Source organism: Lissotriton vulgaris, chromosome 6, assembly GCF_964263255.1.
Source record: "Lissotriton vulgaris chromosome 6, aLisVul1.2, whole genome shotgun sequence".
Lineage (NCBI taxonomy): Eukaryota > Metazoa > Chordata > Amphibia > Caudata > Salamandridae > Lissotriton > Lissotriton vulgaris.
Window position 1 is genome coordinate 648339172 of NC_141694.1, and position 72089 is coordinate 648411260.

At 48.0% G+C, this 72089-nt stretch overlaps 1 pseudogene; it reads right to left on the reverse strand.

The window, feature by feature from the left end:
• Positions 1 to 17510: 17510 nt before the first annotated feature.
• On the reverse strand, positions 17511 to 41254 carry LOC147707812 (uncharacterized; annotated as a pseudogene).
• Positions 41255 to 72089: the final 30835 nt, after the last annotated feature.

The window sequence follows — 72089 nt, forward strand, 5'->3', positions numbered from 1 at the left end:
TCTCGATTAGAACGTATGGATCTTGACGCTGCTGAGTGGGCTGTAGCTCAATTCCCCATTCCTCAAACTTAGGGGCCTCCTAGAGGATGGCGTCTCTAGTTTTTCTTGAGTCCCAGTTGGTGATTGTGGATTCAGATGTCCTTGTACCAGGGATATATGTGCATTTAACAGAGTAGAGATTGGCTGTGGTAAGGTGCTTCAGGTTTGATAAGTCTTAGAATGTTCCCTCTGTTTAAAAGGTCTGATGGGCCGCTTGAAACATTCAGCCTGATTCATCAAAGACCCGTTTTGCGAGTCTATAATAGCGATTCATAAGGAATCGCTATTACAGACTCGCAAAACGGGATTCATGTAGGAATCGCAAAAAGAATTGCGATTCCTACACATTCCTTATTTGCGATTAGCAAATTGCTTATCGCAAATAAGGAATAACTCCCCATTCATTCCTATGGGCCAAAGGGCCCATAGGAATGAATGGGGAGTATTCCTTATTTGCGATTAGCAATTAGCTAATCGCAAATAAGATAGCGATTTAAAGGGTGCCAGGGGTGTCCAAAGGACACCCTGTAGCACCCCTTAAATGCAAATTGAAACGGGTGTTGCGCACACACATGTAATTTAGAAAAATGCTTTTAAAAGCATTTTTCTAAGTTTTCGCTATTTACCACGAGGTTTGACCTCACGGTAAATAGCGGGCCGAAATTGCGAATTCGCAATTTTTAAATGGATGATTAATTGCATTTAAGGAATCTCAAATAGAGATTCCTTAAATGTAATTCCTCGCAAAATAGCAAAATCGCTATTACCGATTTTTGCATTTGGGATGATGAATCCCAAATGCAAAAATAGCGCTCGCAAAGGGCCAGATTCTCAGAATCTGGCCCTTTGCGAGCGATTTCAGCTTGATGAATCGGGCTCATAGTGTGAAGTAAATACTAGGCTAGCAATGGGGGTTTTCTTCCCTTTTTTGGCCTGCTATTTTTAGGCTGGAGTATGTAGGTTCTCCCGATTGCTGGACTTTCTCCTTCTGGTGGACCTTTTTGTTCATTGTCCTTGGCTGCTGTGGCCCTAGGAGCTTGGTTGTACATGACTCTCTCATGTTTGTGTTGCGAGGAGCTGCTACTGTTCCCCCATGTGTCCTTGTCCTCAATATAAGATTTGCTGGGTTGGGGTGAAATGAATGATCGTTCGTTCTTTGGGGTTGATCCCTGTGGGGTGATTCAGGCGTATTCCTGTGTAATCGCACTTCCCCTTGTCGAGTTATCCAGCACCTGTACATTGTGCCTCTCAGGGTTGTCTATGGTGGTCTTTGGTGTTCCCCATTGAAGTATGATGTGGGTAGGCATCACCAATATGCCGGAAGATGGAGGTGTGGTATATTTGTAATATAAGTTCCATTGGGTAGGGCCAATCTTTTTGCATTCGGGGAAAACCAGAGTACTGTAGTTTGGGCAATGCTCTGGCGCAGACTGGAATAATCGTGTTCGCTCTGACCAATCATCTGGTTTTCTGCGCAGGACTGGTGCTCTGAGATATTTTCTGCTGTAGGCCATGACCTGTCCATTTTTTAAGTTGGAATCAGTAACGGAGCACATAGGTTGCCAGAATCTGATTTGTATATGTTGACTTACTTTGGATGCCCTATTTGTCTCCTGGCTTGAAAGACCATAGCTTTATCAGGTTACCGGACCCTGTGACATTTGCTGCTGAGTTATTTACGTTCAGAGTACTGCTTGATTTCTAACTAGTTAGGCTATCCTGCCTATAAAGCAGGAAGTAAGACATATAGATATGTGATGTTAAACATGTCCTTACATTGGAAGCATTGGGATGCACTATTACATTTATTAACCCGTTGGCTGCTGCCGTTGGCCAACGGTCGTCGCATGCACTACCTTGGTAGTGCTGCGCACGTCCGTTGGCCGACGGAGCCCCACCGGTTTTTCGAACATTCAGCACTGGAGCTGAACGTTTGACGCAGCCAACAGGTTAATATCATCTCCAGGCAATAAATAGCTACATATATCATTCTTTGACTCTTTGAAATACTTATTAAAAGTCTGATTCTCCGGGTAAGTCAAATTTTGTATATGGAAATTGTTCTTTTAGAGACTTACCTTTTATCTGCCTAAAGACACTAGGGGATCATTAGCATGAGCTCCAACTGATACCTGGCAGCTGAAGATTCTGGTTGCTCCTGTTCACAGCTTTCCACAGCAGCAAATCCGATTCAGCTGGACCTGGTATCTGGCCTTGTGGAGCCGTCTTTGGCTACAGCCTGCAGCTTTGCCCGACTGGAAGAATCCGAGCTCCAGAAAAGTGACTAACTCTGAATGTAAAAATCTTAATCAGATTAAGGCGCAAAAAGTACCCATCCTCCAAGGGATCTTTCTTGTATGCGAAATTAAAATGCCTTTCTCTCATTTCCTGTTAAATGTCAATTGCTTCCCTGAGACCTCGTCCATCAACTACCAGACGATGTGGAGCACTTTTCAGTCACAGCCTTCAGATTTGTGACTTGCATTTCAGAGACTAAATCCAAATGTAAAACTTTGGACCAGATCAAACCTGGTTTCTGTACCTGACCCGAGCTCCATCACGGCCAGCCTTAATTTATGCCTAGGTACTGGTTAGCAAAACACATGTTGCATATGGCCATGTCTGAACTGGGGTGGCTTGGTGAGCAAAATAACGATGGATTAAAACCAGATCTGTGACTTGGGTGAATGTTTTGCCATTGTGCAACATTCTGTCCATCATCTTTGTGTTTTGCTGTTCCGCCCTATGTGGGAAGGGTATGCCCAGACGTGGGTCCCTTGCTCACTAAGCCACTGGAGTCAAGCTATCCTGGCTGAAGACGGCTGATAGCCAGAAACCGATCTTAGGATGCTTGATTCTGGTTCAGGAAAGACATGGCTTGGCAGTTCGGGCTGGACTGTTCCTATGAGGCACAGGGTCAAGACTGATTTGCTTATCGCCATGTCTGAACTGGGGTGGCTTGGTGAGCAAAATAACGATGGATTAAACCCAGATCTGTGACTCTGGGTGAATGTTTTGCCATTGTGCAACATTCCATCCATCATCTTTGTGTTTTGCTGTTCACCCTATGTGGGAAGGGTATGCCCAGACGTGGGTCCCTTGCTCACTAAGCCACTGGAATCAAGCTATCCTGGCTGAAGACGGCTGATAGCCAGAAACCAGTCCTAAGATACTTGATTCTGGTCCTGAAAAGACATGGCTTGGCAGTTCGGGCTGGACTGTTCCCATGGGGCATATGGCCATGTCTGAACTGGGGTGGCTTGGTGAGCAAAATAATGATGGATTAAACCCAGATCTGTGACTGGGGGTGAATGTTTTGCCATTGTGCAACATTCAGTCCATCATTTTTGTGTTTTTTTTTAGGTACTGGTTAGGCACAACCAGATGACCGTGATTTCCGTTTAACAGTTTTTAGGGCTATTTTGAAACGTAACCTTTAAAAATTCATAACTCCGGTTTCCCTTATTGGATTTTTGCCATATTTTTAATGTTACTCTAATGTTCTAAATTAGTTTGGGATTTCCTTCTGGTATATTTTGACTATATCAATATTTTGGTACTGCATAAATACTTTACACGTTGCTAAGCCTGTCGGATCTGTGCCGTAACCACCAGGAGATTTAGTTCAGGTTAATTTAATGACTTAAGTAGTTCACCCTCATAAGAAAGGTGTTTTTTGCTAAAGGTGGGTCACTACCCCCTTTAACTAATACCCTCAGTTTCTTACACCCCTCATTTCCTGCACTGCCCAAACTATACCCTTTGTTCGCACCTCAATGAGATATCTGGAGCGTTGAACCACTCATGACTGAACACTGGTGGCAATGATCCATTCCTATGTGCAAGGGTGTACTGTATCTTCCACTGACCTGCTGGTCATGGGTGAGTGTTACCTTTAGAAGATGCACACTGGTAAGGAGACACTGGAAGCCAGCAGGTACAGGCACAAGTACTTTATTGAGGAACAAGTTATAGGTACAAGAACCTCACCAGGAGCTATGATGTTACCAGCCTAGCCCTAGCTGTGGACTGAAATTTCAGTTGACAGGGGTAGAACAGACACACTAATGATATCATACATTTCACATGACTAACAGCATTCCACACCTGGCTAGGACAGAAGACAGGATGCCTTATTGAGCAAAGCCTGTGATGCTGTTGCAGTGCTGCCTCCACCACCGGAAGTTCCTGCCTCTGTATAATCCCTCCAATCAGTGAAGTAGCAGTATCATCTATTGCCACACCACACATAAAAAGTCTGGATTGGCAGGCTAATCAAATTCTTCAGAGAGTCAATGTAAAAAGCAAAATCAATAGATCTCAGCTTTTCCATACACATGGGAGTTTTACAAGCTATTTAAAAACGGATTACGGGAAAGCAGTTGTTGCTCTTCATAAGTACTTCAATCCACAAAACAATCCTAAACCTAAAAGATTCATCTGGTGATAGGCCAAACAAAGAAATGGCGAGTCCGTCAAAATTTCCTAGCCATATTATGTGACCTTGCCATCACCTACAGAGATATTAACCAAAGAAAAGAATTCCATGTTTAAATCATATGGGACTCCTCATTTGTGAGCCAAGCATGCATTTAGGCACCATTTTGCTGTTTGCCTCTAATCACAAATTCCATATAAACATGTGTTGCTTGAACATGAAGTACCTTGTAAAAACAAGAGGCATTTTGCAAAACAGAAACAATTTCTTTAATTAAACAGTGCAGCCGGGAAAACAGTTACAGGCATAGGGTCTGAGGACTGCGCCATCTGACAATCGATCTGACATGGGTTTTTATACAATTCATTGAAAGCCAAAAGTTAGTTCAGGCGAGCCTTTTTAGGGAAGGAATGTGAACCACTGTCTTTGGAGCCATAAATTAATGTATTTAATGAGGAATCCAGGGGGGCCTCAATGTTGCAGGGACACAATGCAGCCAGTGGGTAACGTGTTCAGATGTCTGGTATGGGAAGCATGTGATCACTGTGTATACCCTGTGTGCTGTGTCCTGGTTGTCTATGTGTTCCTAGCTTCATGTGGCATCTTACTCTATGGTGTTTGGGGAACGCACATACCCTTCTGGCCATGTGTTATGTATTGACGTCATCCCTGGACCATTATGGTGTTGCTGAGCCTATCTGTGGGATTGGTCTGGGGTTTCCTGTTTGCGTATTTGTCTGTCGGCTACGTGTCACCCCACATGTGACCTGTGAATCAGTGACCTCAGGCCTGGGTGTCAGCGCCTGCCTGACTATGAATTTCTGAGCCGGGGTTGATGTGGAGTTCATAACAGAAGAATTAGTCAATAAAGATGCAACTTTGTTTTTATACATGAATGTATCGGTATTCATATTGACTTTCACAATATATATATATTTTTAAATAGTGTTTATTCATTTTCGATAATGCTTACACAGCCCCTTGGGGAATGGGAGTCATACATATAATCTTAAGGCAATTTGCTGAAGAGCATTCTGTAGCATGTAATATCAACATCAGTCTAATACTGATGCCTCTACGGGATTCTGTAGTTCCATAACACACTATTAACATAACAATCACCATTTTAGCATCTGTCCTGCACCATGGGAACGCCTTATCGGACACTAACTAACGTTGGACGTATTATTATAAGCTGTTAAACGTATTTTTCACACAGTCATAAGAATCCCATCATAGCCATAGATAATAGTTTCCATGGCCTTGACTGCTGAGGACTCACAGGCAGCTGATGTGGGTGGTGCTGGTTGGAATTGTTATTGTTAGAGGGCAATAAAAATACTTCCATCTTATGCTTTAGTGCCTATCAACAGAAATCACTTAACTCGTACAATGGCCAATAGTATGCTACTTGGTGTGTTTTGTACTGTGCTGGCATACTGACGATTCTTGTGTGCTCATTACTGGCAAGTGGCTCTCCCGCTTTGTGTGGTATTGAGGGTAGACATCAACAACAAAAGAGTGTTCCTGTTCTGTTTAAGGTGGAAAAAGGTACAGAGCACAAGGAACCAACAAAGCCCATTTGGTTTGTTAATAAAGCCCTCACTCACCGACCTGGTCGGTGACTTGCTTCATCATCGGGCCCCACCGGGTGTGACCGAATGCCACCCCGGTGTGCTGCGACGCCAGAATTACTGCGGAGCTGGTCTTGTGAGGGTGGGAGGGCTATGTGAAAAATTATGTGAATAGTGTGAAGTGGTGACTTAAAATTGCCTTGTATGTATCAAAAAATTAATTTAATCAAAGATCATCAAGGACAAGGTTAAAAAATGTGATGGCGAGTAAGGCCAACTAATTATATGGTCTACTCCCACTAGCATTAAGTGACAACGTGAGTGGTCAATGTGAGAAGGTGGCCTGATATGCAGTGCTCACTATTCTAGTGAACACTATGTATCAGTCCAGCAACCCTTATTGATGATTGGTTGTAAGTCAACCTTATAGACCAGCTATCCTAGTAGCGTGGATACGAGCAGTCTAAGGCTAAAGACTCGAGAGGGCGTGTTAAGCCAGCTGTTTACCACACATATACCCCTTGAATACCAAGTGAAAGGACACCACACAAGTGTTATGAAAATAAACAGTTATTTATTTAAAGATCACAACAGCCCTGTACTCTTTATGAGGACAGGGTACTAAGCACAAACCAAAACTCTTACAAAAATACTTAAGTTAGCACAGTATATACAAATGCCCGAGGGGCACGGAAAACCATATACTCTGAAAGTGGAATGCGAAATTACTAGCAGGTAAGTACAGTACTAATAGCTTTTGGAATCGCTAGGACTTGACTAGGGAATCGTTAGATTACTTCTAGGAGGCCTAGGGGACTCGGGTGCAGTGTGTGCACTCTCACGCGAGATGCGGGACAAAAGTCTATGGTAGCTAGGAATTAGAAAGTTAGTGTTCTCGGGCGAACCCGACCTGGTAGGGAGAAAACGAAAGTAGATTCTGACCCTGGGATAGTGAGGCTATGCTGGGGCACCGAAATGCCGAAGTTACCTAGCCCAGGGGCTGCAGCTGCATAGGTCTGAAAAGACGTCGGGAATCCTCGTAGACGGACCAGGAGCCGGAAGAAAAGATGCTGGCCGGTGACCAGTGAAGAAAGTTCAGTTGGATCCAAGCCTGGATCTCGAAGATAGATGACACCTGAAAGCAGAGGGGACCAAGTTCGAGACTACTAGCCAGTAGTCAGTGGGCACCAGGAGGGCACCGGATGGTAGCCACCTCGACTAGGTGAGTGGGTGACGCTTGACTCGAAGATCTCACGGACCAGGAGGCGTTGTCGGCGACCAGGATGGAGGATCGAGCTGTCCCACGAAGATGGAAGCTGTCGGCGTCGCTGGACCCAGGATTGGGCAACAAAGCCTTGGCAAATTCAAGCCCACGCGGTGGACCTAAAATGGCGTCTGGAGTGGACCAGGAGGGTCCGGGGTGCCTCTCTTGAACAAGGAAGCAAGGGCCAGTCTGGAGCAACCAGACCAGCAGTCGTGAAGTCGTTGGGCGTCGTTCAGAAGGCCACAAGCCAGCCGGCTAGTAGCCAAACAACGCGGTGCACAGCAAACAGCAGAAGGGCCCCACGCCGATCGTGGAGATGCAGGGGGGCTGATCTTGGGTGCTGGAGCTGCGCAGGGTCGGGGCTTCTCGGACCCCAAAGCACTCACCAGTGGAGGACACGGTGGGCTTGCAGTAAAGATGTCGTGCAGTCTTGGCGATCGTCGGTCCCTTGAGGTCTCGTCGCACTCACGGTTCTCAGCTTGGCTGTAGAGGTGAGTAGAGGTCAGAGGTGCCAGGGAAGCCGGGTCTCGTCGAGCTGGGTCGTCGGATTCGTGAAGAAGGACTTGCAGCAGACCGCAGTGTTCTTTAGGATGGTGCCTGCGGATGCAGGGTGACTACTCCTTAGCCACAAGGGAGAATCTTGAAGAAGAAATCGTGAAGTCCTTTCGAAGAAAGTGGTATCTTGATTCCAAAGATGATCTAATTTTAACAGGGGGCCCGCTCCCATCTTTATACTAAAAAAGGGGGCTGACCCGGTGACTAGGTCCTGCCTATGGGTGGGACTAGGTGGGGGGTGGTTACACCCCTCAGCCATGCCGGACTTCCCCAGGCCAGGGGCTGGTGTGCCCCTGGAACTGGTTCAGACCGGCCTATGCGTAGTGAGCACCGGGGTGCCACTCAGCAGTCACCTTCCTGTAAAGCCCTGCCTACCCAGGATACACAAAACCATGTCTGGGACGGTGCTAGCACCGCCCCTGACAGGAAACCCTTTGTCCAGGCTCCCCTCGCTGGAAGGACTCCCAGCTGCAGGGGGTCAGACTCGTGTCTGTGGTGGCAGCATCCATTTTGTGGAGCTGAGGCTTCAGTTAACTTTAACCGGGGTTCACAGTTACATACATGTCGTGTCCCTCTAGAAGGGTGGAATGCTAACCCCGTCGCCAGAATTGGCGAGGGGTTAGTATTCCAATTCGTATGACACCTTACTCGACATGTTTTGATAAAGCAATACCAAAGATAGCATTTAACCGCGAGGATTATAATGCACTTAAGAGTATATGGTATGCGATATCATGGAACAGCTATTAGGACTTGATTCCGCAAGCTGCAGACAGGCTCAGCTCATGCCAGAGCACCATCTCACACGATTCCAAGCACTCTGCCTTCAGGATTGTCAAGGCCTGCCATAGGAGTGACTGATAGGAATCTGTGTGTCCATTTTAGGGTTAGGTATAGGTATACTACACCTACAGCAAAGGGTGATTACACGACTTTGCCCCAGCTGTCATGCAGCCAGTTGTGTCAAATTTAGGAGGCCAGCCAGGGGTGGCATAATACATGCTGCAGCCCCTGGTAGCCCTGGGTACACCTATGCCCTGAGTTACAGGGTCTGATAAGGTGGCCCAGTACCAATTGGTAGATGCACCTAGGGTACATGAAGTAATTTAGAAAGAGAACAGCCAGGCTGTGGGTCTGATTGGCAGGCCCACAGCCAGAGAAAGTCGTAAACCAGTGAAACAAAAGCAAAAAATCTGGGTGATCATAGGATTGCAGACCCTACTCTCCTACATGACCCCCCCCCAAACTTTGGGACAATAAGCTAACCTTGACCAGGTGAGTCTTCTTGTTCTAAGTGGAAATATCTGGAGAGCCCATCGGCATTGCCATGATCAGTACCAGGTCTATGTTCCACTGTAAAGTCCATCCCCTGTAGGGAAATGGACCACCTAAGCAGTTTGGGGTTTTCACCCTTCATCTGATTTAGCCACAAGAGGGGCTTATGGTCGGTCTGAATCTTGAAGTGAGTGCCAAACAAGTATGGCCTCAGCTTCTTCAGGGCCCAAACCACAGCAAAGGCCTCCCTCTCAATAGCTGACCAATTCTTCTCTCTGGGGGTCAGCCTTCTGCTTATAAAAGCAATGGGCTGATCCTGACCATCAAAATTCAGTTGAGAAAGAACAGCTCCCACACCCAACTCAGAAGCATCTGTTTGGACAATGAATGGTTTGGAGTAGTCTGGACTCTTAAGGATAGGTGCTGTGCACATGGCCTGCTTTAGGTCATCGAATGCTTTTTGACAGCCTGCTGTCCACTGAACCTTTTTTGGCATTTTCTTACTTGTCAGTTCATTTAATGGTGTCACAATGGAACCATAGTTCCTGACAAACTTTCTGTAGTATCCAGTCAGGCCCAAGAAAGCTCGAACCTGAGTCTGGGTGGTTGGAGGAGCCCAGTCCCTGATTGACTGTATTTTGCTCTCCAGTGGCTGAACCTGGCCTCCACCTACAAGGTGGCCCAGGTATACAACCTGTGTCTGCCCTATCTGGCACTTGGTGGCCTTGATAGTGAGGCCTGCTGCTTGCAGAGCCTCTAACACTTTCCTCAGGTGGACCAGGTGATCCTCCCAGGTGGAGCTAAAGACAGCAATATCATCTAGATAGGCTGCACAGTAGTCATCCAGCCCAGTAAGGACTTGATTCACCAACCTTTGGAAGGTGGCAGGTGCATTTTTCAGACCAAAGGGCATTACCACAAATTGATAATGCCCACCAGGGGTTGAAAATGCTGTTTTGGGTTTGGCATCCTCAGCTAACCTGATTTGCCAATACCCAGCTGTTAAGTCAAATGTACTTAAGTAGTTGGCAGAAGCCAATCTATCTATAAGTTCATCTGCCCTTGGTATTGGATGGGCATCGGTCTTAGTGACTGCATTGAGACCCCTGTAGTCTACGCAAAACCTCATCTCTCTCTTACCATCTTGGGTGTGAGGCTTTGGCACTAGAACTACTGGACTAGCCCAAGGGCTATCTGAGGGTTCAATGACTCCCAATTCCAACATTTTCTGCACTTCAGTTTTTATGCAGTCTCTAACATGATCAGGCTGCCTGTAGATTTTACTCTTGACTGGCAGGCTGTCACCAGTGTCAACCTCATGGGTACACCAATTGGTCTGACTGGGTGTCAGAGAGAACATATGTCTGAAAGACTGAAGAACCTGTTTACAGTCTTTCTGCTGATGTTCAGAGAGGCTGCCACAAAAGACAACACCATCTACTGACCCATCATCAGGATTCTGAGTGAGCAGGTCTGGGAGAGGGTCACTCTCTTCCTCCTGTCCCTCATCTATGGCCATGAGCAAGCTCATGTCCTTCCTGTCGACATATGCTTTGAGCCTGTTGACATGGAGTACCCTATGGGGACTCCTGGGAGTTCCAAGGTCCACCAGGTAGGTGACCTCTCCCTTTTGCTCAAGGATTGTGTGGGGCCCAGACCATTTGTCTTTGAGTGCTGCTGGGGCCACTGGCTCCAGCACCCACACCTTCTGTCCAGGCTGATAAACAGTCAGGACAGCCTTTTGGTCATGCCAAGCTTTTTGAAGTTCTTGACTGGCCTTAAGGTTTTCTGATGCCTTCTCCATATACTCAGCCATCCTGGAGCGGAGACCAAGTACATAGTCCATTATGTTGGTTGCAGGCTTTTTGAGAGGTCTCTCCCATCCTTCCTTCACCAAACACAAGGGGCCTCTCACAGGATGCCCATACAAAAGTTCAAAAGGGCTGTAGCCAACCCCCTTTTGTGGGACCTCTCTGTAAGCAAACAGAAGGCAGGGCATCAGGACATCCCATCTACGCCTGAGTGTTTCAGGTAGTCCATGAATCATCCCTTTTAGGGTCCTGTTGAACCTTTCAACAAGCCCATTGCATTGTGGGTGATAGGGTGTAGTGAATTTGTAATTGACACCACACTCCTTCCACATAGCAGTTAAATAGCTTGACATGAAGTTTGCACCTCTGTCAGAGACAACCTCCTTAGGGAAGCCCACTCTGGAGAACACTCCAACTAGGGCCCTTGCCACCACAGGGGCTGTGGTGGTCCTAAGTGGAATAGCTTCAGGATACCTGGTGGCATGATCCACTACCACCAGTATAAACTTGTGCCCTGATGCTGTCTGGGGTTCCATTGGACCAACAATGTCAATCCCCACTCTTTCAAAGGGCACCCCCACCACAGGCATTGGTATAAGGGGGGCCTTGGTTGTGCCACCTGACTTACCACTGGCTTGGCAAGTGACACAGGAGCGACAAAACTCCTTGGTATCCTCATTCATGTGAGGCCAGTGAAAGTGTGAGACAAGCCTGTCCCAAGTCTTTGTCTGGCCTAAGTGTCCTGCTAAGGGAATCTCATGGGCCAAGGTAAGTAGGAAACCTCTCTGAGACAAGGGTACAACCAGCCTCCTGGTCATGCCAGGCTTGGGGTCTCTTGACTCAGTGTACAGGAGTCCATCTTCCCAGTATACCTTGTGGGTACCTGTGGCGTTCCCAGCAGCCTCAGCAGCAGCCTGCTGTCTGAGGGGTTCAAGAGAAGGGCAGCCTAACTGGTCCTTCCCCAGGTCTTCCCTTGAGGGTCCCCCTGAACCCAAGAATTCAACTTGATCAAGTTCAAACTCTCTAGGCTCAGTTTCCCTCAATTCCTGCAGGTCAGCCTCCTCTGAGACTTGATCCACAACCTGGGGCAAGGGGGAAGGCACAGCCTTAACCCTACTGCTCTTTTTCTTGGAAGGTGTCTGGTCCATTGTTCCAGGATCCAGCACCTGTTCAGTGGGGCATCTTCTGGCCTGTGACCTAGTCACAGCAAACACATGTGCTGGCAAACCTAACATTTCCAGATGAGTCCTCTGCTCCACTTCTGACCATTGTGATGACTCCAAATCATTGCCCAACAAACAATCCACTGGGAGGTCTGAACTAACTACAACCTTCTTTTGGCCAGTTACCCCTCCCCAGGAGAAAGCTACAATTGCCATACTATGATTGGTAGTGACATTGCTTGCATTGGTCACCAGGAATTCTGTACCTGGCATGATCTGTCCAGGGTCCACAAAGCTAGGTGTCACCATTGTGACACTGGCACAAGTGTCCCTATAGGCCTGAGCCATTTTTCCATTAATAAAAGGTGTCTGTCTGTATTTGCCCAAAGTATTGGGACTTATGTCAGGGGACATATCCACATCCCCTGTACAAACAAGGACAGCCTGAGTGAGTGTACCAACTAAGTTGTCACACCCCTCAGAACCCAGGGTTAACCCTACTAAACCCTTGGGAGGTGCACTACCACTGCTGGCTGTACTAGGGGGCACAGGTGCCTTAGGGGCTGCAGTGGCAGGAGTCTGCCCTCCTCCTTTCTTGGTGCACTCACTAAACCAGTGAGTTTTACTTTTGCAGTATTGGCACCACCTTTTAGATTGGCCTTCTTTCTTCTTTTGGGGAGCCTGACCCCCACCCTCTTTGGGTTGTTGGGGACCTGTCGAAGACTTCTGGTCATTTTGTTCCCCCTTAGAATCTTTACCCTTCTGGTCTGCTTTCTTCTGACCACCTTGATTCTGGCCCTGGTTCTGTTTAACTCTTGTTCTAACCCATCTGTCTGCCTTCTTTCCCAATTCTTGGGGAGAGGTCAGATCTGAGTCAACAAGATGCTGATGCAACAACTGGTTCTGACAATTGTTTAAAATTTGCTCTCTCATCATCAAATTGTACAATCCTTTATAATCAGTAACCTTACTGCCCAGCAACCAGCCCTCAAAAGCCTTAGTGGCACAATCTACAAAGTCAGCCCAATCTTGAGACTGAGTTTTCTGGGTATCCCTGAACAGCACCCTGTACTGCTCAGTGGTTAGGCCAAACCCATCAACCAGTGCATTTTTCAAGACTTGGTAATCATTAGCATCCTCCACCCTTGTGGTGAGGAGCTTGTCTCTTCCTTTACCCTCAAAGGAGAGCCACAAGATAGCTGCCCACTGACTTGGGGGAACACCTTGCACAGTGCAGGCCCTCTCCAAAGCAGTAATCCATTTGTGGATGTCATCCCCTTGTTTAAAGGGGGGCACTATCTTACCAAGGTGTTTTGTATCAAAACTCCTTTCCCTATTGCTAGGTGCAATGCTGCCACCAGTGGGGACTGTCCCACTCAATTGTTGCTCTCTAGCAAAGGCAAGCCTCTCTTTGGCCAGGGCAAGTTCTTCCCTTTCAATCCTCAGATTGGCTGCCTTTTCCTTAGCTTCATACATTCTCCTCTGGGGAGATGTCATTCCCCTTTGAGAGGAACGTTGAGAGCCATTGGTATGAAGGGATCTGATAGAGCCTCTTGATAGAGATCTATCTCGTCCATTCCCAATGTTAAGCTGACCTGAGAGTGGCCCCAAGGGTCCCCTAGTGCCCATCTCATGTCTGCTTAAGTTGGACCTGGTTAGTCTGTTGACTTCTACCTGTTCCTTTTCTGCCTCATCCCCTGATACCAAATCATCATCCTCATCATCAGCATCATCTGCTTCCTGAAGAGGATGGTCCTGGGCATCAAAGGGACCCTGTAAGGAGGGCATGTTGCCATCTGAATTAGAAGGGTCTGGGTTACCAGCCCTCCTTGCATCATGAGTCTCTAAGAGACCAATCAGAAAGGCAGTTGTGGGGTTAGACCCCTGCTTAATCTTCCTAGAGGTACACACTTGTCGTAACTCATGGAAGCTAAGCGCAGTATATCTTGAAGAGATGACCTGTGGAGGGTCAACTGACACAAGGGGAACCTCAGTGTTTCCTCCTTTGTCCGACATACTGTTTCTAGTGTGGTGTAAGTGATGCACCTACCTACACTATGTGTTTACCTACTGATCCCTTGCTAAGAGTTGCAGCCAAGGTGTGCTAAGCCTTGAGGAGCTACAACAGCTGGTTCAGTAGAACTCAGAGTATTCTAAGCTTTAGTTATGTGTACCTAACAGTACTTATGTGATCTTTCAACAAGATATTCTTAGGATACGTGTGGTAAAACAACAGCAAGCTCAAATCCCAACCGCTGCTCACCAATGTGAGAAGGTGGCCTGATATGCAGTGCTCACTATTCTAGTGAACACTATGTATCAGTCCAGCAACCCTTATTGATGATTGGTTGTAAGTCAACCTTATAGACCAGCTATCCTAGTAGCGTGGATACGAGCAGTCTAAGGCTAAAGACTCGAGAGGGCGTGTTAAGCCAGCTGTTTACCACACATATACCCCTTGAATACCAAGTGAAAGGACACCACACAAGTGTTATGAAAATAAACAGTTATTTATTTAAAGATCACAACAGCCCTGTACTCTTTATGAGGACAGGGTACTAAGCACAAACCAAAACTCTTACAAAAATACTTAAGTTAGCACAGTATATACAAATGCCCGAGGGGCACGGAAAACCATATACTCTGAAAGTGGAATGCGAAATTACTAGCAGGTAAGTACAGTACTAATAGCTTTTGGAATCGCTAGGACTTGACTAGGGAATCGTTAGATTACTTCTAGGAGGCCTAGGGGACTCGGGTGCAGTGTGTGCACTCTCACGCGAGATGCGGGACAAAAGTCTATGGTAGCTAGGAATTAGAAAGTTAGTGTTCTCGGGCGAACCCGACCTGGTAGGGAGAAAACGAAAGTAGATTCTGACCCTGGGATAGTGAGGCTATGCTGGGGCACCGAAATGCCGAAGTTACCTAGCCCAGGGGCTGCAGCTGCATAGGTCTGAAAAGACGTCGGGAATCCTCGTAGACGGACCAGGAGCCGGAAGAAAAGATGCTGGCCGGTGACCAGTGAAGAAAGTTCAGTTGGATCCAAGCCTGGATCTCGAAGATAGATGACACCTGAAAGCAGAGGGGACCAAGTTCGAGACTACTAGCCAGTAGTCAGTGGGCACCAGGAGGGCACCGGATGGTAGCCACCTCGACTAGGTGAGTGGGTGACGCTTGACTCGAAGATCTCACGGACCAGGAGGCGTTGTCGGCGACCAGGATGGAGGATCGAGCTGTCCCACGAAGATGGAAGCTGTCGGCGTCGCTGGACCCAGGATTGGGCAACAAAGCCTTGGCAAATTCAAGCCCACGCGGTGGACCTAAAATGGCGTCTGGAGTGGACCAGGAGGGTCCGGGGTGCCTCTCTTGAACAAGGAAGCAAGGGCCAGTCTGGAGCAACCAGACCAGCAGTCGTGAAGTCGTTGGGCGTCGTTCAGAAGGCCACAAGCCAGCCGGCTAGTAGCCAAACAACGCGGTGCACAGCAAACAGCAGAAGGGCCCCACGCCGATCGTGGAGATGCAGGGGGGCTGATCTTGGGTGCTGGAGCTGCGCAGGGTCGGGGCTTCTCGGACCCCAAAGCACTCACCAGTGGAGGACACGGTGGGCTTGCAGTAAAGATGTCGTGCAGTCTTGGCGATCGTCGGTCCCTTGAGGTCTCGTCGCACTCACGGTTCTCAGCTTGGCTGTAGAGGTGAGTAGAGGTCAGAGGTGCCAGGGAAGCCGGGTCTCGTCGAGCTGGGTCGTCGGATTCGTGAAGAAGGACTTGCAGCAGACCGCAGTGTTCTTTAGGATGGTGCCTGCGGATGCAGGGTGACTACTCCTTAGCCACAAGGGAGAATCTTGAAGAAGAAATCGTGAAGTCCTTTCGAAGAAAGTGGTATCTTGATTCCAAAGATGATCTAATTTTAACAGGGGGCCCGCTCCCATCTTTATACTAAAAAAGGGGGCTGACCCGGTGACTAGGTCCTGCCTATGGGTGGGACTAGGTGGGGGGTGGTTACACCCCTCAGCCATGCCGGACTTCCCCAGGCCAGGGGCTGGTGTGCCCCTGGAACTGGTTCAGACCGGCCTATGCGTAGTGAGCACCGGGGTGCCACTCAGCAGTCACCTTCCTGTAAAGCCCTGCCTACCCAGGATACACAAAACCATGTCTGGGACGGTGCTAGCACCGCCCCTGACAGGAAACCCTTTGTCCAGGCTCCCCTCGCTGGAAGGACTCCCAGCTGCAGGGGGTCAGACTCGTGTCTGTGGTGGCAGCATCCATTTTGTGGAGCTGAGGCTTCAGTTAACTTTAACCGGGGTTCACAGTTACATACATGTCGTGTCCCTCTAGAAGGGTGGAATGCTAACCCCGTCGCCAGAATTGGCGAGGGGTTAGTATTCCAATTCGTATGACACCTTACTCGACATGTTTTGATAAAGCAATACCAAAGATAGCATTTAACCGCGAGGATTATAATGCACTTAAGAGTATATGGTATGCGATATCATGGAACAGCTATTAGGACTTGATTCCGCAAGCTGCAGACAGGCTCAGCTCATGCCAGAGCACCATCTCACACGATTCCAAGCACTCTGCCTTCAGGATTGTCAAGGCCTGCCATAGGAGTGACTGATAGGAATCTGTGTGTCCATTTTAGGGTTAGGTATAGGTATACTACACCTACAGCAAAGGGTGATTACACGACTTTGCCCCAGCTGTCATGCAGCCAGTTGTGTCAAATTTAGGAGGCCAGCCAGGGGTGGCATAATACATGCTGCAGCCCCTGGTAGCCCTGGGTACACCTATGCCCTGAGTTACAGGGTCTGATAAGGTGGCCCAGTACCAATTGGTAGATGCACCTAGGGTACATGAAGTAATTTAGAAAGAGAACAGCCAGGCTGTGGGTCTGATTGGCAGGCCCACAGCCAGAGAAAGTCGTAAACCAGTGAAACAAAAGCAAAAAATCTGGGTGATCATAGGATTGCAGACCCTACTCTCCTACAGTCAACATGAACATGTTTCAGCCGGTGTGGTATAATTAACCTGGCATTCGTCAGGACCTAAGGTGTTAAACCTCGGCGGTATGGGCACTCTAACGCCCACCCAACCAGAGGACTTGAAAGTTAAAAGGTCTGTGAAGTGCAAAAAAGGGGGGGGGCGGGCTTCACCACCCGAAGGTAGGACGCACACACCTCCGGTCTCTAAAATTTTAGAGGCAAAAATTAAAAAGCACTTCACCAGGGATGAAAATCCACCCCATAGACCGCGGGAGGGAGGGGATGGCGCATTTGGCACATCGCCCACGGCGCCCGTCTCCTGCAGGTACGCCTATTCAGCCCTCGGGACCGGGTCTCGTCGATGGTATTGAGGGTAGTCATCGAAAAAAAATTGGTAGTCACCCTTTCCCTTACTTGTGAATGTGCAGTGGAATTTTCAAAAGATATAAGCCTGACTCTTCTAAAGGAGGAACCTCATTCTGCACGTGCTCAGCACGGGACATGAGCGGGTTTAGCACTTCACTGGTGTTGTGGCTCTTTTCGTTTTGAGTCAGCGGCTCTTCTGGAGAGACGCAAAAACAGAGCAGTCGAGCTTCTTTAACATTACTTTAGGGTGGCCCTCAAGAATCAAAAGGGTCTCCTACTATCAGATGCACGTTGAATTCAAAAGCGGTTCAGCATGTGTTGAAGCAATTAATATATCCTTATAACTGAAAAAGCCTTACTTTGTTTTTGTCTTCCTTTTTCACGTAGACTCTTCTGTGTTATATTCATTGGTAAGGACAATTTTTAATTTAATTCCTTAGGAAACACAGCAGGTTATTTTTAGGGATGATACTGAGCACCAAATAGGACTTCAAGATTAGAAACTATTAACTCAGTATTCAGTGGCGGCTGGCATGAATCAGAGATGGCGAGGTGGGGGTGTAGAAAAATAAAAATAAACTTACCTCATCACTGCGTCTCTTCGAGTCCTGCCGAAACGCAAGCAGGAAGCACACATGCTCCTAAAGCCAATCACGACGCTGCTGTGAGCAGCATCGTGATTGGTCTGAGCACCATAGTTGCAGACCGAGACTATGAGCCTGTGCATGTTCTCCTCCAGGCTGTAATACAGCCTGGTGGAGAACATGCTAAGTGAGTATCACTGTTTGACTGGCCCAAGATGGCAGGCCAAACTGTCATGCGCATTACAGAGGCACACCACTTCTCCCCCTGCATTGTGAGCAGAGCAGATCAGCCCCCCCCCCCCCGCAAAACTGCCTCAGCAGGCAAAAATAAAATGATAATAACATCTAGTTATTATCATTTTATTTTTCCTTTTTTTAAACTGCTGAAAAGCAGTGGGGCAAAGCTACTGTCAGTATTTTAGGGATAGTCTAAGGACGGACTTCCGAAAATATTTAATTATTCCTGTGCATAGAACAGAAGGACCTTTTGATGTGAGGTTTATTCTTTACTGTTTTAACAGTTTCAGGTATTGTGCGTATGCATTAACGCTTTCTTATATGTGAGTGGAATGTCCATGTAGTGTAGTTGGGAGTGTCTTTAAGTACATTCAACACATCTATTTAGTAATTTGAAGCGTTCTAGAGTGGCATTGATTGGAAGGGAATATGTAAAACGAAAAGAACACTATGAGTGAAAGGTGTAGGAATAAAAAGAGAATGGAAAAAACGGACAAGACAGAAAACAGAGTAATAAAACCTTTGGCACGTCTTTTTTCGGCATACAGGAAGTTGCATTGTGGGACTTGTAGTTTTCTCTTTTAAACAGAGCTGGAAGGGGGCGTGGCCAAGATGGCGGGGTGAGCGGACGCTTCTTCCCGCAGCTCCTCCGGCCCGACTAGACTCGAGCCCTTTTTCATCAGCTTCTCTCCCCCCGCTGACGCTCAGCGGCTGAGAGGCGTGTGGCGGAGACCCTGGAGCACGCATTGATGCTACTTTGGCCCCGATTGCTCCGGTAGAAGCACCTTAAAAGACCGATCGCAGGACGACGGAGCGCCTTGGAGGCGGAGCAGATCGGAGCGCTGTCCGGACGCCTCAGCTGGGCCTGGTGCTGATGGCTAGCGACTTGGTGTGGGGATCGCCCCGGTGCTCGACGGGGATCAACGGAGGGCTGTTGGCTGTGTGATCCACTGCACGGGGGACCTGCCGAGTGAGTGTCGTGGTGCTTGAACTTGCGGTGGTGGCCTCTCCTGTGGCGAGAACCCCGGCCCCGGGGCCAGACGACGATCGATTTGGGATCGGAGCCAGATCTACTGTTTCTCCTTTCTAGCCGGACGGCCCTGGTTGGAGCTTTCCCCCATTTGCCTGGCTTTTGGGGTGGCCCCGGTGGCATCACCGGGCTCGGACGATCTGCTTGGCCCCACCCAACCGCCATCTTGTCTTCACGGAGACGGAGTCGCAGACCTCCTTCAGTGTCGCTTGCAGTCATCTCCTGCACCTCTGCCTCTGTACAGCTCTCCTTTCCTATGGGACGCGCCAGCCGGGGTTCCCCCAGTGGGGGTTCCAGTTGCTATCTTGGTCGGGCGCCCACGGCTCGCTGTGACTAGACTGGCCCGCCATTTTGTCATCTGTGGCGCAGGGCCCCTATCTGGCCGAGAGCTCCATATTGAGGGATTCTGCAGGTTGTTGGAAACTCCCCGAGGTGACCGAGGCCTGTGCCCCTTCTTCAGTTGAGTGCGACTGTGTACGGGACAAGGATGTCCGGAAGAGGAGGATCGAGGAAGGGGGACCGTACCCTGCCGGACATGCTTAGCCGGGCCCAGCAACAGCGGGACAGGGCGCAACCGTCACCGGCATCTTCCCGTGCCACAGCGGAAGCGACCGGGGGAGAGCCCCCTGTCACGAGATCCTTCATGGAGGACCTGTTCAGCTCGCTTAAGGAAGACTTCCAGACGCTGAAGCAGGAGGTGGCCAGTGAGGTACGCAAGGTCCTCAGAGAGGTGGAGGGCCTTGGTGAGCGGATAGAGACGGTGGAGACAGCGGCCCAACGCCGGGACGACAAGATTGTCCACTTGCAACAGGACGTTCTCCGTCTCCAGGAGCAATGTGTTGAACTCCAGGCCCACACCGAGGACCTAGAGAACAGGTCGAGGCGGAACAATATACGGGTACGGGGTGTACCGTCTGCAGACGAGGGGATGGACCTGGTGGGCTATCTGCAAGATTTGTTCCGGGAGATCCTGGGAGAGGCCGCGGACTTTCCTATCCGCATTGATAGGGCCCACAGAGTTGTCCGACAGCGTCAGTCGGCGGCGCCCCCGCCAGACATCTTAGCCTTCCTACCTGACTTCCCGCTGAAGGAGCGCATCATGTCCGAAGCCCGCAGGAAACAACCACTGACTTTCCGAGAGCGGCCCGTGGCGCTGTATCAGGACCTGTCCGCCATCACATTGCAGAAGCGCAGGTCCTTCAAGATTGCAACCGATTTCCTGCGTGAACATGAGACGCCGTACTCCTGGGGGCATCCCTTCCGTCTGATATTTCGTTGGAACGGGGTCTTCACCAGCTGCGCTCCTTGCAGGATATTTGCGGTGTCTTGGGGCTCACGGCTACGGAGGAGGATGGAGCAACGCCGTCTTGGAGGCGCTCAGATAGAGGAGGTCGGCGGAGGTCGGCGAGAAGACGATCGGCGGCGAGCGCCGGGCGGCCTGACTCGCCCACCATCAGAGCGGACATGGCCAGTGCCCTGAGAGAAGCGGCCAGGGACTCGACCGCCTCGAATGGTGTGGCCTTGACGGCCTAGACTCACTCCGGGGGAGATGGACACAGCTTCTTCGGAGCCAGGTTCGGGGGCTGGAGGGAGGGTCGGGGGGGAACGGGGGGAAGTGAGTGGCCGGACGTCCACTTTTACTACTTTCTGCAGACTTGTCCGTTTTGGGACTTGACTGGGACAATGGGTTGTTTGAGTTGGTATTTGGCTAGTTGCCATTGGTTCGTTTGGGGTGGGGTTGGGAGTTGTTCAGGGGTTGGGAAAGAACCGTCCGATGTTGCCTGTGTCCACGCTTGGCCTACTTTTACCTGTCCCACGCTGCTGCCCTGTGCCCCTCCCCCTCCAGTTACCTGCCCGCGACATAGCGCCCCCGGTCTCTGGGAGACATGTCGTCCCTGAAGGTGGTGCCCCTTAATGTTAAGGGCCTGAATAATCCTGTTAAGGGCAGGGCGATTTTGTCTCTGCTTGAGGGGACACAGGCTGATATCTGCCTCTTGCAAGAGACCCACTTGTTGTCCCGTGACTGCCATAGAATGCGCTCTGCTAGGTTTCCCACCCAGTTTTTCTCCTCTGCAGCGTCCAAAACTGCGGGGGTGGCCATTCTCATAGCGAGCTCCTTCAAGGGGGAGGTGTTGTATAAATATGCTGAACAGAAGGGGAAACTTTTGGCATACCGCCTCCGCCTGGGGGGCATATCGTTTACTGTTGGCTCCTTATATAGCCCGAATGATCATCAGGAACGCTTTTGGATTCAGTGCTGGTGGATGTCACTGCCTCCCCCGATCGTCATGTAATTCTAGGGGGTGACTTCAATATAGTCTTCGATTCGGCATTAGATAGGTCGGCGCAGCGGTTCCCGCAGACTGGGGAACTTTCCCAGGCCGGGAAGGCCCGAATCGCTGACATGGATTTGCACGACCTCTGGCGCTCACTCAACCCTACGGACAGGGACTACTCCTATTATTCGCATGCGCACCGGACCTACGCACGGTTGGACTATCTTTCAGTTAGTGGACCGATGCGTACCGCTGCCACGGCGGCGTACATTGGGGTCCTGACTTTGTCTGATCATGCGCCGGTCGTAGGTGCGTTTGCGTGGCCGGCGACCTTCCCCTCTCGGGGGGTGTGGCGCCTTAGGGACACCCTTCTGCACAAGAAGACAGTTGTGAAACATATTGAGGAGGCCATACGGGACTACCAGGCACATAATAGTAATTCAGACACTTCATTGGCGACGCAGTGGGCTGCGCTGAAGGCGGTTCTCAGGGGGGAATTCATCTCCGTCTCCTCGGCAGAAAACAGGGAGCGGCAGCGGAAGAGGGAGGAGCTGACTACCCAGGTACGGGAGCTCGAACAGGTCCACCGCCGTACGGGTGCTCCAAGGGTTTGGAGGCAGTTGAAGGCTGCTAGGAAGCTCCTGTCGGCGCTGGACATGGATAGGGCGGAATACGCAGCGTTACGTCTGAAGCATGCATTTTATACAGGGGGAGATAGGTGCGGCAAGCTCCTGGCGCATAGGCTCCGAGTCGCGCAACAGCGTAACGTCGTGAAGGAACTCTTGGGTGCGGATGGGGTGGCCATCTCTGGTGATGCGGAGGTGGCGGAAACCTTCTGCAGTTTCTATGAGGCGCTGTACACCGGGGAGCCCTCCTCACCGCGGGAAGCCGTGGAATATCTGGAATCTGTGCCCCTTCCGGCGCTAGGCCCCGCTCAGGCGGAATATCTTGAGCGCGATATCCACGTTGAGGAGGTAATTTCCGCTATAGCCAGACTTAAGCACGGGAAAGCCCCTGGCCCGGACGGTTACACGTCCCTGTTTTACAAAACCTTCTGCCCTGTCGTGGCCCCTATCCTCGCTCAGCTGTTTAACTCCTTCTCCGACCCGGGAGCCATCCCACCAGATCTTCTAACTGCGACGGTTTCAGTGATCCCGAAGCCTGGGAAGGACCGGGCCTTATGTGGCTCATATAGGCCCATCTCGCTCCTGAATGTCGACCTCAAGCTGTACACGGGGATTCTGGTGTCCAGGCTGGCCCTGCACCTCCCCGGTCTGGTTGAGGCTGACCAGGCTGGCTTTGTACCCGGCAGGCAAACTGTCGACAACACTAAGCGAGTGACGCACATTTTGGAAAAGGCTTCCCGGATCCCGGGCGAGCGGATGCTGCTGGCGGTGGATGCTGAGAAGGCCTTCGACAGGGTTCATTGGCCGTACCTCGAGCTGGTGCTCAAGAAACTGGGTATCGGTGATAAATTCTGCTCGATGGTTTTCAACTGCTATAGGTACCCTTCAGCGACGGTGAGGGTCAATGGGTGCAGCTCCCGCAGTTTTGCAATCGAGCGCGGCACGAGGCAGGGGTGCCCCCTTTCCCCACTCCTCTTTGCTCTTTACATGGAGCCGTTCGCCCAAAGGATCCGCCACAACCCGGATGCAATTGGGATCAAGATGGGGCAGTATGTTCACACGGTCAGCCTCTATGCGGACGATGTCCTGCTGACCCTGGATGACCCCGGAAGGTCCCTTCCCGCCTGCATCCACGAGTTGGATGCTTTCTCACGTGTGGCCGGTTTCAAAATGAATATGAGCAAATTGGTGGCTTTAGATGTGTCCTTGGCTACGGACACTAGACGGGACCTTCAGCGGCTCTTCCCCATGCAGTGGTCGTTGTCCCTGGTGCCATACTTGGGGATTCTGTTGGCGCCGACGCTGCCAGCGATGGTGACGGCTAATTAAGCTTCTCTCAGTAAGAAGATTAAGGAGGAGCTTGGCCGCTGGAGTAAGGGCCTGTTGTCTTGGCTTGGTAGGATTGCGGCGGTCAAGATGACGGTTCTGCCCCAGATCCTGTATCTTTTCCGAGCCTTGCCGCTCCAGCCTCCAGTGGGTTGGATCAGACAGACGCAAGCTGACATCTCACGCTTTGTCTGGCAAGGCCGCAAGCCCCGGATGAAGAGGGTTCTCTCCACGCTTGCCCCGGAAGCGGGGGGCCTTGGTATTCCGGACCTCCGTAAATACTTTCAGGCGGCACAGCTACGATACCTTGTGGAGTGGAGCAGGTGGGAATCCGATAAGCACTGGCTCTTTCAGGACCAGGCGGTTGCAGGGCGTACCCTCCAGGAAGTTCCATTCTTGCGCCGCGCTCACCGCCCCCCCAACCTTTATGCTTCCTTTGTGACGAGGGTTCCCTTGAGGGTGTGGGACGCGGTTTGCGAGGTCCGGGACCTCACCACGTTCCCCTCGCCATTTACGCCCATTATGGATAATCCTGACTTCTCCCTGGGGATGGAGCCGGGCGCTTTCTCCCATTGGAGGACGGCGGGCTGCAGAGCGCTTTTTCAGATCTATGGGTCGGAGGGAGTGGTCCCCTTTCAGCAGCTTCAGCAGGAGTTCTGCCTGACGGAGTTGGATAGACTGCGATATATGCAGGTCCGACACTGGGCGCTTCAACCCCAAGTGCGGGACACCGCTGATCGTCAGATAACACCATATGAGCGGTGGCTGGTGACCCGAGCCTCTGATGCTAAATTGATCACTGATCTTTACAAGTTCTTACAGCCCCCTCCGTTTTACTATTATAACCCGGGCAGGGAACGATGGCACAGGGAACTGGGTAGGACCCTTAGTCACAAGGAGTGGGACCAGATTGCACACCGGGCGAGACACTCAGCGTATCACACTGGCCTCACGGAAACATTCACTAAGGTGTCCACGTACTGGTACTACACCCCAGAGAGACTGCACGAGATGAACAGGCACATTGACAAGGGGTGCTGGAGAGGTTGTGGTCAGGTGGGGACCCTTTCACATATTCTTTGGGATTGTCCCTTGTTGGCCGCTTATTGGAAGGAAGTTCTTGATGAGGTGGACACGCATTTTGAAATTGAGTTACCGCGCTTTCCGGCGTATGTATTGCTGGGCCTTCCTAATGGCCTGATGTATCCGCTGAAGTCCCGTAGGGGCAGGCAAATCGCGATTGCGCTGGGCTCAGCGGTTCAGAACATCCTTATCCACTGGCGCACTATACCACGGCCCCCTCCATCACTGGCTGGTTGCACGGGCTTTGGCATGTGCTGGGTATGGAAAAATTGTCACTCATGGTAGCGGGGGAGATAGACCAGTTTGATGAGCTGTGGCAACCCTTTTGTGCGCTGTTGACTAACGAATTTAGGGAACTCACCTGTCCGAGGTACCTCAGGCTTCTAAGGTTGACACCACCAGTGATTCCAGCAGACTAGGAGGGATGGGGGGGCTGGGTTTCGGAGGGGGGGGGGTGCGGCTGGGGGGCAGGTAGTGTTATTGGCGGAACATTGGACGGGGGTGGTGTGGGGAGTTGGGGAGTTTTTGGGGGGGGTTCTAGGGGATGATGGGCTGGGCTTCTTTGTGTCATTACTTATTACTTCCTATGCTCAGACTGGTGGTGTTGATTATGCTCAGAATGGAGATATAGCATGTATTTCGCCTTTTCATTTGCTGTTGCTTCCTTTTCCATAGCGGACTATCCCACAATCGCACTCATTATGCCATGCTTATATCCTTGCTTTAATGTATGTGGCCCTAACCTCCTGTTCCCTCTCCCTATGTTTTTTTGTCTTAATAAAATGCTTTAAACCTAAACAGAGCTGGAAAAGAAGATAATAAACTTCAGGATCCCATAAACTGAGGGTCAAGATGTTGAATCAAAAATTAGTTTGTAACGAGTGGCAGAGTCATGAGGAGTGAACTCTGACAGTCACTATGCATTTTTTTTGTTTTAAAAAAAATCTGCCATAAGGAAATTGCAAGATTACAAAATTGATGGCAAATGTATCCCACCTAATTGGTGGCATATAGGTTTAATTTTAAAATACCTATAGGGTTAAAGCACCTGCTGCACAGATCATTGTAAAAACAGCAAGTTCCATTGTATGATAATGGTAAGATAACTGGCAGTTAATACACTTGTGGGAGAGATGTATGTGCAGTCTAGTCGCAGGCCTGACTCATCATAAAATAGTATAGATGGTTAATGTATGTTAAAATGGCAAAACTGTGAAATATCACTGCCACAGAACCAGGCTCCCCGCACTCAGTAACTGCTACTGATTTGATTACTTTTAACCGTTGCAAATTGTATTTTAATCCTATTTTGGGGTCTGTGTTGGGTGGGTGGACATTAGCTCTTTGGTTTCTCGCCACTTGCCGCTGGTCCGCCGCGCCTCCTCGTGCTTTTTGTTGGCATGCTTCAGGAAGTTTTAACTTACTAACTTCTTGTTCTATACTGCACCGCATATTTGGTGGTTAGTGGTCTAGCCTGCACAGTGTAGCGGACCCTTTAACCTGCGCCTACTTAAGGCGCATGGCAGAGCACGCGCTACTCACCTTGCTTCCTCGCTTTCAGTAACTGATACTGGTTTTTAGGTCTGGCGCCTAGCGTTGCGGTTCGCAGCATTGCTCGCTCAGCGAGCGACCTCATGTAGAGGGTTTGAAAATGGACCTAGGAATAGCTCACGCTCGTGCGTATGCTTTTCCTTTTGTCCCACGCTATTGGCCTTTGCATGCGTATTTTTATCAAAGACAGCATGCAATTGGCCTAAGGCAGTCGCATTGCTCCGCCCATGGCCTATTGGTGTCTATTACAGTCACTGCTGACATGTGTTTTCAATTATAGTGCCCAGACACGGGCGCGATAATTGAAACCATATGTCTCGCTGTGGCACGCACACCACTTGTTTTCTCAGCCTTGTAACAGCAGATCGAATCCACCCCCAAGTTTGGGAGGAGAAGCATACTTAAAGTTCTAACTCCACAAAGGCATTACGTAATGGCTGCTAAACACACATTGAGAAGCGGCCCCTGATTTAACAGGGAATTTACTCACACTTCATCAGGTCCATATTTATGCAGGCAGGGCCAAGCACAAGTGAATGTTTTACTGTTCAGTTACTTCGCATGTTCAGTCATTAATCCGCCAGAAGTCTGGTGCTGCGAGCTTGGAGGTGCAATGAGCGTTAAAAAGTGGCGGACGATTAAAATCGATGTTTAATGCATTTGCCAAGGAATGGCTTTTGTCCTGTGACCAGTACCGAGTGCACGAGGAGGGGCGCAAGAGCTCGAATGACTGCTTCAAACAGGGCAAGAGCGCCGCCATGACGCAGCTCGCCGCAGATGGGAATTTATAGGCGGGAAAAAATACTTTCCTATTTTCCCATGTTACAGTCGGACACAACAAAAGAGCCCTGGGCAGCATGGGAATTCCACCGCCAGGAAAAACCGAAGTACAAAAAAAAGCGGCTGCTCAGACCATTCTGAAACCCCCAGACTTAGAGCCTACTCCAGAAAAAAAAGCATAATTTTTTAAGTTGGGGCACGCCGTACTATACAGGCACTGATTCTCCTATGCAAAAAAATATACTCACGTAGTGAGCACAGTAATTTGCAGGAGCACAATCTTTTCAAAGGCGCAGGCACTTTTGCTGTGATAGAGAAAACATGCTTCTAGGCTCTGTGACGATTTCTAAAGTTGCGGAATATTAAATTAGCACCTCTTCAGGACTGACTATAAACCCATTTTTAGCCAACATACTTAAAATGTGATGTGTACACCACCACGTGGCACCATTTTTTCCAAAAAAGTCCTCCCAAAGATTCCAGAGGTAGAAAGATTGCCATGGGGGAACCCCCGTGAACCCTGGTGGAATGAGCCGGGTCTCTTTCCATGTTGCCCTCTGGGGAACAAGTTGCATCTTTTATCCAGCGCCGGGTATATCCGCAGGCTGCTCTCTTGTCCTGCATTGTGTGTAGCACACAAATAATTAAACAATCTGCATGTAACGTGTACCACTGTTAAGCAGTTCCATGAACCGCTGTAAGTAGTGAGGGCTGTAGATGGACTTGGGCGCAGGGCGTGCAGTGGAAGCCAGATAACTGCTGTACATTGCTGTAATGAGAGTCAAAGGGACCATTGACTTGCCTGCACTGGGGCACATGACATTCTTGCTATGCTACTGGCTGAATGTATCTAAGAAGAGAAATTGATTGACAACGTCATCTCCAGAGGTTAGCCTTAGCAAATCGGACTCCAGGCAACATGCACTGCTTGTCATATAATATCAAGTTTTTACGAAATTACTTTCAAACAGGCACTGCTAGCCTCCTCTTATGGACTTCACACTGATTAAAATACTCCCCAATGTTTACACTGAGGCATACCATGTGGAAATGCACTACCGTCTAAATAACTACGATAACCATAATGCATCGGGCACGATAATCTGAGGTATTAATACCTCTGACTGTGATGTAACTAAGCAACTGTGAAATAGTGGTTTAGAAGGTCGAAAATGGAATGGGAGACCAGAGAAAGATGAACCGGGATTAATTTTAACCGCCAAAGATTGTGTTTGAATCCTATGTTGGAGCGCCTGTGTTTGGCGGGGAGACTTTACCTCTCTGGTTTCTCGACGCTTTCCTGGCCGAAATCCTTCGCAATGCAAATATCTCCTTCCATATGTACACTGATGATACTCAGATCTACATAAAAATCGCATCTCTTGCAGAGATCCTCACCCTGAACGATGCCTTGAAGCTGACCGTCCGATTGCTCGCTTCAAACCAACTCAAGCTCAATGCTAATAAAACGGAGTTCCCCCTAATCTCTCCGCCCAAGAGCAGCTCTGAGATACAGACTTGGACCAGAGCTATCACAGCCTTAAACTGTTCCCCCACTATTGTGGACTCTGCCAAATCACTGGGTATCACCTTGGATTACAACCTAAACATGAGAAAACACATCCAAGCAATGGCCAAATCTGCCAGATTCCACCTGAGCTACCTATGGAAACTGAAACCCTTTCTAGCCGCTCACAACCTAAAACTAGCAGTCCAATCGTTAGTTATCTCTCTGCTGGAATACGGTTGCTCCACCCTCTCCGGTTTACCCAAGGTCACTCTGGCACCCTTAAAAGCTTGCCTCAACGCAGCCGCCAGACTACTCACTGGCTCTAGAAAATTCGATCACATCACCCCTCACCTGAAAGCGTTGAACTGGCTTCCCCTAGAGGCGAGGATTCACTTCAAGATGGCATGCATCACGCACAAGGCCTTACACTCCAACTCCCGGGCGTATCTAGCACAGAAACTTGTGATATCCGGAGGGAGCAGAAACTCACGATCGGCAAATACCATCCTACTCCGGCCTGCACGTTTTAAGAAAACAAAACCTACTACCGGGCTTTCACCGGGACCGCTCCAAGAATATGGAACTCCTTCCTGCCTGACATCAGAAGTATCCACTCCCTGGCACACTTCAAAAAAGAGGCTAAATCCTTCCTCATGGGTAAATTCCTTGGCTAACCCGCTCCACAGCCACCGAGAGACTTAATACCCTTGTGATATCCTGCTCTATTGTATGTTCCTTTACTCTGTAAAGTACACTGTGGTATAGTATTCCTTTCCTGTCAGTCCCTTAACGTAAAGCATTTCCTGCAACCTCCTCCCTAATGTACAACCTTCTTTTCTGAAAACTGTTCCTATGTTCAGCTTTCGCCCCCTCCCTCCTTTACACACTCCCCTTTGACCCCCTGCCTACCTTTGACCCTTGACTCTGTATAACCCTCTGATAACCGTCTTTGTTACATTACGCTATGAACCTGTAAAGCGCTCTGATACCCTCACGGGTCAAGTTCGCGCTCTATAAAACATTAAAATAAAATAAATAAAGCTCTGTAAATTCCATCAAGTAAATCAATCACATCCAATAAAAAACAAGTGACCAAGATATAAGGGAGGCATCAGACGATACCACAATAAACACACTCAGCGTTGACTGCAGAACTCCTCCTGAACCTACAACAACTGGAACGTGATAATCTAGAAACAAACAATGATACTGGCAGTCCAAATAACATCCCCTTTGGGACAGTAAATACCAACTTCAAGTAGAAATCTACATTTCAACCCATTATGCCAAGAGATTGCATTGATGTTTTCAATGAATTGATTACTGCTGATATAAAGCGATTAAATTATCGAACTGCCCCAGCAAAAAATATATTCATCAACAAGAGACATATAACAAACTTATCAAAAATTTACAAGAAAATGATCAAATTAATACCCGCTTTTCAGATAAAGGAGGGAACGTTGTATTATTGCCAAGATCTGAATACATGAAAGAGGCAACAGACCAATTGAATGACAGCAATTGCTACAAGAAGAGTAACATTCAAACGGCAAAAGCATCATGGAAAGAATTTTATTCCAAACTCATGGCATGGCGCAGTGACTCTTGCGTATGGACGAGTTCAAATTTTAGAAAAACGATCACCCTACAATGCCGGTCATATATTTCATCCCCAAAATACATAAACACAGTACTAAACCACCTGCCAGGCCTATATTATCCGCACGAGGAAGTCTCTTGGAAAACACCTCTAAATATATAGGCTTTTTCTTGCAGGAATTTGTTCATGGATTACTGTCATATATTCAGGACACTAGAAACTTCCTGAACCAATTGACTAAATACGAATGGTGTCCAGATTACCTCCTGATATCCTTGGATGTTACTTCACTATATACAAGCATCCATGGTGTGAAAGCAATTGAATATTATCTGGGATAGAGACCCCTGCATCTATTCCATCATAATCGGAAGTTGATTAACATGATATCCTATTGCCTTGACAACAACTATTTCTTGTTTCAAAACCAAAGGTACCAACAAACAAGAGGAGTAGCGATGGGGGCATGTTTTTCTCCAAGTTACTCTTGCCTCCACATGGGTTGGTGGGAGGAAATGGTCTTAAGAACTCAATACAGTGAAATAATGGTACAATCATATTATAGCCTGATTAAGGTATATAGATGATGTATTTATTATCTGGCAGGGTACAGAGACAATGGCAGGAGAATTTGTAAAAGCTATCAATGTTAAAAAATTGAACTTAAATTTCACAGCTACAATCAGCCAATAAGCATTTAATTTTTTAGATGTAGAGGGTTTTGTCCATAATCAACAAATCGAGACCAGATTGCACCGCAAAGACACTGCAGGAAACAGTGTATTACACGCTTCTAGCTACCATCCACAACATCTCATACATAGCATACCCTATGGTGAGATGTTGAGAATGAGACACCTGTGTAGCATAGATGCAGATCTGTCAATTGAACAAAAACAAAGTAAGGAACGTTTTTTGGCTAGAGGCTATAAAGAGGAGACAATTAATAATGCAATCAAAAAAGCCAACAAACTGGACAGGTTGGCATTGATATCCAAAATCGCCCCAGTAGTCATGAAGTCAACACAAACATCAAATGATGAGACTAGACTCATATTAACGCCTTAACCGCAGTGGTTTTTCCGCCCCGGTGCGGGCGTTCTAAAGGGTGGGCGGGGCTTCGTTGGCCGACGGCAGCACTGGGGAGGGAGTGCTCCCGTCTGCCAACGGCCAACAGGAGCACGGAAGGGGTTAACATATAACAAACAACACAAAGCAATACGCAAAATAATCAACAAAAATTGGATGGTAGTGTGCAGTGACCCTAAGGCAAAGATCTCCCACAACACCCGAACATTACGTTTAGAAAAGCAGGCTCCATGAAGGATGCCCTTGTTAAAAGCTGTCCCGAGATTAGCCTCACAACCAACTGGCTAACAAAATGTAATGGAGTCTATAAATGCAATAATTGCAGAGCATGTAGATACGGGGGTCAATAAAACTTTCTACAATATCTCTTTTAGAACTTAGCCTATTAAAATTAATAAACTTTTAACATGCCGTACCGAGTTTGTGATTAACATGTTGAAGTGCTCTTGTGGGTTGCAGTACGTGGGTAGTATGAAATTACAGGCCCACAAGAGAATACTGCAACACATGAGAGCAATCCCGAACTCTGATCCAACCTACCCAGTGGCATGTAACTTTAGGGAGTATCCTGAAAACAATTTGGACCATCTTAAATATTTCTTGATTGACACCATTCCAAGCTCAAGAAGAGGGGGTAATCGGGAAGCTAAGCTTTGACAACTAGAGACTAAATACATTATCTAATTGGACACCAAGACACCTAATGATCATAATGCCATTGAGGACTTTTATACATGCCTGTAGTTAACAAACTTACAGAACTGTAATTCCCCCAAATATGACCAATATTAATAAAACATACACTTCCTTTCCCATAGATCTGCAACATGCTGCCATAGCATTATGCTATCAAAAATGAAAATCTTTTTAGTAATAATTTAAAATAAACTTTTGTTACTAAAAAATCCTGTTTTTAAAAAAAAATTTAAATCATATATTTATATCATTTGCACTTGATTTACTTTTTTGAAGTTAGACATTGTGTAAATTCCAGTGTCACATAAAGATACCAGATTTTGATCCGGTGTATGAGCATAGATAAGTATTTTTACATAATGTGATGTAATATTTATGTTTCCATTAAGATTTTAACTCATTTTATACCTTAGTGTAAGAGTGAAGACATGAAAATGGTTTTTAGTAGGGGTCTTAAATCAATATATACTTTATATGTTTGTAAACCCTGCTTTGTACATGTATTATACAAGATTTACAAAACAAAACAAAAGGTTTTGCACAATGAGCGAACTTTGACTCATAAAAACGTTCAGTCGACAATCGTAACATGCAACAAACAATGTATTTGACACAATGATTTCTACTGGGTGGAGAAGTGTGGCTCACTGGTTAGAGGAGGCAGACCTGGAAGCAGAGGTCAGCCCGGGACCAGGATTCAATTCCCGGCTCTGCAGGTCTTGAGTATGAAAATGTCCACTCGACAATCCTCACTCCGGTGCCTACTCGATTCATGGGTTCACACTCTGCGACTCTGGGCAATAGCTTGCTTAATCTCCACAACGGCCCAGTCGCGGTGGGATGCCTGGCTTTCACCTTGTGGATACCCTGCCGGGGTATCTCACAGGGGAATGCCAGGACGGGTTCCCTAAGCAAGCGCTTGGATACCCGGTCGGTGATTTGCGCTATATAAATACATGTACATTTACATGTACAACTAGTTACATCAGATTGCCATTGATACGTTCTTTGTATTTTTATCATGCATTGCTACTTATTGCTATTTATTGCAGTTTTGCACCTATATAGAATTTACTGGACAAGTATTTTCTCGAGGTCTATTAGGAACCGTGGTAGTCATGTGTGTAAGCTCTGGCATTTTAAATGTATCAGGATTCTCCAAAGGCGTGTCATGTGATCAAGGTCTTGTGAGACCGCAACGCGTCATGGTGTTTGGTATGGCCAAGTAAACACAATTGAAGCACTGAATTGTGGTTTGCTCTTCGTTTTTCCCACAGAAGGGAAGCTGACGTTCACAGAGGAATTGGTGATTTTATATATATATATATATATATATATATATATATATATATATATATATATATATATATATATTAGAATTACACCCTTTTGAACAACTCTAATGTGGGAGGGCTTGAGAGTATGTATGCAGCAGGTTAATGTGTTTGAGAGCGGGGATGTGTGTGTGAGACTGCGCCTGTGAAACTGATTTTTGTGAGATGTGTGCCCATGAATGGTAATATGTGAAAGTGTGGGTTTGTGTGTGCGCTTAATTGAGATTTAATAATGGCAAGAGTGTTCATGAAATTTTGTATGCACACTTTTGTTTTTAGATCGAGCCTAGCGCAGCGCGCATGCGCTGCTCTTTGGGAGGCTTCTCTGTGTGGGTCTGACTCCTCCCACACATTGGATTGGCCTTTGCATGTGTCTTTAAATAATGAAAGCATACCAAAGGCAGCTGCATGCCCTCCTCCTTTCCAATGTGTCACTCCCACAGCGTTTTACTGTCGGGAGAGATCAGCGACGCGCAGGGTGGCTGCATTCCTGGTGGGTCTTTAAACACCGGGAGTCCCCGCCTGAATCTGGTCTATTGGCATGTGTGCCTAGGGTGCTTATGAAAACATCCTAACTAGGCTGCAAACCTTCCTCGGACACGCTCATGGAGCAAAACCTTAGCTTCTGTTAGTTGCTCTGCCAAACCTTCGAAGTTGCAGAACCTCCGCCCCCATGCATCATAGCAGGCACAACAGACCAGCGAACTCCAAGAAGCAAATTGCAGAAGACAGAAGGCTTTTAGTTTAGACGCCTTCTTTTCAAAACAATTTTGAGGCGGTTCAGACAGGCGGTTACACGCAATGTGACGTGCTTTCGTGTTTGCTTTTTTTTCTTTCCTTACAGCTTGAGCGCACAACTTGCAGGACGCTGTTCTTTATGTTAGGCGTGTTGCGAGCATGTTACTTCGGATTTAATTGTGCTTGGAGTCTTTGATTATGTTTTCGTTTTGTTTCTGTTCATGATTTATGAAATGTTATTTCTTGAAATCCGCGCATTGAGCTTGTTATACCTGATACATCGTTTTTACGCAGCATAATTCTACCAGCGGGATTTACTGATTGATGCAGCGAGATGTATTTATTTAGAAGCCAAACTTTTGGAGTGGTGCACCGCTCGATATTGGGACGAATGGCAGTCAATGAATCAATAAGTCATATGGTATTAAAGTCTTGAATAATCCTTTATTTTCACAAAATTGCCAGCCAACGCGTTTCGTTCATGAGAATATTTAGCATGTTTTTTGTTTGCATTACGATAGACCTTAGTGCATTATGATAGACTTCATTGCCATAGTATCTTTAGGCACTGTCACGATCAGCATTTCTTGTATTCCAAACTTCACTATTGTGCATTTAAAGACGTAAGCATTTTCTCTTTATAATGTTGCTCACTCTGTTTTGTATTTCACTATATAACTGGTGATTCCACAGATGCTAGGAGCTCAGTGGTGCGCTGCAAGAGGGCTCGTTGTGATCCTGGCATGTTGCACAAATGCCCTGATCTCACTGGTGCGCGTCAGGGGTGCTCTGCTTTCCAGGTGTGTTGCTCAAATATCATGATCTCACTGGTGCGCTGCGAGAAGATTCGGCCTGTCCCTGGTGTGTTTGCACAGATGCTGCGATCTCACTAGATCGCAGCGAGACAATGGGTCTCTGGGCTTCCTCGTGTGTTGCACAAATAGCCTGATCTTACTCGTTGGCTGCAAGAGGGCCGTGTGTTCCTGGTGCGTTGAACAAATGCCTGAAGTCCCCCACTGCGCTGTGAGGAGGCTTTGTGCCTCCTGGTGTGATGTGCAATGCCTACCCATAGTAAACAGGCCTAGACTACCCGAATCGATGTGAGAAAGTTGTTGAGTTCAGTTTCATGTGATGCACGGACCCCCTCTTATACAATGTAGCCCCTGAGGGAGGGAGTTTGGGGGGGGGCGGGTCAACCAGACTGCCCTTTACAAGGCTGCAGGGGGTTAAATCAGTCGCCAGCCTGAGTTTTCACAGTGGGTATTTGTTTTCACTGGAGAGGCAGCGAAGCCCTCGCTGTGCAGACTTGATGGGCGCGAGTTGTGTCCTGTCTTTTCTCTCCATGTCCTCCCAAAGCTGCGTGTAAAATTGGGATGGGATGCAAGCTGTTTCAAATGGGGATGTAGCTCTGTGTTAGAGCGCATGCCTCACATGTATGAAGTCCCAAGTTCAATCCCTGGCAACTCCGGTATTTTTCTTAGCTTGTCGGTTAATCAAATTTTGACTTTTTAAACAAACCTCTTTATAAAAGCAGCATTGTGTTCGCATCATGCAGTCGAAAGTGAAATTTACATTAAAAACACCAACAACAAAGCATTCAGAAAGGCAAAACCTCATTCTTGAAGTGAGAAAAGAGATATTGCGTAACCCGACTGGATAACCTCAAATGCTTTTTAAACGTTTGACTTCTGGGAACACCCCAATTAATGATTACTGGAAACTGGGGTCCCAGTCATTATTGGAATGGGGGCCCACCACTGAGTCATGACTGCTAGCATAGGGCCCAGCCTAAGCATTGTCCTTGATTTGAACGGCAAAACAATATACAACAAGCATTTGCAATGCAATAGGTCTCGCATGTACGCGAGTTTGAGCTATTGGCATTGAAAATGACAATGCTTTTTATTTAGGTTTTTAAAAAATTAATAAAAGGCTTTGTCATTTACAATGCCAATAGCTGAAACTCGTGTAAATGCGAGACCTATTGCATTGCAAATGCTTGTTGCACTTGTGACCAAAGAGAGAATGTGAATGTAAGCAGGTGCTTATCCGAGTGTGTAACAGCAACTAAAACCGACATGCCTTTTAAGTGAACACATTACAAAACACCTCATCACTAATACTGACGCCTTGAGTCCCTCTGCAAGAGAGTTTCGAACAAGATGAAGAGGAAAATAGTGCAACTATGAGGGACAGAGGTACAGGAGAGCGTGTGTTTGTGAGTAAGGGGTTTTCCAAAATAGAACAACTACTGCTGAATGTCCCTTCTTTCGGGACCCTTCAGAGCGCAGCCTCTTTCTTCCACAGTTTAGTGCTTGACAATTTGGCTGGACTTCAAGATAAGCGACCTCCCTCGGGTCCGGCGTGCCGCGGCTCTCTCTCCAGCGATTTAAGGTGCAAATGACCATCCGAATGCATTGCTATAGGGGAGGTCTGACTGCGAGTGAGGAGACAGGCATGACATGTGTATGCCTTAACTGACTGAGCCCGAGAAGAGACCTACTCTGTGCTGATTACAGTCTTTAAACACCGGGAGTCCCCCGCCTGAATCTGGTCTATTGGCATGTGTGCCTAGGGTGCTTATGAAAACATCCTAACTAGGCTGCAAACCTTCCTCGGACACGCTCATAGAGCAAAACCTTAGCTTCTGTTAGTTGCTCTGCCAAACCTTCGAAGTTGCAGAACCTCCGCCCCCATGCATCATAGCAGGCACAACAGACCAGCGAACTCCAAGAAGCAAATTGCAGAAGACAGAAGGCTTTTAGTTTAGACGCCTTCTTTTCAAAACAATGTAGATTTTTCTAGTATTCATGACGGAAAATCTTAATTTTATTAAAGACACGGAGGCGAGTATTATGCTTTCTTATCTTGCTTTATTTTATACAGCAGCCAAGATAAGTAAATAACTACAGTTCCCAGAGGGCCAGAGGGCAAACTGGGCCATGGGAACGAAAAAACGTGAGAGTACAGTAACCAATCACCATGAGCCTAACAGATAAAGGCCCTAACTGACTGCGCAGCTTCCTCTTTTCGCTGGCGAGCAGATCAAGTATAGTCATTAAACAAAGGAAAAATGAATAAAATTAAGGATATAGCCAAAGTCCAGGAACATAAGTCTTGCATCAGGGGAATCCAAGGAAGAAGACCAAACAGAAGTCCAGGAGGAGGATCCAGGAGCGCTGGAATTGGAGGACTCGAAGGAGAAGATCGAAGAAGTCGAAGGGTAGATCTTCTAAGATGAAGCCGGTGGCAGGGCTGGATTCGCTGTAGGGAGGGAGAACAGATGTTAAGAAGTTGCGGCGGGATAATACTCGCCTCCGTGTCTTTAATAAAATTAAGATTTTCCGTCATGAATACTAGAAAAATCTACATTTTATGGCAAGACCGGAGGCTCCTATTATGCTTGTTTAAAGCATATTAACAACATCAGAAGCCACAGTATGAACAGGTTTGCAATAGAACATGCAAAATATACTGTCATTTGACCAGTCTGCTGATCTCAGAATGTCTTCCAGACGAGAGCCAGACCAAAAGGCTGTAGAAGCCATGGCTCCCCTGGCCGAATGAGCTCCGAAAACGGAGACGTCAATACCGGCAAGAGACATGACCCAACGGACCCAACGGGCAAGGGTAGGGGAAGAGACAGGGAGATGGGGTTTAATAAAAGAAATAAGGAGTTGAGAATGAGAGGGCGTTCTGAGATCAGCAGTTCGGTGTTCATACACTTTTAAACATTGTCCCACACACAGTTTAGGATGATCTGGAAAGTAGGGGTAAAACACTGAATCCAAATTAGTCTTGGTACGTCTGCGTATCTGAAACATCACACCTGAAGGAGAATATTGGCGAGTAGAAACATCTAGAGCCTTAACATCAGAAACTCGCTTGATGGAAACTAGACATAATAACATGGTAAGTTTAGCAGATAGCATTTTAAGTGAAAGAACAGCATTGTCTGGCCAACTAGAAAACAATTTAAATATTACTGTAACATCCCATAAAAAGGTATACTTAGCCAACGGTGGTTTTGCACAACGTACACCTTTGAGAAGACGACAAATCATAGGGTGAGCGCCAACTGGTTTACCATCGATTTGGGAATGGTAGAGGGAGATGGCAGAACGGTAGAGATTGATGGTGCGGTAAGCCTTACCGGCACTGGCCTGTGAACCAAGAAAATTAATTATGAAATTCAGAGAGGCTGAAATGGGATCGAGGTCCCTTTCCAAACACCAGCTTGTCCAAAGAGACCAGGCGGATCTGTATGCCTTGGAGGTTCCTGGAGCCCAAGCCTGGCTGATGAAGATCGAAGCCTCTTGTGAAATGAGGACGTCAGAAGAGGAAGGCCGGAAACTTTCCAGGCCGAGAGTTGCAGGGAGGAGTCGAGAATGAGACTGTGCTGTTCGCCTTGAGGGTTGAGGAGAAGATCCCCGAAGGAGGGAAGTAGGACCGGGAAGTCCACTGCCATTTCGAGAAGAGTCGGAAACCAAACTTGGGCCTGCCAGAAGGGAGCAACAAGAACCAGGGACGAGGACTGGCGGCGGACCTGAGAAAGAACCCTGTTGATCATCAGGAAAGGAGGAAAGGCATAATGGAGATGACAAGACCAATCTTGCAGGAAGGCGTCTGTCGCCACAGCCAGGGGATCCGGGCGCCAACTGTAGAACTGGGGTAATTGGGTATTGAGACGGGAAGCAAAGAGATCGATAGAGAAAGGGCCCCAAAGACGGGAAAGAGAGAGGAAGACGGATGGACAAAGCTTCCAATCGCTGGAATCTCGAAGAAATCTCGAGTGCCAATCCGCCACGCTGTTGAGATCTCCAGGAAGATACTCTGCTGTCAGAGAAAGATGATGGGCGAGACAAAACTCCCATAGACTCTTTGCCAAGTCCGCTAGTGGTTTGGACCTTGTTCCGCCAAGATGGTTGATGTAGCGGACCGCAGAAACATTGTCCATGCGGAGGAGAATAGAACAGTGAATCCTGTTTTTGGAAAGGCTTTTGATCGCAAAGGAACCTGCAAGCATCTCTAAACAGTTGATGTGCAACCTGGACTCCTCGGCGGACCATGAACCTCCAGTCGAGATTGGTCCACAACGGGCGCCCCAGCCCGACAGGCTTGCATCTGATTCTAAGACTAGATCTGGGGCCGTGGCGAAGATAGTGCGCCCGTTCCACGCATCCAAATGGTCTATCCACCATTGAAGTTCGGTGCGGGACTCGGGGTCTAGAGCCACGAGATCTGAATATGCGAGGCCTTGTCGAAGGTGACGAATCTTCAGGCGTTGGAGAGCGCGATAATGGAGAGGGCCCGGGAAGATGGCCTGAATGGAGGAGGAGAGAAGACCGACGATCCGAGCAAGAGATCGAAGGGATAAAAGAGAGGACTGAAGAACAGATAAGATCTCCGCTTTGATCTTGGAAACTTTGGAAAGGGGTAGGCGCAGGGACGCTGCAACAGAGTCCACCAAGAAACCCAGAAATTCCGTGTTTTGAGATGGAGTCAGAGATGACTTGTCTACGTTGATGAGGAAACCCAGATCTAATAGAAGGGACTGAGTTAACGACAGGTCGGAGAGGTGAAACAATAGTTGATCCCTGACCACTGGAACTGAAGAAATTTCCAATGGGAGTGATGAATGGGAACCGTGAGGTACGCATCCTGAAGGTCCAACCGGACCATCCAGTCGTTGGGGCGAAGAGTGTCCCTCAGGTGTAAGATGGTCTCCATTTTGAAATGGCGGTAAACCACAAATTGGTTGAACCATTTTAGGTTGATGACCGCGCGGAGTTTCTTGTTTTTCTTTTGAACAAGAAAAATGGAGCTTAGAAAGCCTGAGGAGTCGAAGGGAAAAACCTGAATCGCTCTTTTGAGGAGAAGAGCTTCGATCTCGTTTGAGATTTGAGATGTCATGAGAGTGGAAAAGACGAGAGGGGGAGGAAGAGAAGACTGGACAGGAGGGGAAAGGAATTCTATTAGGTAACCTTGTACTGTGCTTAAGACCCACGGGTCTGAACTGAGAGTGCACCACTTTTGAAGAAACAGTTTTAGGCGACCCCCCACAGGAGGGGAAGAAGAAAGGCTTACCTTGTTGATTGGAGTTTTGACGATATTGTCGTTGACCTTTGCCTTTGAAACCACGGCCACGTTGGGGATAGAATTGAGGCTTGTAGTCTTGGTTGTTGTTGAAGGAGCCTCTGGAGCCTTGGTTGTAAGGACGGCCGGAAGAGCGGCCCCTGCCTCTGCCGGCCCGTCCAAAAACCCGAGGGGCGAAAACTTTTTTGACTGTTTGTTGGGCCTTGTCCAAGGATGCAAAAGTAGAAACAAATCTACTAAGGTCACGAACCAAATTTTCTCCAAAGAGGAGACCATTCGCCTTGGGGCCAGGATCCATGGGTGCCTGATTAGAAAGTTTAGGATCCAACTTGATTAGGAGACCTTTACGGCGCTCGTGAGTAATTGCGGAGTTGGCATTTCCAAGAAGACAGAAGGCACGTTGAGCCCACTTAGAGATATCTTCAGCAGAAAGCTCAGAACCTTCTAAGCGGGAAGCTTCCGCTAAATCAAAGATGCGGGCGAGGGGGCCCACAATGTCCAACAACTTGTCTTGGCAAGTGGTCCAAGCTTTATCAACCCCTCTGCGAGGGTCCTTGCCGAATTTGGAGAAAAAGGTGAGGAGTGGTTGGTCGATGGAAGGGACCATAGTGATTTTGTCGGGAAGAGAAGGCTTAGGGCATTCTGATTTAAGCCTGGCTCGTACCGGAGCTTCTAAAGGGAGACGTAACCTGGCAGAGATGTACTCTCCCACATGGTGGGAAGGGAACCATTCGGTAGAATTAGGGTGACGGATAGTGGAGGGATCAAACATGGGAAAACCCTCAGAGTCAAACACGGGTTCAAAAGAAAAAGAATCCAATTTTGGGGATTTAGCAGGGGGGGGGGGAAGGGTCAGTGTAATCAAAAAGGTCAATCAATTGGTCAGCGTCATCGAAATTAGCATCATCATCATCATCGTCCGTGTCCAAAATGGTGGAAATTACCAATTTTCTCCTAGGAGACTCTGCATGTTTCTCTTTTTGCTTACGTTTGCCTTCGGAGGCAACAAACCCCTCCTTGGAAGGAGGTCTGGGAGGAACTGAGTCCTCAGTCAAGTGCGAGGAAGACTCGCTAATCAAAGACGCTTTTTTATGGGGACGAGATTGAGCAGAGAAATCCACCTTTTTCTGTCTGCTTTCCCCCGCAGACTGGGCCAATAATTTGGACATGATGCTCAACATTGAATTTTCCATGTTTTTAGACATTCTCTTCATAGAGACTTCCACAGCCGTTTCCACAGAGTTATTAATACATTTATTTAAGTCCTTTTTGAAGGATTGAGAGTCCTGAGAAGGGACCTCCTCCGAGGAACTATCGCGTTCCATGACCAGGCTGTTGCAAAATCACCAAGTATGCACAGGAGAAAAGAATAGAGAATTCTGAGGTAGGCGAGGGTTAATGAAATTGCAGGGGCGTGTTAGAGGCGGGCCGGGAGGCGTGACGCTCGAAGGAAGCCAGGGAACAGAACCGGAATGCAGGCGGACTGAACGCTGGTGACCGGAGGCTTTAGCCGAGGTGAGGAGAGGACGGGGAAGACGCGCGAAGCAGCGCGAGGAAGGGAGCTACCAACGCGTGGCAGCAGGGGAGGGGTGGGAGAGCGAGGGAATGCAGCTCGTAATGCCCAGAGACACGCGCGTATAGCGCACAAACAGTAGCGCGAGGTCGCGCCTGCAATAAATTAAATAAGCAATGAAAAACGGGCACAATACACTTCGAAAAACCAATAATACACTGTGAGCAAAGATAAAAGGCACTTATCTGACTGCGAGCAGCAAGAAAAGAGGGAAGCTGCGCAGTCAGTTAGGGCCTTTATCTGTTAGGCTCATGGTGATTGGTTACTGTACTCTCACGTTTTTTCGTTCCCATGGCCCAGTTTGCCCTCTGGCCCTCTGGGAACTGTAGTTATTTACTTATCTTGGCTGCTGTATAAAATAAAGCAAGATAAGAAAGCATAATAGGAGCCTCCGGTCTTGCCATAAAATTTTGAGGCGGTTCAGACAGTGGCACAAAAAAATCGGCACGCGTGATTGGCTGAGCTCGCGGCTGGATCAGACACTGTGACTGGTAGTTATCTTATTCTTGCGGGATTCTGTGATTGGTCGATATTATGGTTGGATTGTTTTGTCGCTGTTCTGGATTGGCTGGTGTTTCCGTCCACTAGTTTTATTGCAACAGCACGCATGCTTGCTGTCAAATTTACAGAAACATGTAGATGCTATTGACTTTCCTGGTGAAATGTTATATCCATTTCAGGGCGCTATTGCAACATCAGCTGTCTCAGATAAAAAAAAACATTTGTGCTGCTTGATGCTTGTTTGTGCTAGGACTTCCGGCGTTCTTAAATTAGCACATACCTTTCACATGGTATCCACTATAAGTAAACACGATACGTGATCCCTGAAAGGTATGTGGATCTTTTGCCAATAAAATAAACGCAGAGACCGCTAGTAAAATGCAAATGAAGTAGAATAATGCACGAAAGTCAGTTATTTACGCCAGTGCTAAAATGGGGAAAAAAGAATCAGAGAACCCTTAAATTGGAGGTCACGATGTGCAGCGGAATAGGGAGATAGAGTCGTGACGAGCGGAGCCACGCAAAGCTCAGTCCGACCTGCAGTGTCTGAGCATTAGACACGTTCTAGTGTTTGGAGCCTGTAAGCACACATTACACACACCAAGCACCTACGTCACTGGGTCAGGTGACGAGGCCAATTAATGGGGCCGGGCGCACGTGCTCGTGGCCATTCCCACTACCCCCATCTGGTGTCTGCGTCCACATTATTGCTGCTCCTAACATGCGGGCCTAGGGCCCTTCACCACTTTACACTGGCGACGAGGCCGGTAGTGCAGCCCATCCGTGCCACTACCCAAAGCAAAAGAAAAAGGGGAAGAGAGCTGCCCGCCTGCAGGGCACCCCCTGTAGCAGGGCGCAAAGCGCCGGAAAGCCGGTGGGCACGTCTGAGCCCCACAGCCTGCAGCGACCGGGAGGCCCACCGCACCAGCCTTTAAGGACGAGCCGACCGGAGCCCACTCGCGTTGTCCGCCACCATCCAGCACCACCAGGGAGGAGCGGACCGCCCAGTGCCCACCTGCGACGGCTGCGGGGTAGAGACCCCCACCGGAAAGGTGCACCGGCCGGGCGGAGCCCACCCGCCACGACCGCAGCCCAGGACCTGGCCCGTCGGCCGAAGGTGAGCCGGGAGCGGGAGGTGACTCCCCCGGAAGACTGTGCACCAAAGCGGAGCCCACCCGCTATAGACATCAACTTTAATGCCCAGACATAAGCAGGACCAGCGGAGCTCACCCGCGGCCTGCCCGAGTCGTCCCCTGCCCCCGCCGCGTGTATGAGTGGAAGCGGTGGGGCGTGGAGACCATGAACGGCATGGGGAGCATGCTGCCGGACCCGTAGTCAACCAACCAACGAGGGGGAGGGGGCGGAGTAGCTAACCGCCTCCCACCCCCCTCGCAACGTGGTCTGGACCTTCAACAGGCCAGCGGAGCCCACCCGCGGCAGCACCCCCAACAAAGAAAGACCAAGCAGAGCCAGCGGAGCCCACCCGCGGCCTGCCGGCGGCACCCAAGCGAAGGACAGACACTGCAGAGCCAGCGGAGCCCACCCGCCCCCGCCCCGGGAGGAGTGACGGGAGCGACGCGCTCCCCCGCCTGAGCAAAGCTTCAATACACCCCTCACCCCCCCCAAGGCTGCCGCGGGCTGGGAGGGGAAAGCAGGAGAGAAGGAAGCGCCTGCATGCGGCCAGCGCCGCCGAGTTGAAAATGTGTGCCCCCTCACGAAACACCAAATTTAAAGTGCCGGTGCACCCGGCAAGAACCAGAACATGTGCCCCCGTGAGAAAACACAGCAATGCCCCAAGCACGGACACAAATGAACTGTGCAGCATTCATCCAACACACTGTATAGGGCGCCTGTGCTTGTCTGCCCCAAAAGTATAATGAACATAAGAGAGACTCACCAGCTACCAGCAGCAGCTCCAGCCCCCCTGTGTGCAGCGGGTGAGGGACAGACAGTAGAGTACACAACACAGGGAAGACGAGCCACAAGGCAGGCTGCTGCCAAATCGGAGTCTACCGCCATCTAGAGGCCGGAGAGCAAAAGCGCACCTGCCGTTCAAGAAAGGAAAGAAAACAAGCATTGCACAAGTGCACAACAGAAGATAAGTCAGCAGCAGCAAGGGGCAACAGACTGAGTAGCGCCCCCAAGGAGAATCTACTACCAAGCAGCAAATAAGTGCGCAACCACGCAGGAAACACCCACACGCACCAGCAAGGAGTCGGCAGTCGCCACTTCCAACGCAACGTGGGAAGAGGCACGAATGCCTCAGCGAGAACTCAAGCACTGACAGAACATCTAGATGGAAACGACTGCCAAGCACTGGAAGAACGTCCAGGGAAAAGACTGCCGCGATCAGAAGACGGAGAGAGCAGCGACTCCTAGTGGCCACAGGTGTTCACTGCAGTATCAACTACTCCCGCCAACGGTCCAATGCAGCAAGTACCCGACGACAGCCAAAGCAGCAAGTACCCAACGACACACAACAGGCGTCCAAGAGCCCTGAACAGTAAGTGCGCAGATAACGCGCCACGTGGCAACGCACAGCCACCGCAAGGAGAAAGAAGAGCGCAGGCAGCGCCATCGCGCAGAACAGTTATCGCGGACGACCACACGACGTGGCGCCTCCCAGGAGCCGATCAGCAGAATGATCGCCCATCAAGTGCTGACCCACGATGGGTCCCCAAGAACTGTTGTAGCGCAAAAGGACGACCACACGACGTGGCGCCTCCCAGGAGCCGATCAGCAGAATGATCGCCCATCAAGTGCTGACCCACGATGGGTCCCCAAGAACTGTTGTAGCGCAAAAGGACGACCACACGACGTGGCGCCTTCCAGAAGCCGATCAGCAGAATGATCGCCCATCAAGTGCTGATCCACGACGGGTCCCCAAGAACTGTTGTAGCGCAAAAGGACGACCACACGACGTGGCGCCTGCCAGAAGCCGATCCGCAGAATGATCGCCCATCAAGTGCTGACCCACGACGGGTCCCCAAACTAAAAAATTGTTAAAGGGCAAAGTCCGACAGGACGACCGAAGATAACCTGCCAGGCATCGGCAGAAGTGGACTGCCAAACGGTCCAGGACGTTCAACCAAGACAAGGTCTACGGACGTGGACCCACGAACGTCACCAACAAGAATCAAGAGAAGAGGGTTCGCGACACCAACTCTGGCTGCTGAGGAAGAAGGAGAAAGTGTCCCCGACGGGGACAAGACCAGGGATACACATGCAGCGGGCGCGCCCTGCATGGAGGAGCCAGGTCAGGAGAGAAGGCACAAGATCGGTGATGTCGCGAAGCAGGAAGGAAGAAAAGGAGAGATCTGAGTGGCACGTCTGCCACCGTGAAAAGGAAGGAAGAAAAGGAGAGATCTGAGTGGCACGTCTGCCACCGCGAAAAGGAAGGAAGAAAAGGAGAGATCTGAGTGGCACGTCTGCCACCGAGAAAAGGAAGGAAGAAAAAGAGAGATCTGAGTGGCACGTCTGCCACCGCGAAAAGGAAGGAAGAAAAGGAGAGATCAGAGTGGCACGTCTGCCACTGCCAGAGTGGAAGGAAGTATATCCACGTGGCCTGTTGCTACAGTTAAGAGTGGAAGGAGAAGTCATTGCGAAGCAACGTCCCCACAGTGAACCAACCAAGGAAAGAGAGGAGTGCAGGAAGACCTCTCACACTCCCGAAGAGAAGGAAGGTGACAAGTGCCAGGACAACGGTGCGAGGAGCACGAGGTCGGAAGAACACCAGTGACAAAGAAGACCAGGCCGGAAGAACACCAGTGGCAAAGAAGACCAGCTGATCTGATCGACGATGTTTCCGCACACCCAGGATCTGCGGAGAGGAGCAAGCGAGACAGTTTGTGAGATCCACCTCTGGAGTCACACGGACACCGGACAATGCCAGCCGTGGTGGCCCAGGGGCAGAGGCCTCCGGGACGACAGTCCCCGCGACGAGAGATGGTCATCCAACGCCCATCCGAAAGGTCAGGGGAGGGCGAAGACATCGCAAGCAAAGACAGAAACTAACAGCTACCTTCGGGACGAGGCTGCGGAATCTGAGGTGAGGCACATCGTCTCCTCCATACCCCAACTGACGGCGGCGCAGGAGTAAACTGATGTGGCACATCCAGCCCAGCGCAAGTCTGAGAAAAGAGGACCTCAAGGATATCCCGTGGCAGGGGAACACCAACAAGAGAAGTCATCCTGGTGAGAGGGATGCCTTTCAACAGATCTGACTTTGCTAAGTAAGACAAAGACCACAAGTGAAACCAAGGCCGAGACCGGTATGTGAACATCATTCCACGGCGAACAACAAGAACTCTAACTGCACCCGTTGCCATGGAAGTCAACAAAAGAAAGACTGTGAGGACAATTTGGTTGCCGAGTCGTCAACAGACTGTTTCCATCGAGCACCACAAACTGGTGCCACTGTGAACTGATGTTCCCCGCAGCAGATTGAACATCATCTGTGATTCCAAGCAGCGGCGGATAGAAAGACACTGCGGAAGCTGAACACTTTACTGCATCCTGATACATGTTATTTTCCCCACAGGTTGATTTCTGAATGTGGGTCTTTGCAATTAAAAAATGGGAGGGATGTAGTGTCTGAGCATTAGACACGTTCGAGTGTTTGCAGCCTGTAAGCACACATTACACACACCCAGCACCTACGTCACTGGGTCAGGTGACGAGGCCAATAAATGGGGTCGGGCGCACATGCTCGTGGCCATTCCCATTACCCCCATCTGGTGTCTGCGTCCACATTATTGCTGCTCCTAACATGTGGGCCTAGGGCCCTTCACCACTTTACACGACCGTCAGCATAAGCATTTTTAAAAACATATCTGCCTCAAAGCAATTGACAAGGACGATAGTGACAATAACTGTTCAGGCTTACTATCGTAGTGAAGACTCCACAATAGCCACTGTAGAAAGTACTTTCTTGGAGCATGTAAACAAGTACATGCCAATAGTATTAGAGAAATACAAGATAGTATTACAAGATAACTGTAAGATATGATGGCACACAAACTATATAGCACGTGAACAGAACATACACGAAAACTATAAAACTTACTACTACTAAACTAACTTAATTGGTCACAAAGATACTGTATTTTAAAATATCTTAAGGGTTAGGGGACATGCTGCAGAGATTCTCGTGTGCCCATTCATTTTCAGGGGATAATAATCAGGGGTGTGGATTCAGGATGGGTGATTGGGGTGTGAGCCCCCCCATCCCCCGCCTAAATAAAATGCATTCTTGGCTTAAGAGTTTGGTCTGGGAGTCCTGAATCGGGTCTTGTATGCCTTTGTTGGTTTTTCTCGTAGTTCTCTTTTGACTAAAAGGTTTTTACTTGTAAGTTTTTTTAAAGGGACTTAGAGGGCCACCTAATGCAAATAAGTACTGCAGCTGTTCCTCATGGGAATAGTGTATCCCAAAACTTGGACATTCATCCACCCTTTGGTATACTGTTCTTTAGTTGGGAAATTTGTGATTCACACTCCGATTCTCACGGACTAACCTACGCCTCTGATAATAACACTACAAAACACTAGTGTTTAAAGCACTTTCTGGAGCAGTCTGTGTTTTATTTGGTCGCAGTTTTGACTTAAAGTACAACAGAGAGGGTTAATGTACAGGTGCTAAGCACGTATAACATGTAGATTTGTATTTTCTGTAGATAAATCAGTGGGCTGTTGCTTTTGTTATAGAAATCCTTTTTTGGTAGTTTTATATAGCGTTAACTCAAAGGCATTGGAGTTTTTTTACATGAACATCAGGTTACATTAGTTCAATGTCTCATCAGGTGTAGTAAGTGCTATATGAATGAAAATACACATGGTCAGATTCATTTTTTATGCATAGGTAAATTAAGTGATTTGCTCATAATCACAAGACGAGCAGATGCCAGGACTCAAACTTGGTTTGCGGTGTAGGAGAGTAGGGTCTGCTTTCCTAAGGTCACCCCACTTTTTCGTTTTTGCTTCACTGGTTTTCGACTTAATGTGGCTGTGGGCTTGTTAATCAGACCCACAGCCCAGCTGCTCTCTCTCTAAATTCACTATAATGTACTTTAGGTGCATTACCAATTGGATATTGGGTCACCTTATGAGCCCCTGTACAGTGTACTATAGGTACCCAGGGCATAGGTGCATCCAAGGCCTACCAGGGGCTGCAGCATATATTATGCCACCCCTGGCTGACCACTCATATTGACACAACTGGCTGATCACTCAGCTGGGGCAAGGTCATGTAACACCCCTTGCTTAGATATAGTATTCCCATATCTAACCTTATATCTAGACACATATATACCTATAAGTCTCTCCTATGGCAGGCCTTAACAATCCTGGAGGCAGAGTGCTTGGTTTTATGTGAGATGGTGCTCTAGCATGAGCTGAGCCTGTCTGCAGTTTTCGGAACCATGTCCTTATAGCTGTTCTAGGATATTGCCATACCATATACTCTTAAGTGCATTATGAACCTCGCGGTCAAATGCTAACTCTGGGTTGGCTTTATCAAAACACTAGCATTGTCCGGGTATAAATTGCTGCCGGCCAGTTGTAAATTGTTTTGTAGGATTTCGTTTTGATAGCATTTCTTATCTGTGACAGGCCTGTAAAACGCTCCGATTCACATTGCACTGCTGATGCACTTAAGAGTGTGCGTTCAGTAGTGTGTGAACTCGAGTTTCCCTACTTTATTTTTCCTTGCAATATTATATAGCGCGAACTCGACAACATGGCATGAGCACAATATACATTACAGAAGAACACATTCATTTGTGTTAGGCACGGGGAGACAAAGCGATTTGCCTGGAATCACAGGATGTTGAGCTGATGCCGAGATTCGAAAGTAGCTCCCCAGCTCTAAAGTTCGCAATTCTAGAACTTGTGGCGGGAGGTGTGTCTAAAAGTGTATGTCGTTGCTGGCCATCAATGAGAGAGACCTGTGCATTTTTCAAATGGGTGGTGAGAGTATGTTGCTGGAGATGTGGGCCGCCGTGCCACCAATGTACTTACCGGAGGAGGGTAAACACCCATTATTCTGCAACTTTCTTTCCGCATACTATCACTCCGCATACTTTCATTACGAAAGTACCATGACTCCGCAATGCCATTATAACGCATGGCATTACACTTTATATGCTTTTACCACGCAAATATTTACAACGAAATTCGTTGTAAATGCATGAATGGTAAAAGCATGTTTTTTTATGTTTGGATATGGTAAGTATGGGTATAGGGGTATATGTTTTGGGGTACTGAGGTATATGTTTTGGGGTATTTAGGTATTTTAAGGGTTCAGATATAGTTTTGGGTTATGGCGTACAGGGGTAGTTTTAGGGTTTAGGGATAGGTATGGGTTTTGGGGTACAGGAGTATTTTTAGGGTTCAGGGCTAGGTTTGGGTTTTGGGGTATTTTTAGGGTTCAGGGGTAGGTTTAGGTTTTGGGGTACAGGGGTATTTTAAGGGTTCAGGGCTAGGTTTGGGTTTTGGGGTACTGAGGTATTTTTAGGGTTCAGGGCTAGGTTTGGTTTTTGGGGTAAAGGGGTATTTTAGGGTTCAGGGGTAGGTTTGGGTTTTGGGGTACAGGGTTATTTTTAGGGTTCAGAATTAGGTTTGGGTTTTGGGGTACAGGGGTATTTTTAGGGTTCAGGGGTAGGCTTGGGTTTTAGGGTACGGGGTATTTTAAGGGTTCAGGGCTAGGTTTGGGTTTTGGGGTACATGGGTATTTCAGGGTTCAGGGGTAGGTTTGGGGTTTGAGGTACAGGGGTATTTTTAGGGTTCAGGGGTAGGTTTGGGTTTTGGGGTACATGGGTATTTTAAGGGTTCAGGGGTAGTTTTGGGTTTTGTGGTGCAGTGGTATTTTCAGGGTTATGGGGTAGGTTTGGGTTTTGGGGTGCAGTGGTATTTTTAGGGTTCAGGGCTAGGTTTGGGGTACAGGGGTATTTTTAGGGTTCAGGGCTAAGTTTGGGTTTTGGGGTACAGGGGTATTTTTAGGGTTTAGGGATAGGTTTGGGTTTTGGGGTACAGGGTATATTTATAGGGTGGAGATGGGTTAGTGTTTAAGGGTGTTGGGGTATTATAAGGAGTAAGGGTGGGTTATGATTATGGGGTGCAGGGGTATTTAAAGGGAGCAGGGTGGGATTAGCACACGATATGAGACATAGCATGAAGGGCGGAACGTACCACACGCCCCCAGCGTTTGTCACGCCCCTAGCACACGCCCACAGCACAACGCAGACACACCCACAAGGGACTACTTTGCTGGCACGGTTCTTTTACCTTTTAAATGTATATGGTGGGCGTCTGCATAGCCTATGTCCTTCTGCTGCAACTGCAGATGTAGCACTGGGGGCAGAGCTGCTAAATTTAGAACTGGGGAACCAGGTTCAGCATGCATGAACAGTTCCCCAGACCACACTCCTGAGGGAGCACATTCCCTTGCCAGACCTTAGAAGGCACCAGAAAAGCCCTGGTGTGTTAGCACCAGCAGGTGGACCCTAGCAGTGGCAAGTGTGGGTTCACCTTGAAGGCTTGCCCACCACAATCCATACTGAAGTTCACCTCCAGTCTTGCGGGCAGGCCTACGATGTAGCATACCCTAGAGCAACAGTGACTCTGTCACTGAGGTCACAGGACCCCTGAGAAGAGCTGGCTCTAGGGCGGTGCGACTTGTGTGACCGCAACAGGCGCTGACTTTGAGTGGGGGCGTCGTATATTATGGTTTTAAAAGCACTTGCTGCCTCCTTCCTGGCCGCCAGCTATTTTCGGCAATAATAAAAATGTCATGATAACTCTGATGAATAAACTGTTTTCTTTTTTTTTTTTATTATTTTATTTATAGAACTAATGAATAAACTTCTTCCAGAGCGAAATCTGAGATTTGTCTAGTGGAAGTTTTGACTCATGGAAAGATAGCGCAGAGGGTTAATATGCTTGCTGCAAAGAAAATGTACCAGGCCTATCACAAAGTGCACATATTGTAAATAGGTCAATGGGTTACTGCTTTTGTCAGTGATATCCTTTTGCCACTTGCAGTTTATAAGTTAAAATCCTAACAAAGAACAGTGAGCTATTAACTTTCATCTAAGAGCTGCATACAAACTGCAAGGTATAAACTAGAGCGTTATGTTTTTTTCCCTAAGCCTTTGATTATCCTAATGTTGCAAAAAGTGTTATTTTTGATACAAATCAATAATGATTTTTAAAGAGAACCCCCAATCATGGTATTAAGTTTTAAATTCTGAGTTTGTGTTTCTCCAGGCCAATCACTATTAAACTATACGGTCTACTAGTATTGTTATCATGTGACTTCTACACCTTGTAGTCCTTTGTCTTATGTAACATTTCCTATACAGTCATTTACACACGTAAAATTGTCTCTGTGTATATTGCTGACGACAGAAACTCCATGGCTCGGAAATAAATGGCTTGTGCTTCCGCTTTTAAGCATTTTTGAGACATTCTGTGATTAAAATAAATTCACAAAGTGGAATACGTTTCTAATGTCAATAGCTCATATTAATCGTTAAATAATCATGTGTATCCATTGGTTGAATTACATAACATAATAAGCTGTAACTGGTCAGTGAAATGCCACTAGGGTGACCAACCGTCCGTAAATTTCACGGACCGTCCGTCATTTTAGAATGATGTCTGTAAGGCATCCGTAATTTGGGGATTCCAAATTACGGATGCCTTACAGACATCATACTAAAATCGAAATGGGAAATCTGAGTAAGGAATGCTGTTTCCCATGCGAGAGGCCCCGTGAGTTTAATAATGTTCCCTCGGGGCCTCTCGCAGTTATCTTTTAATCTGAAGAGGCTGCCTGCAGCGGGCCCTCCAGACCTCCCTCGTGCAGACTGTGGAGTGACCCATTGTCATTCTGAGAGTGCAGCTGATTAGCACTTATAGAATGACAATGGGCCCAATTGTAGTGACAGCATGTGGTGTGCGTTCTCCTGCATGGGACTGTCTATGGCAAAGCATTCTGCTTTTGTCTTGGCGCCATGCTGGAGAAAATACAAATAAAATAACTAACAGTGTTTTCACTGTACATTTAAAAGAAAGAAAGATTTCAACATACAAATAAAAAATACTATTTATTAATGTTTATTGTTACTAACTAGCACAAACCTTGATTGCAGAAAGGGCCCGATGTCGCTTTGGAAAGTTGCGCACAGACTGAAAAACTGTGAAGTGCACGATTGGCTCAACCTTATATAAACTTATTTTGACTTGTATTTATTTTGGTTGTGTATTTACTTACTTATATATTATTGTGCCACCTCCCCCGATATGTCTGTAAAACGTATGTTTTGTCCCAAATTTTTGTCCTGAATTTTGACCTTCTGTCCTGAATGTTTGTCCTGAATTTTGACCCTTTGTCCTGAATTTTTATGCTGACCGTCCTGAATTTGCACCATGCCAGTTGGTAACCCTAAATGCTACACAAATACTAAAGATTGGGATGTTTTGCGAATCCTGGCCACACCTCTAACTCCGCCCACTGATCCAATGCTCAGGTTATTCCCACCCTCTGATTCTCCGCCCACAGTTCCCCTACTTTTTTTCCCCACTTCGACCACTGACTTCACTATTGTGCATTTAAAGATGTAAGCATTTTCTCTTTATAATGTTGCTCACTCTGTTTTGTTTTGTATTTCACTATATACCTGGTGTATTGCACAGATGCAAGGAGCTCAGTGGTGCGCTGCGAGAGGGCTCGTTGTGATCCTGGTGTGTTGCACGAATGCCCTGATCTCACTGGTGCGCGTCAGGGGTGCTCTGCTTTACAGGTGTGTTGCCCAATATACATATATCTCACTCGTTGGCTGCAAGAGGGCCGTGTGTTCGTGGTGCATTGAACAAATGCCTGAAGTCCCCCACTGCGCTGTGAGGAGGCTTTGTGCCTCCTGGTGAACTGCGCAATGCCTACCCATAGTAAACAGGCCTAGACTACCCGAATCGATGTGAGAAAGTTGTTGAGTTCAGTTTCATGTGATGCACGGGCCCCCTCTTATACAATGTAGCCCCTGAGGGAGGGAGTTGGGGGGAGGGGGGTTCAACCAGACTGCCGTTTACAAGGCTGCAGCGGGTTAAATCAGTCGCCAGCCTGAGTTTTCACAGTGGGTATTTGTTTTCACTAGAGAGGCAGCGAAGTCCTCGCTGTGCAGACTTGATGGGCGTGAGTTGTGTCCTGTCTTTTCTCTCCATGTCCTCCCAAAGCTGCGTGTAAAATCTCTTTCTTCCTGTTGTGCTTACTACTTCCATGCACTCATTCCTAATGGGATGGGATAACATGGATACAAGCTGTTACAAATGGGGATGTAGCTCTGTGGTAGAGCGCATGCTTCACATGTATGAAGCCCCAAGTTCAATTCTATTACAGGACCGGAGGCTTCAGATTATGCTTCTCAATCTTTACTGCAATAAACACAGCAGCCAATGAAAATGGATATTTTCATAAATAACAGTAAAACAAACTACATTTCCCATGAGTACACATGAGTATAGGCACTCCCCCATAGTCCATAAGAACCCCTTGCGTGCTCCTATCATCCTCTTTCTTTGCTGCTCACAGCAAGAGTTAAGTGCACCTATTTTCTGGTTCCCTCAATCTGTTGTAGTATGGGGATATTCTATTTGTATTGAATGCTCTTGATATGTTATGCGATTTTGTTGATGTGCTTATTCCGATTATGGTTAGCGTTATGATTTAATACTGTATGTATGCCAGTTATTGGTTTGGTTAACTTTATTGAGCTGGTTGGGCTCTGAAACGCGCAGGGACTTTGTATTTGGCGCCGCTGGGGTTTACCAGCTGTCGGCGCTCAATTTCCTTCACGCGCTTCGAGCGCTGCTGTTTCGCGGTCTTTGACCGGCAGGGAGCCGGTCGCATTGCTCAGAAGAGCCGTTCCAGGTAGCGCTGCGGCGCACGTGGGGCTCCCCTGGTACGCCCTCAGCGTTCAGGCCGGGTGGCTCACGGCCGACTCGCGCGCCCAAACGCTGACCAATTTGGGCTTATTTCTAGTAGGATTTGGTCGTGTTTGGGCTGCGCGCCTCGGCGCGATCCCCGATCACACACTGGACACATTTACTGTGCGTCAAACACACCGGCAGGCTCCCTGGGTGATCGCCTTTTGAAAATATTGTTAAAAGGTTGTAAAATACAAGGCCTTTGGAGTGAGCACACGCTCCTAGGAATATTTGGCCAGGTCCTTGACCTTATCTAGTACAGCTTTGCTGAGGGGGTTTAGGTATCGTTCCAAATTATTAGTGTGCTGTGGGCTGACCCCCCCCATTACCCCTCCTGTGTGTGGACAGTAGGGATCTGTCCCAGTGTATTATTTACTCCAGTCAGGATGGAAGAGTGGGCACAAGACCCTGAGGAGTATTATGGAGGAGAGGAGGAAGTTGGAGACGGGCAGCAGGAGGCTGTACTAGAGGACAACATTGTTGAGGCCCTTGATGCCTCAGTCCAGGCTTCAGTGAACAAAGCCATGGAAACTAAGGTTCCTCAAACGATGAAGCAAGCACTAGCTGTGGCTCTTCGCCCTATCAGGAAACAATTGGAAGGGTTTGCTAAGCGTCATGGATATGACAAACGAAAGAAGCAGAAGAAGGTGCAGGCCCCTTCCACTGCCACTACTTCGAACTCCCAAGATCAGTGGCCGGATTCTCAACCACTGGCATCTTTGCCAGCGTCAGGTGCGGTGAAACACACGTATGCAGGCCGAAAGGCGAAAGCTAAACGCCCGGCCCGATGGATACAGATACGACCACCACCAATACAGACACGGACACGGATACCTCAGAGGAACCTCCTCTCCAGAAGAAGGCCAAAGTGGCCCCTAAAGAGGTCCCTAAGCCCGCGGCAGACAAGGTCAGCACCCCCTTCACCTTTGACCCTTCGGACATTATGCATCCCCGATCTTCAGACTGGGTCCCGCCCCCGGCGGTGTCTGAATACCTTCATGACAACTTGAGAAAGAGCTTCGCTAGAGAAGTACGCAACCGCTTGAAATCTGAGTGTCCCCGCCCGGACTTACCAGACCGTGTGGCGGAAACTCCGGAAATAGATGCCAGTATGCTGACCTTCCTGAAAAAGTTCTCGAAGGACCCCAAACCTGGACTCGACCGTGCTTGGCGGGGCTGCCAAGATAAAATGCTCGACGTGGTGGGTCCCCTAGCAAAGATACTGGAGATGGCTCTGGCGGCCAAGGAAGGTGCCACCCCAGTTGACCTGGACATTTTGGCAGGCTGGACTCAGCGCGCTATCTGCCTCATCGGCAATGCGAACTGCGCAATCTCGGCAGAAAGGCGCAAATCCTTGTTGCTTAGAATGAACAGCAACCTAGCGGAGCTGGCAGAGGCAGAACCAGGCCCTCTGGCTGATGGTCACTTGTTTGGAGACCGTTTCGTCAAGGACGTATCCAAATATGTAGGAACTTTCACGGCTTTGGATAAAGCACAGAGTGGTATTAAGCGAGCCCTTACTCAGGGTGTTTTCAACAGGGCCGGGCGAGGCTGGGGCCGCGTCGTCAGGCCGGGGCTATCAGCAAGGCTCCAAGAGAGGTGACTATGGCCGCGGAAGAGGAGAGTGGGATTCCACCCGAGGTGGTACCTTTTACCCGTCCCGCAGAGGCTTCAACAGGGGCCGTTTCCAATCCGGAAACAACAGAGCTAATTTTAAATCCCAGCAAAAGACAGGTGAGTGTACAAGATCTCTCTCTGCTTCCACTGGGGGGTCGCACACGGCATTGTCTTCCACAATGGCAGACCTTGACTCAGGATGCGTGGGTTTTGCAGACAGTACAAGGGTTTCAGTTGGAATTTTACTCCCATCCTACACAAATTTTCCCTCCCCGCCCTCTCCATTTTTCCCAACAAGATCACAATTTCATAGACAGAGAGGTTGCAGACTTGCTGCAGAAACACGCGATTGTACAATGTCAGGACGGACCTCGCGGTTTCTGCAGCAACGTCTTTATTGTTCAGAAGAAAGGAGGTGGCAACAGATTAGTGCTCAACCTCAAAGAGTTCAACCAGTACCTTACGTACAACCATTTCAAAATGGAAGGTATTCACCTGTTAGCGGATCTGTTACAAGACGGAGATTGGTTAGTCCGTCTAGATCTCAAAGATGCGTATCTGTCCATACCAATTTTTTCTCCACACAGCAGGTTCCTGCAGTTTCTTTGGAACGGCCAGTGTTACGAATATTCGGCTCTTCCTTTCGGGCTCTCCTCAGCTCCCTGGTGCTTCACCAAGGTAATGAAGCCTGTGGTGGCTCACCTCAGAGAGAGGGGGATCAGGCTTATAATTTACCTAGACGACATACTGATCATTGCGCAGAGCCAATCCACGCTCGTGCAGCATTTACACATGACAACGTCACTGCTGCAGAGCTTAGTTTTTGTCATCAACCAGAAGAAGTCGGTGATGGTTCCGACCCAAGTGATAGACTTCCTAGGGTTCAGGATAGACTCCCAGGAAGCACAACTGTGCCTTCCCCAAGCGAAGTTGAGGGACTTGAAAAAGGAAATTCTGAAACTGCTGGACAGCCAGACAGTCACACTCAGGACGATCGCCAGAGTGGTGGGAATATTAGCCTAGCCTTTCAAGCGATATTCCCGGGCCCTCTTCACTACAGGGCTCTTCAACGCCTGAAGATCAAACATCTTCAGAGAGGCCTGTCATATACGGACTCAATTCCACTGTCGGAGGAGGTCCGGACAGAGCTGCAGTGGTGGCTCGGACATGTAGAGGCCTGGAACGGCAGGGCAATCTTTGGATCGCAGCCAGAAGTAGTAATAGAGTTGGACGCCAGCAGGTGGGGCTGGGGCGCGCGCTGCGGAGATATCTCCACAGGAGGCAGATGGTCAACGCAAAAACTCAAATTGCACATAAATTGCTTAGAGCTGCTCGCAGGATCGTTTGCGATCTGCACGTTATCCCCGAAGCAGACATCTTGTTGTATCGTACTGCGATTGGACAACTTTGTCCGCAGTGAGATATATCAACAAGTTGGGCGGCACGAGGTCGTCTCTTCTTGTGCAAATGGCCAAGGACTTTTGGCATTACTGCTCGAGAATCAGATCTCGGTGATAGCGGAGTACATTCCGGGGCAATCCAATCAGGTAGCGGACTGGAATTCCAGACACCTCAGGGACTACAGCGATTGGAAGTTGCTTCCTCAAGTGTTTCAGTGGTTGCAGACAATTTGGGGTACATTTCAGACGGACCTATTTGCATCCAGACTGACCTACCAGATTCCCAGGTTTTTCAGCTGGAGACCGGATCCGATGGCGACTGCTACCGATGCCTTTCTCCAGGATTGGTCGCAGGGGATTCAGTATGCCTTTCCCCCGTTCTTGTTAATCCCCAGGGTGATGACACAAGTGATCAGACAACGGGCGGAAGTGGTCATGGTGACACCGTGGTGGACGGCTCAGGCTTGGTTTCCCAAGCTGTTGCAGTGGAGTTGCGACCACCCACGGTTGTTGCCGGACTCGGTTATTGCAGGGCCCTCGTCAGGAGCAGCATCCTCTGCGGCTGGAGGGCAGGCTAACCCTGATGGCATGGAGGCTTTCAGGGAACAGTGGCATTTGCCAGGAGTTTCGAGCGAAACTTCAGACTTCATCAAACAGGCATGGGCACCCTCTACCAGGAAGCGCTACTCCGCGGCCAGAAAGAACTGGGTGGATTGGTGCATGGGAAGACAGGTGGATCCCGTGGGGGTAGAGCTTCCCCACGTGTTGAATTTTTTGGCAAATAAGGCAGCTAGTGGCCTAGCCTATCGCTCGGTAAACAATTTCCGTTCAGCCATTTCTGCAGGGCATGCCCAGATAGACGGGAAACCAGTAGGCATGCACCTGATGGTTTGTAAACTACTAAAAGGGATTAGGGTAGCTAATCCTCCCAAACCCAAATATACAGGTTTGTGGGACGTTTCACTAGTCATTTCATTGTTCAATAGATGGCCGGATAATGCACTTTTGTCTAGGAAACAATTATCAGCAAAGTTGGCCATGTTACTTTGTCTTTCAGCATGCAGAAGGTCTTCGGACGTGAGAGCACTCGACGTTACAGGTAGAGTGTTTAGCCCGGAAGGGGTTTCTTTTACTATTACAGGTCGTACCAAAATGATGTCAAGACACATTGATTATAATGCTTTCCCTGACAATGAAAAAGTATGTGTAGTTAAATGTTTGAAAGCATATGAGGAATGTACAAAGGCCTTGAGGCCTCAAGGTTGTTCACAATTATTGATTGCTGTGCAAAAACCGTTTAGACCTGTGGCAGCTGCCACAATTGCCAGATGGCTTCGCTTCATAATGAAGGAAGCAGGTGTTGATACGCAGATCTTTGGTGCTCATTCAGTCAGAGGCGCTATGGCGTCAAAGTCTTATGGTTTGGGATCTAGTATCCAAGATATCATGCGATGTGCAGATTGGTCTTCTGAATCAACGTTTAAAACGTTTTATTATAAGCCGGTGGGAGATATTACTTCTGTGGTTTTTAATGAGCGTTAAACTAGCATAATCTGAAGCCTCCGGTCCTGTAATAGAATCAAAAATTTGCTAGCATTCGCGCCAAGAATTTTCAATTCCATTAGGGACACGGAGGCGAGGATTATCCCACCCGGCTTAACTTTTACAGTAAATAAGCTTACCCACCCAATTATGCAGTGATTACGGTGGTGTGTTTCCTTTCTTTCAGAATCAGATAAGAAGTCTGACTGAGCGATGACGGACATCAGGATGTTTGCCCTGAAACCTGGTTTTCTTCCATGTTGGAGGAGTTATTCGTTATTCAAGTTATTGTTGGACTTGGTTCGCCTCAAAGAAAGAGGATGATGGGAGCACGCATTGTGTTCTTATGGACTATGGGGGCGTGCCTATACTCATGTGTACTCATGGGAAATGTAGTTTGTTTTACTGTTATTTATGAAAATATCCATTTTCATTGGCTGCTGTGTTTATTGCAGTAAAGATTGAGAAGCATAATCCTCGCCTCCGTGTCCCTAATAGAATTGAAAATTCTTGGCGCGAATGCTAGCAAATATTTGATCCCTGGCAACTCTGGTATTTTTCTTAGCTTGTCGGTTAATCAACTTTTGACTTTTTAAACAATCCTCTTTATAAAAGCAGCATTGTGTTCACATCATGCAGTCAAAAGTGAAATTTACATTAAAAACACCAACAACAAAGCATTCAGAAAGGCAAAACCACATTCTTGAAGTGAGAAAATAGATATTGTGTAACCGGACAAGATTACGCCAATGCTTTTTAAACGTTTGACTTCTGGGAACACCCCAATTAATGATTACTGGAAACTGGGGTCCCCACTTACCCCTCCCCTCCCAGTCATTATTGGAATGGGGGCCCACCACTGAGTCATGACTGCTAGCATAGGGCCCAGCCTAAGGATTGTCCTTGATTTGAACAGCAAAACAATATACAACAAGCATTTGCAATGCAATAGGTCTTGCATGTACGCGAGTTTGAGCTATTGGCATTAAAAATGACCATGCTTTTTATTTATGTTTTTAAAACATTAATAAAAGGCTTGGTCATTTACAATGCCAATAGCTGAAACTCGTGTAAATGCGAGACCTATTGCATTGCAAATGCTTGTTGTACTTGTGACCAAAGAGAGAATGTGAATGTAAGCAGGTGCTTATCTGAGCGTGTAACAGCAACTAAAACCGACATGCCTTTTAAGGGAACACATTACAAAACACCTCAATCAGTAATACTGATGCCTTGAGTCCCTCTGCAAGATAGTTTCGAACAAGGTGAAGAGGAAAATAGTGCACGTATGAGGGACAGAGGTACAGGAGAGCGTGTGTTTGCGAGTAAGGGGTTTTCCAAGATAGAACAACTGCTGCTGAATATTCCTTCTTTCAGGACCCTTCAGAGCGCAGCCTCTTTCTTCCATAGTTTGGTGCTTGACAATTTGGCTGGACTTCAAATAAGCGACCTCCCTCGGGTCTGGCGTGCCGCGGCTCCCTCTCCAGCGATTTAAGTTGCAAATGACCATCCGAATGCATTGCTACAGGGGAGCTCTCACTGTGAATGAGGAGACAGGCATGACATTTGTATGCCTTAACTGACTGTTCCCATGAGGCACAGGGTCAGACTGATTTGCATATGGCCATGTCTGAACTGGGGTGGTGTAGAGGGCAAAAAAACGATGGATTTAGGCCCAGATCTCTGAACTGGGGTGAATGTATGACATTGTTCTGCAATCTGCATTCTGTCCAGCAACTATGGTTTTTGCATTTGCCTTAACTGACTGAGCCCGAGAAGAGACCTACTCTGTGCTGATACCAAGCTTTAAACATCGGGAGTCCCCCGCCTGAATCTGGTCTATTGGCATGTGTGCCTAGGGTGCTTATGAAAACATCCTAACTAGGCTGCAAACCTTCCTCGGACACGCTCATAGAGCAAAACCTTAGCGTCTGTTAGTTGCTGTGCCAAACCTTCGAAGTTGCAGAACCTCCGCCCCCATGCATCGTAGCAGGCACAACAGACCAGCGAACTCTAAGAAGCAAATTGCAGAAGACAGGCGGCTTTTAGTTTAGACGCCTTCTTTTCAAAACAATTTTGAGGCGGTTCTGACAGTGGCACTAAAGTCTCGACACGCGTGATTGGCTGATCTCGCAGCTGGATCAGACACTGTGACTGGTAGTTATCTTATTCTTGCGGGATTCTGTGATTGGTCGATATTATGGTTGGATTGTTTTGTCGCTGTTCTGGATTGGCTGGTGTTTCCGTCCACTAGTTTTATTGCAACAGCACGTTTGCTTGCTGTCAAATTTACAGAAACATTATGATGCTATTGACTTTCCTGGTGACATGTTATATCCATTTCAGGGCGCTATTGCAACATCAGTTGTCTCAGATTAAAAAAACACATTTGTGCTGCTTGATGCTTGTTTGTGCTAGGACTTCCGGCGTTCTTAAATTAGCACATACCTTTCACATGGTATCCACTATAAGTAAACACGATACGTGATCCCTAAAAGGTATGTGGATCTTTTGCCAATAAAATAAACGCAGAGACCGCTAGTAAAATGCAAATGAAGTAGAATAATGCACGAAAGTCAGTTATTTGCGCCAGTGCTAAAAATGGGGGAAAAAGAATCGGAGAACCCTTAAATTGGAGGTCACGATGTGCAGCGGAATAGGGAGATAGAGTCGTGACGAGCGGAGCCACGCAAAGCTCAGTCCGACTGTCATCATAAGCATTTTTAAAAACATCTCCGCCTCAAAGCAATTGACAAGGACGATAGTGACAATAACTGTTCAGGCTTACTATCGTAGTGAAGACTCCACAATAGCCAATGTAGAAAGTACTTTCTTGGAGCATGTAAACAAGTACATGCCAATAGTATTAGAGAAATACAATAGAGTATTACAAGATAGTATTACAAGATAACTGTAAGATATGATTAGGGTGACCAGATTCTATGTCAGTCCACGGAGGTTCTGATTATGCTTCTCTTATTTTTACTGACAAAAACAGCAGCCAATAAAAACTTTAAACTGGCATGACCCCGGAAGGACAATCCCCTCCATTAGTCTGCACCAATCACTGTCCAGTCCAATACATAACAATCCATGCAAAACCAGAACCTTCCTCTTTCTTTGCTGCTGCAGCAGCGAGTTAAGTGCCTTTCCCTTATTTGCTTTTGCGGATGGGGGTTTATGGTGTATGACTTATAAGTGTGTTTTAATTGCGCGACTGGTTGTAGCGCTACTCCGCTGTTTGTTATTGCGCCTTGTGCAATTGTTTTTTCTTCGTCGGGTTCCGATACCCGGTCCGCGGTCCTGCGGCGTGCGCTGTGTGTTTTAGTGCGTTAGGGGGCGGTGGAGCAGGAGAAGGCAGACGCGGCTTGCCGTGCAGTCGAGTGTATGCCCCCAATGCAACGCACATGCGCGAGGAGCCGAGTTTCGTTTTGACATTACTGGCTCCTCGCGATCTGCACGTTAGAGACTGCATCAATCCTTGGCCTTATTCTAACGCTGACCGGAGCGTGTCCGGAGTAAGAGCTTTGCTCTAGGGGAGTTTTGGTTGTCTTAGGGGTCTCCTTCCACCGTGTAGTTACCTGCCTCTGTGGTGTGTTGGCAACTGGGGTTGCGGAGTGTGTGTAGAGGCATCCCTGGGTTGCTCCCCCCTATTAATCTCCTCCTCACCTCCTTTCCCTTGGATATGGCGTATTACGCCGAGGAGGGCGACCAGTGGGTCGAATTCAATGAATATGAGCAGCATGAGCCTGAGGAAGAACAACTGGAGGAGAACTTAGGCGAAGCCCCGGCTACCCACAACCAGAGCTCTGTTAGTAAAGCCCTGATTAAGGAGTTAAAGCCTTTTACTAAGTTCCATCATCCATCGGGCAAGAGGAAGTTTAAATCTTCACGAAAGGGGGATACTTCAGATCAGTCCCAGGCCCACAAGTTAGCGCAGATGGCCAAGTCAGTGATTAGGGACCATGGCTCTATGGCTTTTCAGACATCGGGGGATTCCTCCTCGACGCCACCTGGTACTTCAGACTCGGAGGTGGATTTGATAGCTTCTAGAAAGAAGACTAAGAAACCTAAGCACACAGCATTCAAGGCAGATGATAGTCAGGTCCCTAGGAACCTTCTGTTTGACCCCAATAATATAGTTCACCCTAGGTCCACGGAATGGGTGTCCTGTGCTGAGGTTGCGCATTATGTCACCAATAACTTGCGTCAAGGTTTTGAGAGTGGGGTGCGAGCCCCGTTGAGATCGGAATGCCCCAGACCTTCAGTGACAGGGAAGGTGGCGGATACTCCGGACCTTGATCCTACCATGACAGCGTTCATGAGGAAGTTTGCTAAAGATCCCAAAAAAGGACTGAATAGGGCATGGCGGGGGTGCCAGGACAAATTGCTGGACGTCTCTGGACCCCTTACTAAGATTCTGGAGGCCGCAGTCAAGGCCAAAGAACAGGACATGCCTATGGACACGTCTTATATAATGGAATGGGCCCAACGCGCCATGTGCTTTTTGGGAAATGCGAATGTGGTGCTGTCTACAGAGCGGAGACGCTCTTTTCTGATGCAAATTGATTCCCAGTTAGCAGAGATGGCCACCAACGAACCTGGTTCTATGGCTAACGGCATGCTCTTCGGAGACAAGTTCGTTAAGGAAATGGGCAAGTACGTCGCCACCTTTTCCGCGCTTGACAAGGCACAGTCCACGATAAAGAGGGTGCTTCACACCGGTGTTTTTGACAGGGCCGGACGTCAGCGAGGTCGAGGGTCCGGCCGAGGTTTTAATCAGACCTCACGTGGAGGTGAGCAGCGAGGCAGAGGGTACCAACGCTCCAACTTCTACCCCTCCCGTAATCGAGGAGGTCGTGGCAGAGGACAGAAAGGAAATTACTGAGGACAACAAAATAATTCAGGAGACAATTCCTTTTCAGGTACGAATTCTTTGTGCAACAGAACACAAGATGGGAGGCAAGTTGGCCTTATTTATTCACAAGTGGCGGGAGCTAACAACAGATCCCTGGGTGTTACAATCCGTCCAAGGGTACCACATAGAGTTTTATGCCTCCCCCGCGCAGCGTCAAGCGCCCGCGCCGCTGCATTTTTCCCTACAAGAACAGAGTTTCATAGACGCAGAGGTGCTGGCTTTGCTCAGAAAGGGAGCAGTAGTGGAAACTTTGCCACACGCTCAAGGCTTTGCGAGCACCGTCTTCGTGGTTCCAAAGAAAGACCAGGGCTTTCGATTAGTTTTAAACCTCAGGGATTTCAACGCATGGGTGGTGTATCGACACTTCAAAATGGAAGGCATACACCTACTACGCGACATTCTGTTGGAACAGGATTGGATGGTACGTCTGGACTTGAAGGACGCTTACCTGGCGGTACCCATTTTTCCACCGCATCGACGGTTTCTTCAATTTCAGTGGCGCAACAAGTAGTTCGAGTTTGCCGCCATGCCCTTTGGCCTCTCGTCCGCTCCCTGGTGTTTCACCAAACTGATGAAACCAATAGTTCAGTGCTTAAGGGAGAGGGGCGTAAGAATGATCATCTATCTAGACGACATCCTGATTCTGGGATGCTCTCCGGAGATTGTTTCGCTCCATCTTTCATGGACGGTTCACCTCCTTCAAGAACTGGGCTTCCTTTTGAATTTGCAGAAGTCCATTCTGACACCTTCACAGGTTATGGAATTCCTGGGGTTCCAAGTTGACTCTGTGAAGGCTCAATTGCTCTTACCGCTCAAGAAGAGGGTGGCAATCAAGAAGGAGTTGAGGAAAGCGCTTTTCTCTCCGACAATTTCCTTGAGGACCTTAGCTCGCCTGGTGGGGCTGTTGGCCTCCTCCATCCAGGCGATCTTTTCGGGTCCCTTGCACTACAGAGCGATGCAACGATTGAAGGCTTTGCATCTTCGCAAGGGCGTGACTTACGCCCAGCAGGTTTTGCTGTCGACGGACGCTCGCACGGAGATGAACTGGTGGTTGGAGCATATGGAGGCCTGGAACGGCAGAGCCATCTTTGCTGTCACCCCAGATGTAGTGATAGAGTCGGATGCGAGCCGGTGGGGCTGGGGAGCCCGTTGCGGCTCGGTGGAGACCGGGGGCAGTTGGTCCCACGAAGAATTGAAGCTCCACATCAATTGTCTGGAACTCCTGGCGGGTTCTTTTGCGGTGCAGACTCTATCCCCTCAAAAGATCTCTTGTTGCATTCTCCTACGCATGGACAATGTGTCCGCGGTACGGTACATAAATCGCCTCGGGGGCACCAGGTCTCGTCTCCTGGCGGAGATAGCCAAGGACTTTTGGCACTATAGCCTGGACCATCAAATATCGGTGACGGCAGAGTACATTCCGGGTTCTGTCAATGTGACAGCGGATTGGAACTCTCGGTATTTGAGGGATGCCAGCGATTGGAGGTTGCATCCCAGGATTTTCAGGGCTTTGGACCACTTATGGGGTCCGTGTGTGATAGATCTGTTTGCCTCACGGCTCAACAGACAATTGCCCCATTTTTTCAGTTGGCGCTCGGATCCTTTGGCGATCAGCTCGAACGCCTTTCTTCAGTCATGGACGATGGGCATTCTTTATGCTTTCCCCCCCGCTCATCATGATCCCGAGGGTTCCAGCTCAGATTCGGAGGCAGAAGGCAGAGGTGATTTTGATCTCCCCTGTTGGAAAACCCAAGCGATGAGTCTAGCATGCGCATCACCTGTGCGAATCTCATCGTTTCCAGACCTTCTGACGGACCCTGTGGGCCTTCAACATCCGCTGGTCCTTCTAGATCAGTTGTCTCTCATGGCGTGGAGACTTTCCGGAGACGCTGGCAAGTGTCGGGAGTTTCTCAGGACACTCTCTTTTTCTTGTCACAGGCATGGGCACCTTCCACCCACAAGCGTTATGAGTCAGCTTGGAGACGTTGGGTTGGTTGGTGTAACGAACGGCAGGGAGATCCGGTGGGATCAGATATCTCTATGATTGCGAATTTCTTAGCAGATTTGGCTCAGTCAGGCTTGGCTTACAGATCGGTGAATACTTTCCGATCAGCTATTTCGGCGGGACATCCGCACGTGGATGGTAAACCTGTCGGAGAACATCCATTGGTGTGTAAGGTTGTCAGGGGGATCCGGCTGGTGAACCCTCCTCAGCCTAAGTATACGGAACTTTGGGACGTTTCTGTTATCTTGCGTTTTTTATCGGCTTGGCCGGCTAATGAGGGTCTGTCTAGGAAGCAGCTCTCAGCGAAACTTACGATTTTGCTTTGCTTGATTTCCTGCAGAAGAGTCTCGGACATTCGAGCTCTGGATTTGTCAGGTAGAGTATTTACTCCCACAGGAGTTTCCTTTACTATTTCGAAACGTACTAAAACACATTCAAAATGTATTTCCTACCCTGCTTTTCCTCACCACAGTAAATTGTGTGTAGTAAAGTGCTTGAAAGTATATGAGGATTGTACTAGAGAGTTTAGGAACGATTTTGGTCAATTATTGATTTCTCTACAGAGACCTTTCCGCCCAGTCGCCAATGCTACTCTGGCCAGGTGGGTTTCCTGGTTGTTGAGTCTGGCGGGTATTGATTCCTCCAAATTTGGAGCTCATTCTGTAAGAGGGGCTATGGCCTCGAAATCCTTTGGTGCCTGTTCTCGGTTTCAGGACATCATGACTGCGGCTGATTGGTCATCTGAATCTACTTTTAAAACGTTTTATCATAAACCTATTGTGAATGTAGCCTCGGTGGTGGTGGAGAAACTTTAAACTAGCATAATCAGAGCCTCCGTGGACTGACATAGAATGAAAAATTGTCTAGCATTTGCGACAAAGAATTTTCAATTCTATTAATGACACGGAGGCGAGGATTATCCCACCCGAGTTGACAGTGATGTACTTTGTATGTCGATTTGCAGATGTGATGTATTTTACCGACCCGAATGATGTTATGGCTTGTTGTATTCCTTGATGTTGGAATAGCCATTACGATACATCTTTTCGTTTCGGATGATCAGCATAAGCAGACCTGAGAAAGATTCCTGCGGACTGAGCTGGGTCTCAGCTGAGGAGAAGTTTTCCCCTTCGGACAAGAGGATGCGATAGTTGCCACGTTGGGCTCCAGTCTTGGTTGGACTGCGGAGGACATCGCAAAGAAAGAGGAAGGTTCCCGTTTTGCATGGATTGTTATGTATTGGACTGGACAGTGATTGGTGCAGACTAATGGAGGGGGTTGTCCTTCCGGGGTCATGCCAGTTTAAAGTTTTTATTGGCTGCTGTTTTTGTCAGTAAAGATAAGAGAAGCATAATCCTCGCCTCCATGTCCTTAATAGAATTGAAAATTCTTTGTCGCGAATGCTAGACAATTTTTCATTCTCAAAACAAAAAACGGGGACAGGTCATAGACATGGAAGTAGGACTAAGGTTTGCAGTAACCATCGACATAAAAGTAGGACTATTTGACAGCTGTCATGGACATAGAAAAGGGACTACAATGACAGCTCCCTCCACAGACTTAGATGTAGCATTACAGATGACAAATCAGAGGTCTTTTATCAGCAGTAACCATTAATTCCATTTAAACACACTTTGCCTCAACATTTGCTATACTTGGTGACCACCCTTGCCTTGAAATTCCAAGTATGTTTGCTGATTAAATAAGTATATATTATCATTGTTAACTTTGAACGATAAAGAAAATCGCACAATCTAAGAAGAGTTTGTGCTCTTGTTTTTACCGCAAGGAAGTGAACGAGTGCATCGCTATCGAGTTTGATATATTATATATATATACACCTACTGTTTGTCGTCAAAATCAGATACTGCTGTTTGTGGAACACTCCTTCCCGTAAAGCACTCCCCCTACATTCAGCACAGTTGAGTCAAATATAAATAATGTTTGCTTTATTTAAGAAAACTTTCACATTTAAAGACATTCTTCATTGAAGAATTATAAACACTGGGTAAAAATCCATAAAGTAGGACAAAACTGAAAGACAGTTTAAAATGCTGTTTGGTGTAAAAGGCCTATTGTTGCATTGCACAGTACATCTAAGTCACGTAAATACAAAACATGTTGCATTACAAATGCTATAGGTGTCACATTTGCGAAAGTTATAACTATTGGCATTGTAAATGACAAAGCTATTAATTTAGCTATTTTCAAAAACAACACATAAATAAAAAAATTGTCATTTACAAGACCAATAGCTCAAACTTTCCTAATGCGAGACCTATTGCATTGCAAATGCTTGTTTTATCTGTGCAGCATCTGCGTTCATGCTGTACAGTGTGAAGACACGGGCAGACTCAATAGGCCTTGAAGGCGAGATCTTTTGTCTTTGCCCATGCTTGTTACACAGGTTAACACAGTTCAACATCCAACATAAAGCAATAAATAACTGAAAGGTGACCAGTTAACCCCTGCGAAGGACCTTCCACTGTGGAGAAACATATGTTGCTGTGGTTTAGTAACTTTTGATCATGTTTTTTTAATCTGCAGATTATGCGGCAGGTGGAGAACTATGTAGCAAATGCAGTAAATCTATAAATATACAGAAAACGCTGTGACCCAGAATCAAATAATTATTATTATTATTATTATTATTATTATTAAAGGGGTTTGTAAAGCGCCTGGTGACGCCTCCCGGCGTGTCCCCGCGCTGTGGAGAGAGAGTTTTAGGAGGAGAGACAGAGAAGAATCCCACTAAAGAGTAAATAAATGGGTTTTCAGCAACTTTCTGAAGGATGCCTCTTTCGTTTCTAGTCTGATGTTCGTGGGGAGGGTGTTCCACTTCTTGGCTGCCAGAGTGCGGAAGGAACTACCTCCCATTCTAGCTCTTTTAGAGAGCGATGTTTTAAGCAAGCCCATACCTTTAGATCTAAGAGATCTGTTGGGCTCATACAGTAGTGCCAGATCAGATAGGTAGGAAGGGGCTTTTTGGTGGATAATCCTGTGGCACCAGAGGAGTGCTTTAAATAGAATCCTCTTGCTAATAGGTAGCCAATGGAGGGAGGCCAGGTTTTATATTGCTGGAGAAGCTGGCATAAATGTTGGTAATCTTTCCAGAGAAATACTTAGCAATTTTATTGCAGGTTTCCACTGAGTCATTCTGGGGGGAGGAGTTGGAGTCAATTATAGAAATTTCTTTGTAAATTTGATAGAGCTCCTTAGAGGAGTTTTCCGCTTCCACGATTCGGTTGTTATAGTAAACTGCCTGGATAAGCGTACTTTTTTGTTATACTCTTTTTGCGCTGCTTTATACTGGGCTTTGATTACTGGGCAGAATTTGTGACGCCATACTCTTTCAAGTTTTTTACAGGCCGTTTTAAGCATCTGAAGCTTCTGACTGAACCAGGGAGACGTTTTTTTTGTTCTCATGGCATTGGTTATGGTGCGAATCGGGGCCGTGATGTCAAGAGCCTTTGTGATGCAGTTTATAAGGTGCTTATGTGCTGTTTCACAATCAGTTCCCCTAGGAGGCCCTGCATCCTGAACAATTTTAATAAACAAATCTGCCGAGAAATTCTTCCATTTCCTTCGTTTGTAACGTTGAGAGCTTTGGTTATAATGCTCAGTCCTATCTAGTTTGAATAGTCTAGGAATAACAAAGTGATCAGACCATGGTATAGGCTGGGGAGGTAGGGTCTGAACTCCCTTCCAGTTCCCAAAGACTGGATCCAATAGATGTCCTAGTTGGTGTGACGGCTCGTTATTTTTTAATTCTAGTTGTAAAGAGAGTAGCTCAGATTTAATATCTGTCGCTTCCTTATCTAGGGGGTCATCAAAATGAGCATTTAAGTCACCTAGCACCAATATTCTAGATTTTCTTAGTGCTAGATGGGTTAACGCTTCCATGAGAGTGGAGGTGAAGTCATATAGCCTTCCCGGAGGACGGTATACAAGGATGCCTGAGATAGAGTGGTTGGGACCGGTATTGATGGTGAAGGAGCCAGCTTCACTATGGTCGACCGAAATAGCCCTAGCAATAATGTTTCTTTTACCGATTCACATGGTCCAATGAGGCAGTTTTGTCAGGACACAGGAGGCGGGAAAAGTGCCTGATTAAAAGTTATTACTTTTTACAGATGCCAGTGCAGTGACGTAGAATAATGTGCTAAAGTGAAATATGTGCTGTCAAGAAATAATGTTTTTAATCAGAAACGGTCTTTGTCAGGTGTTTACAGGACGTTTATTGGACCATTCACATGGCAATCTTTCCCTAGCTGTACTCTGTTGGCTGTTGGGAAGGGGATTACAATACTCCCGTTGCAGGCTGGCAGAGCAAGTTTCGTTGTGCGGCTTGATGACACTCGCTCGCTTTAAGGCAGAGAAGGGCCACACTGACTGAAGGTAAAATCAGGGTCATGCTGGTCACAGGTGGTTCTGACCAGCTGCTGTGCGATGGTGCAACGCAACGATGACGTAGGTGGCGCTGCGACGTGGGCAAAGAAGGGAAATCCTGAGAGAATATGTCTCTTCAAAGGATTTCCCCTGCTACGGCTCTCACCTCAGGGACGTCATAGTCACACGCAGTGCGAACAGAGCATGCGTGCAACCAGAACAGTAAAAAAAAACGGGACATTTCTCTGTTTGCCCCGGACACTGTTCTAAAACGGGGACATTTGACTAACTTTGGGAAAAGTGTCGGGACACGGGGACACTTTGCCAAAAACGGGGACCGTCCGGGGAAAACCGGGACGTCTGGTCACCCTAGATATGATGGCACACAAACTATATAGCACATGAACAAAAAAACATACACGAAAACTATAAAACTTGCCACTACTAAACTAACTTAATTGTTCACAAAGATACTGTATTTTATAATATCTTAAGGGTTAGGGGACATGCTGCAGAGATTTTCGTGTGCCCATTCACTTTCAGGGGATAATAATCAGGGGTGTGGATTCAGGATGGGTGATTGGGGTGTGAGCCCCCCCCCCCCATCCCCCGCCCAAATAAAATGCATTCTTGGCTTGGTCTGGGAGTCCTGAATCGGGTCTTGTATGCCTTTGTTGGTTTTTCTCGTAGTTCTCTTTTGACTAAAAGGTTTTTACTTGTAAGTTTTTAGGTTTCGACCTGGCCGTAGCACCTGCAAAGCAGGTGCTCCGCCCAGGGCGAAATCTTATGATCCTACACTATGGGGCTTAGTCCCGCCTCTGTCTTCCATTGGCTAGCTCCATAAATGGAGGCTAGCCATTGGAAGAGATTGGCTGTCAATCACGCTTTCGCCGTGAAAACGCGATTCGGGGGCGTTCCTGACTCTTTTTTTAAGTCCCGCCCCTTGTTGCCATGTGTCCCTGGCCGCGCTGTGATTGGCTGCCGGCCCATGACACCCCGGGCCGCGCTGTGATTGGCTGCCGGCACGGACACCCCCGTGACGTCAATCCCTGTGCCGCGCTGTGATTGGCTGCCGGCCCGGGACCTGACTTGTTTTTATTTGCGAGGGGGAGTACCGGCAGTTGTCAAGAGCGAAAAAATACTTTTCATTGGAGAGTACCGGCTCTTGTACTTCTATGTTTCCATTTCAAGCTCTGCATGTACTTCCCTTATCATTGCAATCCGGTCCTACGGGGTTACTTTCATTTTACAAAAGCATCACTAGAGGTACCAGAATGCAAAGCGCTGACAGCTGAAAAACCAGAACTGGCAACATATCGCGCACCTCCAGGGGGCCAGTTTAAATACCCATTATTGACAGTCTGTAGGGGTTAATAACACTCCACGGCTTAAAAACACTGAAACTGTGCTTCACCAAAACTACAAATCTGAAGTAGTAAATCCGTGGTACATAAAACTTACAGTGCGAGAACACGGGTCTCTTGTTGGTAAAAGTGCCAGAAACGCCCTTTAATGAATTGACTGAAGTGTTATAAGCCCGGGTCTTCGAGGCCGCACGCCTTAGCACACCTGCGGGCCCTCAGTGCCGGCCTGTGATCACCTGCGCGCCGTGTGCTCTGGCACCGTTTCCTGCACTTGCCTGACATCGTGAGGTCTGACCGCTCGCCCCGCACCATGGTTGTCTTCGGGGCCTGCCTGGGCGGGCGAGGCGGCCTGCGTGGGTGCCTGTGCCTCTCGCGAAAGGTGTTCCGGGATCACCCTGCCCAGGTAGGAGAGCCCCTCTGTTCAGCTGCACCCCCTCCTGGGGCGGGGGGGGGTTTACTGTTGTGCCGCTGCAAGAACATGATGTTTAAATGGGTCGGTACTCACGAGTACTGAGTACAGGCACATTTTCTTTCTTTTAGTGAGTACCGGAACTTCTCCAGGCCTGAGGAGAGTACCCGTACTCACCTGGGCCTGTCCATTTTGGGCACAACGGTCACATGAGCGTGAACCTGCGGCCAGCGAGAAGGGACTGCTTTAAATGTGGCGCGTGCGTCACCCTCGACGCCGCAGGGTGGGGGACACAAATGGAATTCCCTGTAAAGGGAGCTGCTCCTATGGCCTCCCCTTCCTTTTTTGCCAGTTTTGGATTGGTAAC